At 37.3% G+C, this 72,089-nt stretch overlaps 1 protein-coding gene and 1 long non-coding RNA gene across 2 annotated transcripts; one reads left to right on the top strand and one right to left on the bottom strand.

Annotated features, from left to right (window-relative positions):
- The first annotated feature begins 22,448 nt into the window (after window positions 1-22,448).
- Window positions 22,449-39,435, top strand: LOC140849912 (uncharacterized). The gene is made up of 3 exons (XR_012132301.1): window positions 22,449-22,696; window positions 34,371-34,508; window positions 35,319-39,435. It is a non-coding gene; the product is annotated as an uncharacterized lncRNA (long non-coding RNA).
- A 153-nt stretch (window positions 39,436-39,588) lies between these two features.
- BET1 (Bet1 golgi vesicular membrane trafficking protein) lies at window positions 39,589-48,998 on the bottom strand. The gene is made up of 4 exons (XM_017662396.3): window positions 48,816-48,998; window positions 44,693-44,817; window positions 42,272-42,328; window positions 39,589-40,727 (listed from the first exon to the last, which is right to left on the bottom strand). The coding sequence occupies exons 1-4, from the start codon at window positions 48,832-48,834 to the stop codon at window positions 40,572-40,574; spliced, it is 357 nt and encodes a 118-aa protein (XP_017517885.1). The 5' UTR covers window positions 48,835-48,998; the 3' UTR covers window positions 39,589-40,571.
- Window positions 48,999-72,089: the final 23,091 nt, after the last annotated feature.

The following is a 72,089-nucleotide window of genomic DNA, read 5'->3' as shown; positions in this document are numbered from 1 at the left end:
CAAACTTGATTGCTGCGTTCTTAGGGTAAATTCCTAGGAGTGGAATTCCTGGGTCAAATGGTAGGTCTGTTTTGAGCATTTTGATGCACCTCCATACTGCTTTCCACAATGGTTGAACTAATTTACATTCCCACCAGCAGTGTAGGAGGGTTCCCCTTTCTCCACAGCCTCGCCAACATTTGTTGTTGTTTGTCTTTTGGATGGCAGCTATCCTTACTGGTGTGAGGTGATACCTCATTGTAGTTTTAATTTGCATTTCTCTGATAATTAGCGATGTGGAGCATCTTTTCATGTGTCTCTTGGCCATCTGTATTTCTTTTTTGGAGAACTGTCTGTTCAGTTCCTCTGCCCATTTTTTAATTGGGTTATTTGTTTTTTGTTTGTTGAGGCGTGTGAGCTCTTTATATATTCTGGACGTCAAGCCTTTATCAGATCTGTCATTTTCAAATATATTCTCCCATACTGTAGGGTTCCTTTTTGTTCTATTGATGGTGTCTTTCGCTGTACAGAAGCTTTTCAGCTTAATGTAGTCCCACTTGCTCATTTTTGCTGTTGTTTTCCTTGCCCGGGGAGATATGTTCAAGAAGAGATCACTCATGTTTATGTCTAAGAGGTTTTTGCCTATGTTTTTTTCCAAGAGTTTAATGGTTTCGTGACTTACATTCAGGTCTTTGATCCATTTTGAGTTTACCTTTGTATATGGGGTTAGACAATGGTCCAGTTTCATTCTCCTACATGTAGCTGTCCAGTTTTGCCAGCACCATCTGTTGAAGAGACTGTCATTTTGCCATTGTATGTCCACGGCTCCTTTATCAAATATTAATTGACCATATATGTTTGGGTTAATTTCTGGGGTCTCTAATCTGTTCCACTGGTCTGTGGCTCTGTTCTTGTGCCAGTACCAAATTGTCTTGATTACTATGGCTTTGTAGTAGAGCTTGAAGTTGGGGAGTGAGATCCCCCCTACTTTATTCTTCTTTTTCAGGATTGCTTTGGCTATTCGGGGTCTTTGGTGTTTCCATATGAATTTTTGAATTATTTGTTCCAATTCATTGAAGAATGTTGCTGGTAATTTGAGAGGGATTGCATCAAATTTGTATATTGCTTTCGGCAGGATGGCCATTTTGACGATATTAATTCTTCCTAGCCATGAGCATGGGATGAGTTTCCATTTATTAGTGTCCCCTTTAATTTCTCTTAAGAGTGACTTGTAGTTTTCAGAGTATAAGTCTTTCACTTCCTTGGTTAGGTTTATTCCTAGGTATTTTATTCTTTTTGATGCAATGGTGAATGGAATTGTTTTCCTGATTTCTCTTTCTATTGATTCGTTGTTAGTGTATAGGAAAGCTACAGATTTCTGTGTGTTGATTTTGTATCCTGCAACTTTGCTGTATTCCGATATCAGTTCTAGTAGTTTTGGAGTGGAGTCTTTAGGGTTTTTTATGTACAGTATCATATCATCTGCAAATAGTGACAGTTTAACTTCTTCTTTACCAATCTGGATTCCTTGTATTTCTTTGTTTTGTCTGATTGCCGTGGCTAGGACCTCCAGTACTATGTTAAATAACAGTGGGGAGAGTGGGCATCCCTGTCTGGTTCCCGATCTCAGTGGAAATGCTTTCAGTTTCTCGCTGTTCAGTATAATGCTGGCTGTGGGTTTATCATATATGGCCTTTATTATGTTGAGGTACTTGCCCTCTATTCCCATTTTGCTGAGAGTTTTTATCATGAATGGATGTTGAATTTTGTCAAATGCTTTTTCAGCATCTATGGAGATGATCATGTGGTTTTTGTCTTTCTTTTTGTTGATGTGGTGGATGATGTTGATGGATTTTCGAATGTTGTACCATCCTTGCATCCCTGGGATGAACCCCACTTGGTCATGGTGTATGATCCTTTTGATATACTGTTGAATTCTGTTTGCTAATATTTTATTGAGTATTTTTGCATCTACGTTCATCAGGGATATTGGTCTGTAATTTTCTTTTTTGGTGGGGTCTTTGCCTGGTTTTGGTATTAGGGTGATGTTGGCTTCATAGAATGAGTTTGGGAGTATTCCCTCTTCTTCTATTTTGTGGAACACTTTAAGGAGAATGGGTATTATGTCTTCTCTGTGTGTCTGATAAAATTCCGAGGTAAATCCGTCCGGCCCCGGGGTTTTGTTCTTGGGTAGTTTTTTGATTACTGTTTCAATTTCTTTGCTTGTAATTGGTTTGTTTAACTTTTGTGTTTCTTCCTTGGTCAGTCTTGGGAGGTTGTATTTTTCTAGGAAGTTGTCCATTTCTTCTAGGTTTTCCAGCTTGTTGGCATATAGGTTTTCATAGTAGTCTTTAATAATTCTTTGTATTTCTGTGGAGTCTGTCGTGATTTTTCCATTCTCATTTCTGATTATGTTGATTTGTGTTGACTCTCTTTTTCTCTTAATAAGTTGGGCTAGAGGCTTATCTATTTTGTTTATTTTCTCAAAGAACCAGCTCTTGGTTTCGTTGATTTTTGCTATTGTTTTATTCTTCTCAATTTTGTTTATTTCTTCTCTGATCTTTATTATGTCCCTCCTTCTGCTGACTTTAGGCCTCATTTGTTCTTCTTTTTCCAGTTTTAATAATTGTGATGTTAGACTATTCATTTGGGATTGTTCTTCCTTCTTCAAGTGTGCCTGGATTGCTATATACTTTCCTCTTAAGACTGCTTTCGCTGCATCCCACAGAAGTTGGGGCTTAGTGTTGTTGTTGTCATTTGTTTCTATATATTCCTTGATCTCTATTTTGATTTGTTCATTGATCCATTGATTATTTAGTAGCATGTTGTTAAGCCTCCATGTGTTTGTGAGCCTTTTTGTTTTCTTTGTAGAATTTATTTCTACTTTCATACCTTTGTGGTCTGAAAAATTGGTTGGTAGAATTTCAATATTGTGGAATTTACTGAGGCTCTTTTTGTGAGCTAGTATGTGGTCTATTCTGGAGAATGTTCCATGTGCACTTGAGAAGAATGTATATCCTGTTGCTTTTGGATGTAAAGTTCTATAGATGTCTATTAGGTCCATCTGTTCTAGTGTGTTGTTCAGTGCCTGTGTGTCTTTACTTATTTTCTGCCCGGTGGATCTATCCTTTGGGGTGAGTGGTGTGTTGAAGTCTCCTACAATGAATGCATTGCAGTCTATTTCCCTCTTTAGTTCTGTTAGTATTTGCTTCACATATGCTGGTGCTCCTGTATTGGGTGCATATATATTTAGAATGGTTATATCCTCTTGTTGGACTAAGCCCTTTATCATTATGTAGTGGCCTTCTTTATCTCTTGTTACTTTCTTTGTTTTGAAGTCTATTTTGTCTGATATTAGTACTGCAACCCCTGCTTTCTTCTCACTGTTGTTTGCCTGAAATATGTTTTTCCATCCCTTGACTTTTAGTCTATGCTTATCTTTGGGTTTAAGGTGAGTTTCTTGTAAGCAGCATATAGATGGGTCTTGCTTTTTTATCCATTCTATTACTCTATGTCTTTTGATTGGTGCATTAAGTCCATTTACATTTAGGGTGACTATTGAAAGATATGTACTTATTGCCATTGCAGGCTTTAGATTCGTGGTTACCAAAGGTTCAAGGTTAGCTTCTTTAGTATCTTACTGCCTAACTTAGCTCGCTTATTGAGCTGTTATATACACTGTCTGGAGAGTCTTTTCTTCTCTCCCTTCTTATTCCTCCTCCTCCCTTCTTCATATGTTGTGTGTTTTGTTCTGTGCTCTTTTTAGGGGTGCTCCCATCTAGAGCAGTCCCTGTAGGATGCCCTGTAGAGGTGGTTTGTGGGAAGCAAATTCCCTCAGCTTTTGCTTGTCTGGGAATTGTTTAATCCCACCATCATATTTAAATGATAGTCGTGCTGGATACAGTATCCTTGGTTCAAGGCCCTTCTGTTTCATTGCATTAAGTATATCATGCCATTCTCTTCTGGCCTGTAGGGTTTCTGTTGAGAAGTCTGATGTTAGCCTGATTGGTTTTCCTTTATAGGTGACCTTTTTCTCTCTAGCTGCCTTTAAAACTCTTTCCTTGTCCTTGATCCTTGCCATTTTAATTATTATGTGTCTTGGTGTTGTCCTCCTTGGATCCTTTCTGTTGGGGGTTCTGTATAATTCCATGGTCTGTTCGATTATTTCCTCCCCCAGTTTGGGGAAGTTTTCAGCAATTATTTCTTCAAAGACACTTTCTATCCCTTTTCCTCTTTCTTCCTCTTCTGGTATCCCTATAATACGAATGTTTTTCCTTTTGTATTGGTCACATATTTCTCTTAGTGTTGTTTCATTCCTGGAGATCCTTTTATCTCTCTCTATGTCAGCTTCTATACGTTCCTGTTCTCTGGCTTCTATTCCTTCAATGGCCTCTTGCATCTTATCCATTCTGCTTATAAATCCTTCCAGGGATTGTTTCACTTCTGTGATCTCTTTCCTGACATCTGTGATCTCCTTCCGGACTTCATCCCACTGCTCTTGCATTTTTCTCTGCATCTCATCCCACTGCTCTTGCATTTTTCTCTGCATCTCATCCCATTGCTCTTGCATTTTTTTCTGCATCTCTGTCAGCATGTTCATGATTTTTATTTTGAATTCTTTTTCAGGAGGACTAGTTAGGTCTGTCTCCTTCTCAGGTGTTGTCTCTGTGATCTTTGTCTGCCTGTAGTTTTGCCTTTTCATGGTGATAGAGATAGTCTGCAGAGCTGGTACAAGTGACCGCTGGAAGAGCTTCCCTTCTTGTTGGTTTGTAGCCTTTTCCTGGGAGAATAGCGACCTCTAGTGGCTTGTGCTGGGCAGCTGTGCGCAGACAGGGCTTCTGCTTCCTGCCCAGTTGCTTTGGGGTTTATCTCCACTGTTGCTGTGGGCTTGGCCTGGCTGGGGCTGTTCCTCCAAAATGGTGGAGCCCCGTTAGAGGGGGAGCAGCCAGGAGACTATTTATCTCCGTAAGGGGCCTCTGTGCTCCCTGCTGCCCAGGGGGTTAGAGTGCCCAGAGATCCCCAGATTCCCTGCTTCTGGTCTAAGTGACCTGTCCTGCCCCTTTAAGATTTCCAAAAAGCACTCTCCAAACCAAAACAACAACAGCAACAATGAGAGAGGGAACAGAAAGGAAAAAAAAAAGAAAAAACACGCGATTTTTTTTTTTTTTTTTTCTTCAGGTGCCGGTCCCAGGCACCCGCGCACTGGTCCTGCTGCCCTGTCTCCCTAGCACCAGGGTCCCTGTCCTTTCAAGGCTTCCAAAAAGCACCCACCCACCGGTCCCGCAGGGAAGGAACGCTCAATATTCTTGGTCCTCAGGCACTGGTCCCACGCACCCGCTCACCAGTCCCGCCGCCCTGCCTCCCTAGCACCGGGGTCCCTGTCCCTTCAAGGCTTCCAAAAAGCACTTGGCAAAAAGAGAGAAAAAAAAAGGGGAAAAACGTGCGATTTCTTCCGTCCTCAGGTGCTGGTCTCAGGCACCCACCCACCGGTCCCACAGGGAAAAATGCGGGATATTCTTTGTCCTCAGGTGCCGGTCCCAGGCACCCGCTCACCAGTCCCGCCGCCCTGCCTCCCTAGCACCGGGGTCCCTGTCCCTTTTAGGCTTCCAAAAAGCACTCGCAGAAAAGAGAAAAAAAAAAGGGGAAAAACGCGCGATTTCCTCTGTCCTCAAGTGCCGGTCTCAGGCACCCGCCCACCGGTCCCGCAGGGAAAAACGGGGGATATTCTTTGTCCTCAGGCGCCGGTCCCAGCCACCCGCTCACCAGTCCCGCCACCGTGCCTCCCTAGCACTGGGGTCCCCGTCCCTTCAAGGCTTCCAAAAAGCGCTTGCCAAAAAGAGAAAAAAAAAAAAAGGGGGAAAAACGCGCGACCTCCTCCGTCCTCAGGCACTGGTCTCAGGCACCCGCCCCCAGGTCTCGCAGGGAGAAACGCGGGATATTCTTTGTCCTCCGGCGCCGTTCCCAGGCACCTCCTCACCGGTCCCGCCACCCTGCCTCCCCAGCAACGGGGGCCCGTCCCTCTAAGGCTTCCAAAAAGCGCTCGCCAAAAAAAAAAAAACTGCTCCGGTTTCTCTCCACCCGCCGGGAGCCGGGGGGAGGGGCGCTCGGGTCCCGCCGGGCTGGGGCTTGTATCTTACCCCCTTCACAAGGCGCTGGGTTCTTGCAGGTGTGGATGTGGTCTGGATGTTGTCCTGTGTCCTGTGGTCTCTATTTTAGGAAGATTTTTCTTTGTTATATTTTCATAGCTCTATGTGTTTTTGGGAGGAGATTTCCACTGCTCTACTCACGCCGCCATCTTGGCTCCCGCCCTCAAATTTATTTTAAATCAACATTGGCCATGACTTTTTCAAGCCCATGTCAAAGATACTCATTTTTTAAAGGTCAAAAAGAGGCAGTTATTGTCAATAGAAGAGCAGGACACAGCTAGATATGTCACATTTTTTTCTTTTCGTCTTAAGACTAAAGCAATGTTATATTGAGAGAACAAAAATGGGTAGACGTTTTCTAAATCTCTTATAGCATAAAGAACACATCACAATAAGTAGATGCTGAATCTATTGGCTATTTTTCTTTCATAGCACTTATCATAACCTGACATGTGATATATTTATTATATAGTCTAATTTTTTGTTCATGTCACTAAAGTAAAACAGTCTCCAGTGAGAGCAAGAACTTTATTAACCACTGTATCTGCAGAATTTAGAACAGTGATGGACACATGGCAGCCACTTAATAAGTATTTGTTGAATAAACAAATAAACCAATCTTTAAGTTAAAAGGGTTTTTTTTTAACTTAAAAGTTTTATTTAAGCTCCCTTCCCTGTGGACAAAAAAAGGCACATGAGCCTGGTTCCTTCTATGGTGATAAATTTCCATTTAGGCCTCTACCTTGTTTGTTTGTGTTGCTGTGTTCAAAACTAGCTTTTTCAAGGAATTCCTGTATTTCACCCTAATTGTAAATCCTGTTAACAGCCAGTTAATACAGTAAGACATGCCAGGAGCAGCATGTCTTGGTCAGTTGACTATGGATTCTAGTCGTTTTCTTGGGCGGCCTCCGTTATTAGTTTACTTTTGGTCTCCAGGGAGCCCAAGTGTTGATCCGTGTACTTTGAGGACTTGCAGATTTGACAAGAATGATCTCGGAATCTTCCATAATTTCTGAAGAATAGAAAGAGTGTGATGCTCATAATGATACAACTTACTTTAAATTAGTGTCTAAGAAGAAGTTAGTATTCACTGTTTTGTGAATGCCAGTTCCCAAAGACAAATATTCAAGTGATTTTAGTGGAGGTAAATAATATGAGAAGGACTACCATTGTTGTATATAACTGTGACCATCAACCCACCACTTTGGATGAACTAGAAGAAAAATGTTCCCAATTAATGAATACCCCCTGGAATGTGGAATGAGTAAACACAGGAGACTCCTTAAGAGACCATAAAGATAGGGTGAGAATTGATAGCATTCCAGTAGCTGCTGTGCGGTTTTAAGATGCAGATATTTTTCACTGAAGGTACCTGTCACTCTGGAGAGAAAATCCTGGGGCAAAATATCATTGAAACTGAAATCAATCGAAGGGCGAAATAAAGTGGGAGAAACCTGTTTAGTTCTTACAAGCAGTAGTCCACTTCTGCTCGCCCGTGCCTCTCACTACCTGGCTGCAGAAGAAGGGACCCCCCAAACTCTCCAGTCCAGATATGCCCTTGCTAGCCCTTGTAATTACCTATTGATATGGAGATGGACTACTTCTTTCCACCCCTTGGAAACACCTATTGATATGGAGATGCACTAAGGCCAGGTGAGGGATTCTGGAAATATTGCAACTTTACCCATAGTACCTTCCACAACTATATGAATGACTCTTTTTATTACTAAGTAACAAAAATGGTTACAAGAGGAGGAACTGCTGCCATAGTGGAAGGGCATGAATAAAATATTTCCCATCCTCAAAGCTTCCCTGTTCATTAGTACATCCTCTGCAGGTCTACAACTACTGCCCACCCAGAGTGAAACGTATTTGGAAATCACATATTTAGAAGGATGAGAGACACGTCAGTTAGGGTACTTTTGAATAAAACAGAAGAACTAATGCCAGTTAATCCAAATACAAGCCACAGTCCAGAGGCAGAGAAGTTCCAGGGATCTGATTCAGTAGTTCTAGGATGCCACCAAAGACCAAGATTCTTCCCATATTGCCAAAGTGCCAAACCCATTGGGTTGATACACCCCTTGCCCACACCAGACTACGATACCCTCCAGATGGCTGCACCAACTAGTTGTGACATTCCCACAGGACATTAAAGAGCTTGAAGACAGTCTGTTTCCCCATGCCACCCCCACATTCAAAAAGGAACTTTCCCAGGTACCTTCATCAGGTTTCATCACATTGGCCAGAACTGCATTAGATAATTGGTCCTAAAACAAGTACCAGGAAGGGAAATGTGTGACCTTAATTTGATCTTAGGAATTAAGGTTTGAGTTGGAGAGGAGTTCACATTACTCTGAAACATACAGCTATCTGATGATACCTGAACTAAAGCAAGGTTCTGAGAGCAAGGCAGTCTGTCCCAAGGCTCTATATCAGATGTGCCCTTGATAGTAATGGTAAGAATTTATTGAGAATTTGCTTTGGGTCAAGTGTTGTGCTGAGCACGTTGTAGCTATCACCTGGTTTAATGGCCAAGAGGTGTTTACTGCTTAGAAGAGAGGGCGGATGGTTTGGACAGTTGAGAAACACCCCATTCTCTCTACTTTCCCTTGGGACCAGTCAATACATTCTTCATAGCAGAGGCATAGGTTCTTTACACATATGAGAACTAGATCAGTAATTTTAGCCATTCTAGGTGGCTTAATGGATATCTTTTCAAGCCCACTGATAACCATTAATATTACCACTTTGGTTATTTTGACCATGTTCAATTTTTTTAAAAATAGCATTTGTTAATCTCTCAGGAGTGGCTTAGCAAGCTAGGGCAGTGACAACAGTCTAACTCAGATGTAGGTCACAAGATCAGGCACTTCCACCACCAGAAAGAATGGAACACAATTCTGTGACTCATCTACAACATTATCACAGTATCCCATAAATATCTGAAAAACCATAGTAATAATGGTCATTTCCATTGAGGGTTTCTTTGTCCATAAAGGACACAACCAAGTTTATTTCTAGGAGAAACTCACTTGACACATACTGACCAGAATATATTAATAGAGAAATTGCTTTACATGGAATGTTAAAATTACATTCCATTTGATCACTTCTTTTCTTTAACACAATATTGAAAACACTCAATTCATACACATTTCAGGTTAGTTATGTGCCATTTCCTCCATGCTACACCCACCATTTCCACTTCAGATTTTCCATAATCACTCTCTTGGTGGTTCATGAAATCTACAAACATTAGTATACCTAATCAGCCAAATACAATTTATTTTTTAGCTTTATTGAGATATAATTATCAAATAAAAATTGTATCTATTGAAGGTATACAACTTGATGTTTGGATAAACATACACTGTGAAATGGTCCCCACAAATAAACTAATTAACATATCCATGGTTACCATTCTCTTCTTTCTTTTTTCTTCCTTTCTTTCTTGGTGTGTGTGTGTGTGTGGTGAGAACACTTAATATCTACCTTCTTAGCAAATTTCAAGTACAATGTTGTTAACTATAGTCGTCATGTTGTACATTAGATCTCTTGAATTAGTCAACTTGTAGAACTGATGTAATGAGCCCTTTGTAATAAGCCTTCCATTATTACTAGAAACAATTCATTGAACTGTGCTGGCATAGTTTTACAAAATACATTTAATTTGAAAAGCAGTTATTCCTAATTTACCATGGTTAGAATATTCAAACACTGAAAATATACAAATACTCCAAAACCGTCCATGCAAAAGTAGTATCTGCTCAGTGGTAGCTTCCAAGGCAGGGCAGTAGGACTTAATTTTCATGAAGTCATTTGACATTCTAGACAATGTACAGAAAATCATGCTACATGCAGAATTCAAAAGACATAGCAAATGCTTTCTGTGGGGAAAAATATTAGTGTTAATATGTCTCAAGCAGAGTCAGCAGATGTTTTATATTCATGTTATTTGTATGCTGCATAATAATCCTAGGAATTAGGCCCATTTTATAGATGAGGAGACTGAAGCTCTTGGCCCTGTGTGTGTGTGTGTGTGTGTGTGTGTGTGTGTGTGTGTGTGCGTGTGTGTGTGTGTGTGATATGTATATATATTACAGAGAAAATAAAAATGTTTAGTACAACCTAGCCAAATGTAGTAGAAGTTTTTGTCTGTTACTACATTTGGGTTAGAGGGTCTGCATTTCTTTCCAAACCTCTATAAAGTCGACCATCTTTTCTTCTCACACTGTTCCCCACCCATTCACCAGTGACTTCAGCTCTCTGTGAAGGCTGAAGTAGAAGCAGCTCCTTTTCTTTAAGGACATGATTTTTCTAACTGGAGTGATAACAAAAAACTAAGAACTACTGGCTGATATTAGGCAAGATGAAGGTGTAAAATGCCAGGCTCATATGTCACTTGTCTTTCTGCTGCTATATCCCTTTTCTTGGCTCCCTTTTGGAGCCTCACACGTTCCTCTTCCCTCCACGTGCCGTGCCCTGTCTTCATACGAGGAGAGTGTGCCCTGATGCCCACCTGCTTTGCCCTTGGCTGACTGACTAGTAGGCGTGAGGGGCAGGAAAGATTAGAGATGCATTTTAGTTCCTGGGTGCAGGGGGATGCTCTAATTCAGCTGCAGTGGAATGTCAGCAGCTTGATCACTCTCTGATTTCTGAGTCCATCTCTCAATTTGTTCAGAATTCAGACAGGAGAAGTATGTGATTATTTGGTAACAAGGGACTCCAACATTGAGCAGCTTTAGAGCCTCTGACTTGCCTAGAGAAAACCCATGATTCCTTAAAGAAGGCACCCTCCCTTGAAAATTATTGTAACTCGGTAGTCACTTTCCAAATTCCAATGTATTTCCAAGTACTGCTTTCCAAATGTAACAATAAGTTCACAAATTTTTCTATTGTACTGTCGGCAGAAATGAATGACCAAGGAGACATAGATGTTAGATCACTTTGTCCTTTGGATGGAAGGTTTCATTTATGACCTGCTTTTGTCTGGAAAGCAGAAAAAACCCAGGTCATAACACTCAAGAAAGTCAACTGAGGGTATGCTAACTTTATGTGGGTACTTTCCTACTTCCTTCCATTTATAACAGTTGCTAAAATCTCATACAACATATTTTTCTGTTTTCTATTTTTGTGGTTATTTTAATTATTTATATGTTTATTTTCATATTGCTTTTCCTTGTCCTTGATGCTCCATAATTTTGGAAATGAGTTTGTCCTATTCTTATTTCATTTATGATGATTTTAAATGCCCTAGTCAGCCTCTGAGTTTAGCTATGAATTTCAACATTGAACTGTAGGCAACATAATGTATATTATTTTAAATCAACCTTGAATAAGTCATAATTACCCAAATAATTATTAATTTCTGCATTTCTCTTTTTTTCTGTCTTAACAAGGACAGTACAAATTCGGAATCATCCTGTCAGCGGCTCTTTGTAAATGAATATCTAAATTCATGATCAATCTATTATACAAAATTGATGTTACACAAAAGCATTTGCATTAAAGATATTTTACTCTGAAATAAAATTTTGCGCAATCTAACATTCGTGTAGGAGGTAAATAGGCGGGTTTTGCAAAGACCATTTATCAAGAGCTTAGTTTAATGCAGAGAAAAAAAATGAAACAATTAAATTAAATAGTAGTGGAAAATAAGGTTGTCCCTTTGGGAAATGTACTCATTCAGCCTGAAAGCCCTGAACACTTAGTAAGTACCTCCTCTTGTCTGGATAAAGTGGCAGTATATGGAGAAGCTAATGAATGTGTGGCCAAATTGAACCTCTTTGCTTGACAGATATTCTCCCATCTCTATTAGCTCTGGAGAGGAAAACACTTTTTTTGACCTTTTAAATAGACTTCAAATCATTTTTGAATTTGCATATTTTGCATATCTTTTTTCTGAACCCTGTGCACATATTATACAAATAATACAGTCATAATCCTTACCCTGTTATCTTATTTTAAATAACAAAAATAGGATACCCCTTTAAAAGGGGGCACATGTTTTATTCACTCTGACACTCTCACCAAGATAACAGTACTCAGCAAATAGGAAATTGTTCAAAAATACTCCTTGGATTATAAAATTAATTAATCATATGAAAAAGAAGAGAAAAATGAATTTGCAAATGCAAATGAGGATAAGCACATTAAATATTATATGGTGCCTGGGTTTTGACAGAAAACTTACTAATCAGGTTTTTAAAATTCAGTGTCATTTTTTTCTTTCTATCTTTTAGTGTCTCCAGTAACATATTAGCTGGAGGATATACTAAGCAGTAAATTTTCAAAGAGAACATAGAGAGCTTGAGAAAGAACAGGATATAGATAGAATAAATAGGCTGTCTGATCCCTGAAAAAAGGGGAGATGCCATTATCAAAACTTTAAATAACTCTGAGTTACTTACAATAACAATTACTCTGAATGTTCATGTTATTATGTTATTAAGCAAATTACTAGGCAGAAAGAATATTGTACAATAATAAGTCATCTCCCACTACACCGAACTGGTAAATCTAATATACTCAAATATATACTGCATATACTATGATATTTAAAAAGAAATATCTGTAGTATTTCTAAATTTAAATATATACAAATATATAATATATACATATAAATACATATATAAATAATATATACATAGGCACTCCTGTGTCCCTTCACACTATCTGAAAGTCTCGATTTGTTTTTTAACCACGTATCCTCAGACCTGTTGAAAACAATGTGTCCCTTTACCAGGGAGAGGGGTGCCATATAATGAGGTTCAAATGTAATAATCATAAAATTGGCATATTGTCTCTAATATACTAGCAAACAATATATCAAAGTCCAGGCCATCAATATAGGAAGTCTATTCCTGCTTTGAAGTTTGGGGCAATTTAGGGGTGTACAGTTTTTCTTAGGTTAAGTTAATGCTGAAATGGAAATCACTTGCAAATCTTTCAATTCAGGAAGAAAAAGAATCATGATACTTCTGCTGAATCTAAACAGCCTTCCTTCCTTCCACAGTACCCTGGCCTACTAGTTCTCTTAAATACCAGTGATCAGGCTCACCGATCTTTCTGGAAAGTTAAGAGTGACCCTCTGTCCAGGTTTTCTCAAAACCATCCCTACATGCTTAATGGTCCCAGCATAACTATTAATGAAGCGCACTTTCACTGACAAAAGTGCCTCAGTCTGCATGATAAATGATATAGTTAGCCTGTTTTAGGTTAAGGTGACAATAGGAAATTTTATTAATGATATGAGTTCATTGCTAATGAGACTGAATTAAGAAAGGTTTAATTATATAGTAACTTTTCCATGATGCAAGCTGCCTTTTACGGGGGCAGAAAAAATGCTTTATTAAATGAAACTCTTTTATATTTTGCAACTCTTTCCAGCAGCTGCAATTCAGGGAAAAAAAAGATTCAATTCAACTGAGATTTAAAGAAAAAAAGAAGAGACACAGAATTTGAGAAATTTCTGAAAGAGGCTTTGTTTTTCTTAAAACAGGGTTTATTTGAGACATCAGGCTATGATTGTGTTCTCTGCTACCCAGAGAATGGCACTGTACATCAGTTTTCAGTCAAAATTCTGCTGTGGACATCAGCATATCATTCTGTTCACATGTGGCTTCTCGAGTGTGAGCTGTCATCCACCAGACAGAGTTTTTTCTGTGTTATAATGTCCATGGCAGTGCCTAAGTAGCCAAGTGACAAAACCAATAAGCTCAAAACGCTATCACTGCAGTTGGCTTAAAGGCAAAGTACATTGAACCGCATAGAGTCAAAGTTATCTTCTGATTCAGTTAACGTTTATAGAAAACCTATTACACGCCAGACATTTTGACACAAATTTTTCACTTGATCCTAACAACAACCTGTGAGGGATGTGTTACTTTGCAGATGAGAAAATAGAGCCAGAGAGCTTAAGTGACTTCCTTAAAGTCCCTTAGCTGATAATTGATGGGAGATTGATTCAGATCCAGGCTGACTGATTCAGCACATGTGCTCTTTCTGCCCCCTCCTCTGCTTACATTTCTAGCTCCAGGCTCTGGTGTCTGGCTGAGAAGAGAGTTTTTAGTTGGGAAGAAAACCAATTCCTGTTTAAATAAACTAAGAATCCCACATGGGGGTAAAATGGAATATTCCTATTTAACTTGAAAAATCATCAGCACTTGCCTTAGAAAAAGAGTGGGCAGACAGCATCATCCTTATCTGTTTTTCTTTTCCCATCTGCCCTTAACAATTTTACTAAGGCAATTGTGCATTTCAGTGGGAAACTTTCTATTATTGTACTGCCTCAAGACAGCCTTATCTCCTCCATTTCATTTATTTTTGAAGCTGTAAACTGGCTACGTGCTGCAGTCCTTTCGACTTCAAATTGGCTCCCAAATGAAAGAGTATCAGGAATCCAAAAAAGAGTGGGAAAATTTGAGATTTTTTCATGTAGGTTTCAAGGATCAATGAGATTTTTGATTATCGAGACCTCTGCAGTGTACCTACCAGACATTAACAAAGCCCTGGGATCCTGTGGCTGTGGCTGCCACACATGTCCAGACTTTTCACACGTGGGATGGAAGATTGTCCCTACTGGGGAGCAAGAGAATCCTGACCCTCCAAAGACTGCAGTCTTGCTACTGTGTGAAAGCCTGCCATTTCAGAAGGCCTGCCATGCTGGTCAGCAGGCCTGAGAAGACCTGAGATCTCATTCGCGGATGGTTCCTGCCCTGCTGCCCGGTGACTGAAGCTCAAGCTTCAGTTGCCTTTAAGGAGATCTTGGGAGCTGGAGTTCCCAGTAGCTCTTTGTACTACAAAGAAGCACCCCATCCCATCATACCAGAACTAGCTCTGGAGCAACAAATTCTGGGGAGCGGTTTTAACAAAATAATGTTTTCGTTGATTACAGGGACTGGCCTCGGAGGGATTTGGAGGGTGGGGAGAATGATTTCATATGCATATAAACACCTCACATTGTAAAGAGTTGGTGAATACTGATCATGGGGAATTCAGCTGTAAACACACAAAGAGAGATGAAACAGGTCTTAGGCTTCCTATGTACCTCAACACCTTGTCTCTGAGTCCTGCAAAGAGGAGATTGAAAAGCAGAAGCTTAACAGGGAGGTGTATTTTTTTAAAGCAAGACGGCCCTGGGGAGTGCATTAGTCTTGTCTACTCCTTCTGGAGGCCTGGGGTGGAGGGTGCATGTGCGTTCTGTATCACAGCTGTGGTTGTGATCGTGGACCCAAGACTATCCATTTGTCAGAATTCACAGAGCTCTGCACTACAAAGAATGAATCAGTCATATAGTATACAACAGGTTTTAAAAAATTGACCAGAATTTGGGAAGAACCCCGAATAGGAAAGAAACTGTAGCCAATAAATCTAACTGTTTTACAAATGACTAACATAACCCTGAGGAGGTGGAGAAGGAAAGAAGGAACTTAAGCTACTTTGATTGAATGGTGTAAGGTTAAAGGCAAAAGAGAACCACACACAAATCATGTACTTAAGAAATTTGTTTCTGTAATGAATATGGATTCATAACTCAGAAATTATTTTTGTGTATACTGGGATTGGACAAATCAATGCATGTATTGTAGGCAATAAGAGCCAGTTTCTCATGTCTGCAGTAGAAAGAAGTTAAATACAAGGAAAGAGAGAAGGCTAAAATAAACCTGTAGTGTTGGGTTGGAACTGTAGGCATCTGTATGAACTTAATGGTTTTTAATGTATATGCAGGTACATAAATACAGAAATAAACTGAGATCTGTGTATACACACTATATATATTCTCAAGCCTGTCCATGAAGAGGGACTAGGGGTGGCACCCCAGCAGCACTGAGCAGAACTACCTCCCAGATTGGTATCTACTACCATTATCTATTAAAAGGGATGAGGAGAACTTGGGGGTATGGTTGGTTGTGGGACTGGGACAGGAAATACATGAGATGAGATTCTCTCCTCTTGCAGTGGCAGAAAATAAGCAATGCTCTAAGAAGGGTAAGGGCATGCCCACAGAGCAGAGACCAATGGTCAAAGTTGGAAAAGTTAGCAAACTTAGAAAAATTTACAAAAGGAAAAGCTAGAATTGGATTATAACCCACAGATTATAATAAATATCCATGAAACCATATTGATATAAATAAGTATTTGAGTAAATATATAGATGGAGGAAAAGAAAAGTTCTTCCTTAGAGAAGTAGTCCAATTAATAAATAAAGTAATAAGGATAGTGGAAAATCACTGTTAGAATACTAGTAAATTCTTGTGGGCAAGATCCACTGAAGGAGACTAAAATTGGTGGGTGCAAGTCTGAGGAGAAACACAATATTTGCGTTTGAAAGTACCTCTTTCAAAATGTTTATTAATTATAAATGGGGAAAGAGTAACTTTTGAGTGGAGAAACCTGGCAGGCACCACTTTTACAAAGTTAGCAAAGTTAACATAACCCATGATAGGATAAATTGACATCATATACCCCCTGATACAATACACTGAGAGGGACACATCACATTTGTACTATTCTTGCCAAAAATACATAATCTCAATCTGATCACGAGAAAACATCAAATGAAACCACCCACAATGATAGCCATTCTAAAAAACAATGGACCTTCAGAAATGTAATTTCACCACAGGTCAGAGAAGACTATAGAGAAATGACAGCTTGCAACATGAGATCCTGAAGAGGATCCTGGAACAGGAGAGGGACATTTTAGTTGAAAAACTGGAGATATTGAAATAAAGTCTGTAGTTTAATTCATAGTAGTGTACCAAGGTTGATTACTTAGTGTTGTTAAGTGTACTGTGGTTACTACATAAGGTACTAACATTAAGGGAAGAGGTGTGAAGCATCTAAGGCAAGCCTCTGAGCTATTTTTGCCTTGTCTTACTTTTATGTAAGTCTTAAATTCTTTAAAAACAAAAGTTCTTAAAACTGGAACAAAACTACCTGAATATTAAGGCAGTTATCTTTGGAAAGTGAAAAATATAAATGATTTTTATGTACTTCTCTGCTTCTAAAATCTATTCAATGAGCATGTATCTTCCAAAAAGAAATGTTACTATTTTTACTTTGGGTCAGGAAATTGTTTAGGTGTCACTTTGATTGAGAAAAATTGACACATTTTTATTTTAAAAAGCACAAAATTTGAATAACACATGTTAGAAAGTATCTGAAAGCTCTCATAGCAAAGAAGATCTGACTTTTTGTAGGAGAAATTCCATGCCAGTTACTGCTGCTTTTCTATAGAAACTTGAATTGTCATCGATTCATTCTTTTTGTTCTAATTACAGGCAAACTCGTACCAATTTTGGAAGCTGAAATGATCCCAGGTATAATAAGCAGATGTGGAAAATGTCTTCTTTTGAATAGCTGAAGAATATCACAATACTATCTTTTACTATTATGCTCAGCCATAATGTCATATATTGATTTTCAATTTTCAAAATACTATGAGTCTACAAAATATGCTTGTTTATAAAAGACTTAGATTTTCCTTGGAAGATTTGGAAGGCACTGTAGGATTTCACAGTGCCCCCACGTCATTATTTGACATGTTATTATATAATTCTGTAGCTGTGATAGATAGGACTGAAAGGAAGTCTGTTTCCCTTTAGGCTTCTGGTCAAATGCCAAGGAATAGCTGAAATTAGGAGAAACAGGATTCCACTGTTATCATTACATGGAACCCAAAGCATCCCTGTGAAAAAAACATACATCTTATTTTCTAAGTAATTTGAAAAATTTGTTTAAAGTTGAAGTGAATATAATTTCAAAAGAGTTGCAGAGAAACTGAGCAGGTGATCAGTGAATTAAATGGAAGGCTCATACGATTTTTAAAAAGCCTCAATCATTTTTTATCCTGGCTCTTCTCCATGCCCCTCACATCCAGAATTGTATTTCACATGGTGAAGAAAGGATGTAAAGTTTTACTTCAAAAATGTAGCAAAGAAGGTAGGAGAAGAAATTTTGAAAGCTTTACTAAATAGGATACATTTGAAAGGTATCTAATTGTGGTAGATTGACAGATCATGATAGATAGGTGATAGATATGATGTCCACATTAAGCAATGTAATGATGACTTGAACTGAAGAATGCTTTGACACTATCAGTTTTTATTTAGTAATCAAGCTGAATGTAGGCTGGATCTCTGAACAATAGTTTTCTGGGAAGCAGTAAAAGAAAAAGATTATTTTTTATTGCACTTATTGGTATCAGCTTAGCATTACATGTTTTTTTTTGCTTATTTCATATTTTACTTCATCTCAGTCATTTGTGGTTAAAAAAAATCTCATCCTTTAATGATGAACCCTTGGAAACATCAGTCTGTTCTCCTGTAGATCTTTGTCAAAGGATCGTAACTTGGGGTAAAGATTTGTCCACTATTCACAGAGCTTTCAATATCAGAAGTGATGGAGCAATTTTCCTTGACAGAGACTTAGAATCTTCTTTAGCCTGTAAACATGATAAAACTTGGCATATTTCTTGTCTTTAATACAGTTGGTCTTCATACATTTGAATTTCATGTATGTTGAGTCAGGAGACGATTGCTGGCACTTGACAGGTGCGCCTATTCAAAACGTGACATGGAACTTAGTGGTGTTCTGTTACTGCAGCTTTTAAAGATGATTTTATTTGGATGGGCTTTGACCCCGTTTTTCTCATGCAGGTTTTCATTAAATCTAGAAAGATGTATAAAATACACAAACACCTCAAGGGGCATTAAGCTGAATTTTTTTATAAGCACAATATTTGTACAGCTCACCCTGGATAACTGAACAATTTTGGCTTCCACTCTCAATCAAGGAACTGAATTTCAATGTTATTTTGACTAAAATAACTATATTATAAAATTATTTATTTTGGTGAAGAGTTAATACAATTAGCCTATTAATTAAATTGTAGAAAGGCCTTTGAATGTTTCCGAATTGATAACTTGTTGCAAGATAACATAGCCCTAGGGTAACTGTCTTAGAGATTATTTTTTTCCTCCTCTTTGAAAATGTTTTAGGAAGTTGGGCTCAAATGATCATATTAGCACTGATAATGAATCCCCAACGGCTCTTATTGGGTGCTGCTTCACACATTAGATGTCATGCAGTTGACACTCACTACAGTTGTAACTGCACGCACAGTGAAGTGTTTGTCCGCAAAGCAGAATGGCTACACGGGTGTGAGTAGATGGAAAAGCAGGGTAGGGAGCGGCAAGGCAAGTGCTGGATGGTCTGTAAGTGTTTGTTTGTTTGTTTGTTTGTTTTGGTATCATTAATATACAGTTACATGAGCAACATGTGGTTACTAGATTCCCCCCATTATCAAGTCCCCACCACATACCCCATTACAGTCACTGTCTATCAGCGTACTAAGATGCTATAGGGTCACTACTTGTCTTCACTGTGCTATACTGCCTTCCCCATGCCCAACCCCCCACATTATGTGTGCTAACCGTAATGCCCTTAATTCCCCTTATCCCTCCCTTCCCACCCACCATCCCCAGTCCCTTTCCCTTTGGTAACTGTCAGTCCATTATTGGCTTCTGTGAGTCTGCTGCTGCTTTGTTCCTTCAGTTTTTGCTTTGCTCTTATGCTCCACAGATGAGTGAAATCATTTGGTACTTGTCTTTCTCCACCTGGCTTATTTCACTGACCATAATACTCTCTAGCTCTATCCATGTTGTTGCAAATGGTAGGATTTGTTTTCTTCTTATGGCTGAATAATACTCCATTGTATATATGTACCACATTTTCTTTATCCATTCATCTACTGATGGACACTTAGGTTGTTTCCATTTCTTGGCTATTATAAATAGTGCTGTGATAAACATAGGAGTGCATATGTCTTTTTCAAACTGGGCTGCTACGCTCTTAGGGTAAATTCCTGGGAGTGGAATTCCTGGGTCAAATGGTATTTCTATTTTTAGTTTTTTGAGGAACCTCCATACTGCTTTCCGCAATGGTTGAACTAGTTTACATTCCCACAGCAGTGAAGGAGGGTTCCCCATTCTCCACATCCTCACCAGCATTTGTTGTTGCTATTCTATTCTATGTTGGCCATCCTAACTGGCATGAGATGATATCTCATTGTGTTTTTAATTTGCATTTCACTGATAATTAGCAATGTGTATCATCTTCTCATGTGCCTGTTGGTCATCTGAATTTCTTCTTTGGAGAATGTATGTTCATATCCTCCACCCATTTTTTAATAGGGTTATTTGCTTTTTGGGTGTTGAGGTGTGTGAGTTCTTTATATATTTTGGATATTAACCCCTTATCAGATATGTCATTTACAAATATATTCTCCCATACTGTAGGATGCCTTTTTGTTCTGCTGATAGTATCCTTTGCTGTAAAGAAGCTTTTTAGCATGATGTAGTCCCATTTGTTCATTTTTTATATTTTCCCTTGCCCAAGGAGATTCGTTCAGAAAAAAGTTACTCATGTTTATATTCAAGAGATTTTTGCCTATGTTTTCTTCTAAGAGTTTTATGGTTTCACAACTTACATTCAGGTCTTTGATCCATTTTGAGTTTACTTGTATATGGGGTTAGACAATAATCCAGTTTCATTCTCTTGCATGTAGCTGTCCAGTTTTGCCAACACCAGCTGTTGAAGAGGCTGTCATTTCCCCATTGCCATATATGGTTGAGTTTATATCTGGGCTCTCTAGTCTGTTCCACTGGTCTATTGTTCTGTTCTTGTGCCGATACCAAATTGACTTGATTACTGCGGCTTTGTAGTAGAGCTTAAAATTGGAAAGCAAGATCCCCCCTGCTTTATTCTTCCTTATCAGGATTGCTTTGGCTATTTGGGGTCTTTTGTGGTTCCATATGAACTTTAGAACTATTTTCTCTAGTTCGTTGAAGAATGCCATTGGTATTTTGATAGGGATTGCATTGACTCTGTAGATTGCTTTAGGCAGGATGGCCATTTTGACGATATTAATTCTTCTTATCTATGAACACAGGATGTGTTTCCGTTTATTGGTATCTTTTTAAATTTCTCTCATGAATGTCTTGTAGGTTTCAGAGTATAGGTCTTTCACTTTCTTGGTTAGGTTTATTTCTAGGTATTTTATTTTTTTGATGTGTAAGTTTTTTTTATGTGCCATCTCACTGAAATGGCCTTCAGACCATTCATTTGACATTTCTTCTGCCCATCTGGCTTTTCTCTTAAGCTCTCAGCTCAGCTTGGCTCTGCCTCTCAGGGCAGTACTTCTCTGACCTTCTGCATGACGTGGCCTCCCCAGTTACTCTCGCCAGGGCTATGCTACTTACTTACTTCTTTATCAGAATATGCTGATTTTATCTCTGGATGTAGCTTCTCTCTTTGCCTGTTTGGTGCTTCATTGTATCCCGAAGGCCTAGCAGAGTGCATAGCACATGGAGCAGCTTGTTAAATATTCCATTTAATGAGCTCATGGATCATGCCCTCAATGGTCTTGTGAAAGAGATAAAAGAATCTCCAGTTCAGAGGAAGGGAAATTGGCTGGAGAGATGACATGACATGTTAATATGGGGAAGCTAAACTTTAGACCTAAGTGTTTCTGACGCAAGTGCCTTCTTGCCCCATCAAAGGTTCAGTTGGTTGGCTTCTTAAAGAACTTTGGATAAATTACTTTCTCAGAATTGTCATAATGTCATTAACCTTTCTGCAGGCGACTGTTCTCATATTAAATTTGTATAAGTAGTACACCACCTGAAAGAAAATTAATATTTAGATGAGCTAACCTACACATACATTCTAAACAATAAAGGTGCAATTTATTTGCCTTCTAGGTTTCTTTCCCCTGAAAATGTTTCATGTTTTTATCTTGGTATTTATGTTCAGATGTTTAGATCTTCTCTACATCTAGGGCATTTCATTCTTTCTCTAGTGATTTCCCTCAAACTGTGGTCTTTTCAATAAAACATAAAAAATAACGAGAGCGTGATTTTTCTACCTTGACTTCAGTACTAAATTGGGTAAAACTGAGTTGATGGAAAAAGTAGCATGACCTAATGAATAAACAGTGTAATTTTGAAGAAATTAAATATTCAAATTATAATGGGGTTTTAAATTCTAGTTTTTTGTCTTGCATGTTATCCACTTAAAAAACTTGTTTAGTAATATATTTCATGAAGCAGGTAGGTATAATCAGATATCAAATTTCATTAGCCTTCTGTCTTCTGGTAGCATTTTCACAGATACATGAATATTTATTATTCAGTGACTGTAAAGTGAAGTGACTATTTTCCATGCAAAGCTTAAAAGAATAGCTGTTATATATATATAATGTAATCATCAATGTAGTCAAATACTTCTTTCCTTCTAGGTCCAGCGAAGATTTTCTTTCCTGCCTTCTGAAGTTTGGGTGGCCATGAGCTGGGCTTCAGCAATGATTGGTGAACAGAATGCCACATGTCACTTCTGGACACAAGCAAAGAGTGCTGTTGGTGGCATTCCGCTTTTCTTCCCTCAGTGATTATGAGGCTCAGAGATGGAATCTCCCTAAAGGTGAACATTGAGGGTAAATCACATAGAGCAGAGTTCCCAAGCCAACCTGTACTGGTCATGTAGCAAGAGCAAGAAAATAGAGGGTAAGCAACTGAGAGTTTTCTGTTGGTTTTTATAGCAGCATGACCAAGACCTTCTTACCTGATGTACATATTTAGATACATTAATACAAACAAACTTGCTGGTAACTGTATTTCCTTTGAGTGATGTTTAATCTGAAAAAGTGATTGAGAAGCAAACCCAGTCGAGGTAGAGTCTAGGTGATGATATGGACAAAAACAATTGATTCAAAGGTGACCAGACCTAGTTTCAACTTTGCCACTACCTATGTCTGTGATCCTAGGCAATTTAATTCATATAATGATCTCCTAGTTTTATCATGTTTTATACATGGTGTACAGATGGTTTGAATCACCTTGCTCCTAAAATTTCTTTCCCAAACATTAGCCTTGAAAAAATTATCATCTTACTCTTTCTTGGGGTAATAGAAGCACTTAGGTGTCAAGAATAATCATTTAAAATTAAGTACTTCTTTAATTCTTGTGGAATAGAAATTTATTGTGGCCTTGATGTTTCTTAATGTTAAATCTATTATACAGTTTATGTGGTTATAGACTTAAGAATTTTTTAATTCATTAATTTATTTATATTTTTTGAAGAACATTATGTTTACTAGGCTCTCCCCTACCCCAAGTCTCCCCCACAAACTCCATTACAGTCACTGTCCATCATCATAGTAAGATGTTGTAGAATCACTACTTGTCTTCTCTCTGTTACAAAGCCCTCCCCTTTCCCCCACCCCCCACATTATACATGCTAATCATAATACCCCCTTTCTTCTTCCCCACCCTTATCCCTCCCTACCCTCCCATTCTCCCCAGTCTCTTTTCCTTTGGTAACTCTTAGTCCATTCTTGGGTTCTGTGATTCTGCTGCTGTTTTGTTCCTTCAGTTTTTTTTTTGTTCTTATACTCCACAGATGAGTGAAATCATTTGGTATTTGTCTTTCTCCGCTTGGTTTATTTCACTGAGCATAATACCCTCTAGCTCCATCCATGTTGTTGCAAATGGTAGGATTTTTTTTCTTCTTATGGCTGAATAATATTCTATTGTGTATATGTACCACATCTCCTTTATCCATTCATCTACTGATGGACACTTAGGTTGCTTCCATTTCTTGGCTATTGTAAATAGTGCTGTGACAAACATAGGGGTGCATCTGTCTTTTTCAAATTGGAGTGCTGCATCCTTAGGGTAAATTCCTAGAAGTGGAATTCCTGGGTCAAATGGTAAGTCTATTTTGAGCATTTTGAGGATCCTCCATATTGCTTTCCACAATGGTTGAACTAATTTACATTCCCACCAGCAGTGTAGGACGGTTCCCCTTTCTCCACAACCTCGCCAACATTTGTTGTTGTTTGTCTTTTGGATGGTGGCCATCCTTACTGGTGTGAGGTGATATCTTATTGTGGTTTTAATTTGCATTTCTCTGATAACTAGTGATGTGGAGCATCTTTTCATGTGTCTGTTGGCCATCTGAATTTCTTCTTTCGAGAACTGTCTGTTCAGCTCCTCTGCCCATTTTTTAATTGGATTATTTGCTTTTTGTTTGTTGAGGAGCATGAGCTCTTTATATATTTTGGATGTCAAACCTTTATCGCATCTGTCATTTATGAAAATATTCTCCCATACTGTAGGGCACCTTTTTGTTCTATTGATGGTATCCTTTGCTGTACAGAAGCTTTTCAGCTTGATATAGTCCCACTTGTTCATTTTTGCTGTTGTTTTCCTTGCTCAGGGAATTATATTCATGAAGAAGTCGCTAATGTTCACATCCAAGAGATTTTTGCCTGTTTTTTTCTAAGAGTTTTATGGTTTCATGACTTACATTCAGGTCTTGATCCATTTTGAATTTACTTTTGTGTATGGGGTTAGACAGTGATCCAGTTTCATTCTCTTACATGTAGCTGTCCAGTTCTACCAGCACCATCTGTTGAAGAGACTGTCATTTCCCCATTGTATGTCCATGGCTCCTTTATCGAATATTAATTGACCATATATGTTTGGGTTAATGTCTGGAGTCTCTAATCTGTTCCACTAGTCTGTGGCTCTGTTCTTGTGCCAGTACCAAATTGTCTTGATTACTGTGGCTTTGTAGTAGAGCTTGAAGTTGGGGAGTGAGATCCCCACCACTTTATTCTTCTTTCTCAGGATTGCTTTGGCTATTTGGGGTCTTTGGTGTTTCCATATGAATTTTTGAACTATTTGTTCCAGTTCGTTGAAGAATGTTATTGGTAATTTGATAGGGACTGCATCATATCTGTATATTGCTTTGGGCAGGATGGCCATTTTGACGATATTAATTTTTCTTAGCCAAGAGCATGGGATGATTTTCCATTTGTTAGTGTCCTCTTTAACTTCTCTTAAGAGTGTCTTATAGTTTTCAGGGTATAGGTCTTTCACTTCCTTGGTTAGGTTTATTCCTAGGTATTTTATTCTTTTTGATGCAGTTGTGAATGGAATTGTTTTCCTGATTTCTCCTTCTATTGGCTCATTGTTAGTGTATAGGAAAGGCACAGATTTCTGTGTGTTAATTTTGAATCCTGCAACTTTGCTGTATTCCGATATGAGTTCTAGTAATTTTGGAGTGGAGTCTTTAGGGTTTTTTATGTACAATATCATGTCATCTGTAAATAGTGACAGTTTACAGTTTAACTTCTTCTTTACCAATCTGGATTCCTTGTATTTCTTTGTTTTGTTTAATTGCCGTGGCTAGGACCTCCAGTACTATATTAAATAACAGTGGGGAGAGTGGGCATCCCTGTCTGGTTCCCGATCTCAGAGGAAAAGCTTTTAGCTTCTTGCTCTTAAGTATGATGTTGGCTGTGGGGTTATTGTATATGGCCTTTATTATGTTGAGGTACTTGCCCTCTATACCCATTTTGCTGAAAGTTTTTATCATGAATGGATGTTGAATTTTGTTGAATGCTTTTTCAGCGTCTATGGAGATGATCATGTGGTTTTTATCTTTCTTTTTGTTGATGTGGTGGATGATGTTGATGGATTTTTGAATGTTGTACCATCCTTGCATCCCTGGGATGAATCCCATTTGGTGGTGGTATATGATCCTCTTGATGTATTTTTGAGTTCGGTTTGCTAATATTTTATTGACTATTTTTGCATCTATGTTCATCAGGGATATTGCTCTGTAATTTTCCTTTTTGGTGAGATCTTTGCCTGGTTTTGGTATTAGGGTGATGTTGGCTTCATAGAATGAGTTTGGGAATATTCCCTCCTCTTCGATTTTTTGGAAAACTTTAAGGAGAATGGGTATTATATCTTCTCTGTATGTCTGATAAAATTCCAAGGTAAATCCATCTAGCCCGGGGGTTTTGTTCTTGGGTAGTTTTTGATTACCGATTCAATTTCATTGCTGTAATTGGTCTGTTTAGATTTTCTGTTTCTTTCTGGGTCAGTCTTGGAAGGTTGTATTTTTCTAAGAAGTTGTCCATTTCTCCTAGGTTTTCCAGCTTGTTAGCATATAGGTTTTCATAGTATTCTCTAATAATTCTTAGTATTTCTGTGGTTTTCATGATTTTTCCTTTCTCGTTTCTAATTCTGTTGATGTGTGTTGACTCTCTTTTTCTCTTAATAATCTGGCTAGAGGCTTGTCTATTTTGTTTATTTTCTCAAAGAACCAGCTCTTGGTTTCATTGATTTTTTTCTATTGTTTTATTCTTCTCAATTTTGTCTATTTCTTCTCTGATCTTTATTATGTCCCTCCTTCTGCTGACTTTAGGCCTCATTTGTTCTTCTTTTTCCAATTTTTATAACTGTGATGTTAGACTATTCATTTGGGTTTGTTCTTCCTTCTTTAAATATGCCTGGATTGCTATATACTTTCCTTTTAAGACTGCTTTCGCTTCATCCCACAGAAGTTGGGGCTTTGTGTTGTTGTCATTTATTTCCATATATTGCTGGATCTCCATTTTAATTTGGTCATTGATCCATTGACTATTTAGAAGCGTGTTGTTAAGCCTCCATGTGTTTGTGAGCCTTTTTGCTCTCTTGGTACAATTTATTTCTAGTTTCATACCTTTGTGGTCTGAAAAGTTGGTTGGTAGGATTTCAATCTTTTTGAATTTACTGAGGCTCTTTTTGTGGCCTAGTATGTGGTCTATTCTGGAGAATGTTCCATGTGCACTTGAGAATAATGTGTATCCTGTTGCTTTTGGGTGTCGAGTTCTATAGATGTCTATTAGGTCCATCTGTTTTAGTGTGTTGTTCAGTGCCTCTGTGTCCTTACTTATTTTCTGTCTGGTGGATCTGTCCTTTGGAGTGAATGGTGTGTTGATGTCCCCTAAAATGAATGCATTGCAGTCTATTTCCTGCTTTAGTTCTGTTAGTATTTGTTGCACATATGTTGGTGCTCCTGTTTTGGGTGCATGTATATTGATAATGGTTATATCCTCTTGTTGGACTGAGCCCTTTATCATTATGTAATGTCCTTCTTTATCTCTTGTTACTTTCTTTGTTTTGAAGTTTATTTTGTCTGATACTAGTACTGCAACTCCTGCTTTTTTCTCCCTATTGTTTGCATGAAATATCTTTTTCCATTCCTTGACTTTTAGTCTGTGCATGGCTTTGGGTTTGAGGTGAGTCTCTTGTAAGCAGCATATAGATGGGTCTTGTTTTTTTATCCATTCAGTGACTCTATGTCTTTTTATTGGTGCATTCAGTCCATTTACATTTAGGGTGATTATCGATAGGTATGTACTTATTGCCATTTCAGGCTTTAGATTCGTGGTTACCAAAGGTTCCAGGTTACTTTCCTTACTATCTTAGAGTCTAACTTAACTCACTTAGTATGCTGTTACAAACACAATCTAAAGGTTCTTTTCTATTTCTCCTCCTTTTTCTTCCTCCTTCATTCTTTATATATTAAGTATCAGATTCTATACTTTTTCTCTATCCCTTGATTGGCTTTGGGGATAGTCAATTTAATTTTGCTTTTGCCTTGCAATCAGCTGCTCCACCCTCCCTACCATGATTTTACTACCTCTGGTGACAGCTATCCAACCCTAGGAACACTTCCATCTATAGCAGTCCCTCCAAAATAGACTGCAGAGATGGTTTGTGGGAGGTAATCCTTCCTTCAAATTTAAATGATAATCTCACTGGATAAAGTAATCTTGGTTCCAGGCCCTTCTGCTTCATGGCATTAAATACATCATGCCACTCCCTTCTGGCTTGTAAGGTTTCTGCTGAAAAGTCTGATGTTAGTCTGATGGGCTTTCCTTTGTATGTGATCTTATTTCTGCCTCTGGCTGCTTTTAACAGTCTGTCCTTATCCTTGATCTTTCCCATTTTAATTACTATGTGTCTTGGTGTTGTCTTCCTTGGGTCCCTTGTGTAGGGGGATCTGTGGATCTCCATGGCCTGAGAGACTATCTCCTTCCCCAGATTGGGAAAGTTTTCAGCAACTACCTCCTCAAAGACACTTTCTATCCCTCTCTCTCTCTCTTCCTCTTCTGGTATCCCTATAATGTGAATATTGTTCCGCTTGGATTGGTCATGAAGTTCTCTCAATATTCTTTCATTTTTAGAGATCCTTTTTTCTCTCTGTGCCTCAGCTTCTTTGTATTCCTCTTCTCTAGTTTCTATTTCATTTATTGTCTCCTCCACCGTATCCAACCTGCTTTTAATACCCTCCATCGTGTTCTTTAACGATTGGATCTCTGGCCTGAATTCATTTCTGAGTTCTTGGATGTCTTTCCGTACCTCCATTAGGATGTTGATGATTTTTATTTTGAACTCCTTTTCAGGAAGAGTCACGAGGTCCATATCATTTAAATCTTTCTCAGGAGTTGTATTAACAATTTTACTCTGGACAAGGTTCCTTTGGCGTTTCATGTTTGTATATGGCGCCCTCTAGTGTCCAGAAGCTCTATTCTGGAGCTGCTGAGCCCCTGAAACAATGTCAGGGGTCGCAGGGGAGCGGTACTGGTGCCTGGGGGGAGGAAAGAGCTGTTCACCGCCTCCTGGCTCCTGTGCCTGTCTCCACTGTCTGAGCCAGTGGGCCGGGCACACAGGTATAAGTTTTTGTTCCAGAGCAGCCAGATATGGATCCCTGCTTTCCACAAGCAGCCAGAATCCCAGTCTCCCCAGGAACTCTGCCTGTATTAACTTTCCAACCTGGTAGTCATGCGAGTCTCATGAAAGCACCATGAAATGTAGGTTTGTGCTCCCAGTGCAGATCTCTGGAGCGAGGTATTCAGCAGTCCCAGGCCTTCCATTCCCTCCCTGCTCTGTTTCTCTTCTTCCCTCTGGTGAGCTGGGGTGGGGGAAGGGCTTGGGTCCCGCGGAGCCACAGCTCTGGTACGTTACCCCGTTCATTGAGGTCTGCTCTTTTCTCCCTGTGTGTGCAGTCTGATGCCGTCCTCTTTCCTGTTGCTCTCTCAAGATTAGTTGTGCCAATTAAATTTTATACTTGTATCCAGTTTTAGGAGGAAGCCTCTGTCTCTCCTCTCATGCCACCATCTTTAATGAAGAATTTTTAAATGTTGATATTCTACTTATTGAACATATTTATCCTGTGAGTTATGAAGTTATAGCAATCTCCCATATATTTTATAGTTCTCAACTTTAAAGAAGCACTTTATCCAGATAATGAGCTTCGCTGGATACTGTTGAACTTGAAAACATTCATCTAGCCATCTGAAACATTTTGGAAAAAAGCTGTATTCCCCCTCTCTCCTAAGCAGATCTTCATTAGTTATTTCTATGTGTCGAATATTATTTATTTAAATTGTGATTGTAAAATAGTTACATATAAATACATAAAATAGTTCCAAGTGAGTAGTTAAGAGCAGCTGCATCAACAGGAATTGCTCAGAAATTTAATACCTGCTGAATAGCAATTAGGGATAAGTCAAAGGAGAGAGTCCATTTGTCCTTTAGATAGAATATTGGAGCGATTGAACAACTAATATTTCCTTAATTAAGGAAATGACATATTCCCTTCTCTTTAGTACCTAGAATCACAATTCATAAAGATGGACTGAGAATCCACTAGTAATGAGGTGGTTGTTTTTTTTAATTAAAAAAAAGCCAATGTAAAGTCATAATTTTTTATTATCTAGGCTTGTAGAAGACTATTGAGGGATAGCACCTTCCCGTGTTCCTTCTCCTCCAAAATAAATTATTGGACTTTATAGTTTGTGGAACAAAAAGTCTTCTATATGACAAAAATTCCATTGTATTGCCAATAGGAATTATGATCAATATTTTTACATTTCGGCCCTTTGGAAAATAAAGATTTATTTTATTGCATCTTTCTCCCATTTAAGAATGATAATTTTTTTCAGTATTAAAGTTTACATTTCTGTTGACATGAAGATGTCCCTGAATTAATGAGTGAAAGGAAATTTAAGTGCAATTGTGGGTATATGTAGAATCAGAAGATCTTTTGTAATAAAATATATAAACATACGTATATACTTTTTTTCTCTTCAGCAAAGACCAACCAGTTGAGATAGCATCCAGTTTTCTTCCTCTAGAACTCTGAGTATGTGATGAAGCCTGTTAAATTACTTTAGTATATACAAGTTAGCCTGTTTTATCTTTATGTATGACCCAGAAGGAAGAATTAAATGATGAATTAGCATCAGTATGTCCCTAATCAGCTATTACTTATGACTCACTGGACACTAACACATCAGTGTATAGACTAAAACCATCATAGTCCCAAGAGGTAAGTTACCTAGCTAAGAGTGAAAACACCTTCATAATAAGGATGCATTCTCTGGAAGACAAAGTGTATGATGCAGCATAGTCAGATTCTGATCCGAATATAAAGAGCCATCTGCAGCCATTATTGTCTGCATTGCTATCTGCATAGATAATGACTTCTGTAGCACAAAGACAAATTAGAAACACTCTTCTCAACAAATTAATTAATTCACCCGTGAGTCATAGAACTTTTCTTCTTCTCCAAATTAAAGTGGCAAATATGTAACATAAGAGACCATATGCCCACTTTGTATGTTGTCTTTCAACAATATTAAAATTCCTATAATATATGAACTTGTATCACAAATAGCAAAGTTTATCAGTCAGAGTATTATGTTAAGAAATGGCTTTGGCTAATTTGAAGAGAAAAGGAATCTGTTTGAAGGCTGTCCACATAATCATTCTAGAATCTGGGGATTAAGAAAAGAAAATGGATATGGACAAGAGAAGGTTGACCAGAGAGCAGGAAGTACAGCCAGTCACAAGTCACGAGCACTCTGGTTGGGCGCCACTGGCACTGCCACTTGCAGACCCCAAAGCTGATGTTTTATTTTCTCTGCCAGACTATCAATACGGAGCCCTTGATGCTCCTGCCACCAGACTCCACATCCATTTCCACTGAACAATTGATGATACAGATTCTCAGTTACTTCCATCTTTCCTTTTCTTTTTTTAAGTTGAAGTATCATTGATATACAATCTTATATTGATATTAAATATACAACACAGTGGTTGACCAGTTCCCCATATTATTAAATCCTCACCTCCGCTAGTGCAGTTACTATCTGTTAACATAGGAAGATGTAACAGAATCATATCTTATATTTTCCATGCTGTACTACTGTCCCTGTGACCAACTCGTATTATGACTGAGATTTTTGTGCCCCTTTATCCCCTCCCCAACTACCCACCCCACCGCCATCCCCATGGTAATCACTAGTCACTTCTCAGTGTCTATAAATCTACTGCTGTTTTGTTCCTTCTGTTTTGCTTTGGTTTTATATTCCACGAACAAATGAAATCATATGGTATTTGTCTTGCTCTGCCTGGCTTATTTCACTGAGCATAATATCCTCTAGATTCATCCATGTTGTCGCAAAAGGCAGGACTTCTTTTTTAATGGCTGAATAATATTCCATTGTATGAATCCTATTTATCCATTAATCTCTTGATGGGCACTTAGGTTGCTTTCATATCTTGGCTATTGCAAATAGTGCTGCAATAAACACAGAGGATATCTTTTTAAATCAGAGATTTTGTTTTCTTAAGGTAAATTCCTAGAACTGGAATTACTGGGTTGAATGGTATTTCTATTTTTAGCTTTTTGAGGAAGCTCTCCACAGCAATTAGGCAACTTTTGAAGTCCTGGTTGGAAGTATCCAATTGGTGGAGTCTGGATTCTGAGTCTATACCCAAGCTACTAGGAGAGCAGGAAGAGAGTGTCTCCAGCCCCTTTGCTTTCTGGGGTGGGAAGTAATTCTTATACAATCAAAGAATGCCCCCAAATGGGCACAGCTGTCTGGGAGCTGGGTACATAAACACGACTAATACCCTCCATGCATGCATAGCGGTGCCACTTTCCGATGCAATGGCAAAGACATATGACCAGCTGAAAGATGCTTTATAAATATTTTTATTTTAAAATGTGCTTTTATTGCCTGAAAATAGTGGAATTTTGCCTTAAGTGTCATGTCATAAATTGGTGAACTTTCATTTTACATTATCTCTTAATTATCATAACTATGTACTATTTTAAAGTTCATGCACAAAAAATCAGTAGTTGGACTGTTGTGTTTTCTTACAATTTATCTTGAGAGAACATGATGTACTTCAGAGTGATTTAAATTTCCTATAAAGTTACATCTTCCTTGGTGTATCAGATTACGTTCATTCATTCACTCAGTAACTATTTATTGAGCACCTAGGCTCTGGGAATAAACCAGGGCACAGGACAAATAGCCCTCATTCTCATGGAACTGATCATTTACAGGCACCCCTCATTTTGCTGCACTTCACAGATAACTGCATTTTGCAGCTTGAAAGTTTGTGGCAGCTCTGAGTCCAGCAAGTCTCTCAGTGCTGTTATTCCAACAGCACCTGCTCACTTTGTGGCTCTGTCACATTTTAGTAACCTCATAATATTTTGAACTTTTTCATTATTATTATGTTTGTTATGATGATCTATAATCAGTGATTATGATTCGCTGAAAGCTCAGATGATAGCCTTTTTATCAATAAAGCATTTTTAAATTAAGGTGTATACATTGCTTTTTTAGGTACAATACTAGTGTAAACATAACTTTTAAGTGCACCGGGTCACGAAAATACTCTTTTGATTCTCTTTATGGCAATCCTTTCTTTATTGCGGTAGACTTGAACTGAACCCTCTACATTTCTGAGGTGTGCCTGTGTTTTGCCAATAATTATGCATGGTTTTAACCCCATGTTCTTTCGAGCCCTCAGATTCAGGCATGGAGTTGAGGAACTTACATAGCATCTTGTTCCATCTACCGCTGGAGAGTTCACCACTTGTCTGGGCATCACTGAAACTGGTGCAGGGTCTGTTATTCATGAGTGAGTGAAGTCAGTTTAAACTACCATTATCCTACGTGTTTTCCCAGATTTGACTTTCCAACTATGTGTGTTACTGTCTCCAAGGTCTTATTCCTTGTACTAGTGGGTACAAAGCTTTGAAAGGAGGGGTGAGCATGAGGCGATACCATCTCCTGATGCGACTGCAGACGTGATGTAGGTCAGTGGGTTTGGGGCATACATTTTAGCTCAGTTCTTCCCTGACCTATTAGTCCTCACCTATGTGTCTGGAGAGGTGCTACTTTTAGGCTTCATTATTGGAGTTTTGCAGTTTGGAGTGGTTTTATTTCACAAGCCGTTTTCTCCCTATTTTTCTTGGTTTGTAAGAGCCGAGAATAAGGCACAGAACAGTTCACATTGGCGAGAATACAGCCAGATAAATTAGGTAATTTTTCTTCCTTTAAAGTATTGCTCTTAAGTTCATCTTCTTTCTTCAACATTCAGCTTTCCTCTTATGGAAGAAATACACATACGGCTTCTTTCCCTCCCCTTTACTGTTACACACTTTGCGTCCGCGGTGCGGCTTCTCGCCTCGCCCGCCTTTCTTTCCTTTCGAACCCCGTCTACATCACGACGGGTCATGTTAAATACACGGGGACCCATGTATTTCCTCAATTCTGGAGAATTTTTAACTCTTCAAAACCTGCCTCATTGCCATTTTCTCCATTTTTCCTCTGGGAATATTGGACAGATGTTGGAGTTTTCATTTTCCGTACCTCGATTTCACTTTCAGTTTTCTATTCTTTGTCTCTCTGTCCTGCATCCTAGATGGTTCATTCAAGCGGATTCCACCACCCGGAGATCTCCCGTTATTTCACTCCTGTCTGTACACCCAGGACCCCCAACATCGCAAAGCTGGTGCTGGTGCAGTCTGCAGTGGGCCACCGTGGCCTTCCTGTGATGTGGGGGTTTAAATTTCTTTTTTCTCTTCTCCCAGTGCCAGTCTTCTTTCCTTACCAGTTCTGCTGTATTTCGTCAGCTAAAGTTAATAGTTAGAAAGCTGATCATGAGAAATGAAGGTAACCAGACCAGAAAGGCAAATGGGTTTGACTTTGTCACTCCACCTACGTGTGCACTCTTGACTTAATTCATCCTCGAGTCTCTCTCAATTTTACCTATGAAGATATGCAGACCAGAACCTTGCATTTATAAAACAGTATGTTGGAATGAGATGCTATCTCATTTCCAGTTCAAAAATCTATAATCCTCTGAACAAATTAGAAAATTTTAGCTCTGAAAAATCCACAGTAGACTTAAAAAGCAGAGTTTCTAAGTTACTAATATTTATCATTGGCCTTTCATGAATGAGAATGAACCACCTGTTCTGAAAGATATACATAAAGTCTCTCTTTCCTCTGATTTCCTTTATCAATAGATACAAGAAAACAGAAGTGAAGAAAGGTGGTAACTATACCATCAATGGCAGGAAAATATAAACAACTCAGGAACACTAGGTTAACTGGATGTGCCCAGTTGCCTATACCAGGAACAAGACGCCCTGCTCTCTGACCGAGTAAGTCCTTGATCTGTATGCCCGTTAAACTCCCTGGGAAATGAGAAGCCGTCACTTACATTGCTGACTTGAGTGGGTTACACGTCTTGTTGTAGAGCTCTCAGTGAAATGCAGGCTTCTCAGCTAAGGACAGGAGTCACGCCTAATTACTTAGAAAACATAATTCTTTTTAAAAAGTCTAGGTTTCCTGAAATGGAATGCCCTACTTACCGATTAATTTGGGTCAGAGATGCTGATAAACCTCTTATGCTTCAAAAATGTGAATGGTGTTGGAAGAGGAGGGCAGAAGTAGCAAATGTTTCCTTCAACTTTTCTGCCACTTGTGCCTGATTAAGGAGCATCCATTCCTGGCAGTGTGGGCATAGCATTCCATTTTAACCCACTGTCTCTCAGCTTTATAAAGGGGAAATTATAAGAATTATAAATTAGCAACAATTTTTGGCCCTTAATTAACCTAATGGCTACAGTATTGTGCCTCCAATATTCAAAGCTCACTAATAACTGAACTTGGTCCCTTATTAATCAAGCCACATATTTTTATTAAAAGCTATGGTATCAGCTCTGGAGTTTTTAGTGAGAGGTGATAAAAAAGATATGTTCTCTTCTCAGGGAACATTAATTCATTCTGCAAACACTTCTTAGGATCTACTGTTGTGCCAAGTGCTCTACAGAAAACACAGGTGTTTAACATAAGGCCCCTTATGTTGGTAGTCACCAAATATATCTTTCTTGAAAGAATCAAACAGAAATATTTTATTTTTGATAGTTAAAATTTTCTTTTCTACGATTTTCATGTTCTTTTATTATTAGGAATTCATACTCTACAATATAGAAAAACTGAGTATGCCGTGGCATATGTGGTCATCAGAGGCCACATGGACATTCTTTGAAGATGTATCAGATTTTAAAAAGTTCCTCATTGGTAAGTAAGAAACGGGTTTTAAATACCAGCTAGTACAGCTCCAAGATATATGAAGTTATAACAGCTTTCGGTATGTATCAGAACAAAAATGTAACAGTCATGAGTAAATATTCATGGTTATGTGACACAGTAACCCATTTTGAGGTTACCTGGTATAGATTAGTACCAGTAGGAATTGTTTAATTACAAATTAGTTTCACTTCCTGAAAACACACATCTTTCCATTACTAGGAACAAAAGTAAAACTATGTATTGAGTAAATCAACACTCACACAATTAAAAAGCAAACTACTTAACATAAGTTTTTGTACTACCTGCCCTTAGAATGCCTGTCTTCCAAAAAAGTTTAATGTAATTTAGGTTATAAAGATTATATAAATACAAAAATGACTGAACTCTTTTCTATGTATATATATACATATATATACACATATATATAACATATATTCTTCACCCCTTTGCATTTTCTCACACACATATTTAACTTACATTAAACCTTATTAGATGAGAATGTCCTGGTGATTTATTCCAGGGCATATGAAGATACAGAGAACTTAAGCAAGTGTATTAAAATTATAGTAGCCTTAAATTTGAATATTAGAATGCTGTAGTTTTATGAAACTATATAAAGTATACAGAGCAACCCCTGCACATTGTTAGAACACTTACCTGCAGGGAAAAGAATGGAGAATAACAATGATCACCTACCTTTTTTCAAATATATGATTCATATTTGAACTATCAGAAGATGGAAGGTCAATAAATGAGGCATGAATTTACCCATACAGATTGAGAACAAACTTGACATATACAAAATGTAGATGATCTTCCAAGCATCCGTTGCCATTGAAAAAATATTATCCTCCAGTTGATTTACCAATTTAACTTTATGTTGCCTGAGCTTTTTTCTATTAAAATTTAAGTGAAAGGTTTTCAGTTAGGAAACTCAGTTCTACATCTCTTAAAAGAACACTTACCATCAGTATAACTGTAGCACTAGGCTAGCTTGTACCAGCTCATGAAAGCCGATGGTGCAGGTGTCTTCACAACTCCATATTCAGTGGTGTCACATTGGGTAGCTTGAAATCAAGTGTAGTGGGAATATTCACACCACAGAAGTAAAAAGCTACTACAAATCACACTCCCACCTCACCCTTCCAAGCCCCAGAGAGTTGGTTTACAATTATACCACTAAATACAAGCATATAATGAAAGTAAATTAGAGATTTGCTTGGAATCAAAACCCAACATTCCAGTTAGAGAAAAATTTAAAAAGTATTTTTCTCTGAGATTATAAAAGATTAATGTGTTTCTTTTCAAAACCCACTATGCTTTGTTAAAAAATTATTGAAGGATAATGAAGTTAATTGCAAAGAATGAGTATCTATTGACTATTAAGACACTATGAAACTTCAATAATTAAAATAGTGTGATACAAGAGTAAAGAATTGGATAGAACAAAATACATATACCAGAAAAAGACCCTATCATATACTGTAACAATATATAAGGGGAGGGAAAAGAAAGTGTTATTTAATATTTACTGTGAGAATAACTAATCGGCACTTTATAAATTAAAAAAGACCATCTGTGCCCCTCACCTCACATCATAATAGTTTCAAAACAGAATAAAGTTAAAAATATATAGAAAAAAATTTAACTATAGTAAAATGAAATAGAGTATTTATCAACTGTTCATCAAATCTCTACAGGCAACGGAACTTCTAAGTTTACCTTTAAACTTCTGCTTCTACAAAGTTGAAGTTTGTTGCTCTCACTCTAATAACTCAAACAAGCCAGATAGATATACTGAAGAAATCGTAGATTTAACAAAAAATCCCACCAGTTTGTTAAGGCTGTAACTGCATGAACTAAATTACAAAAAATTAGCCTTTCCTAGAAGACAAGAACTACTTTCAACCTTGGCAGGACAGTAGAGGGGGAGAAAGCAGCCAAACTTTGGTCAGCAGTGTCTGGGCTAGTGTGACAAATCAGAATTCCCAAGTGCCACAACCACACAACTACAAATACAACTATCATTGGGTACCAGGAACCCACTCTAATGTGATACCCTTTTATTACGACAACAACTCTAGGAGTTACCTAAATATAATTTTTGTTCCCATTTTACAGATAGTGTAATTGAGGTGGCAAGGTCATAAACACAAATTCATAATGTGAGTGGCGGAGCCAGGATTTATGCTCAGGCAGTGTGACTTTGTAGCTTCTAGTCTTCACTGTCGTATCATTCTGCTTCCCGGTAAATGTTCAAAGTTGATTCATTACTATGGGCTGATGAAGTTATTTACTGACTCAATGAACCCAAATTATCAAGCAGTTTTTCCACTTTCTCTACAAGGAAGCAAATTCAATACATATAATTTGAAATTTAAGAGCATTTAGAAGCAGAAGCTTCCCATGGGTGTAGGTGCTTGGGTTTTCTGCTCATTCTGTTTAAAATGTTACATATTCGTTTTAGATTTAATGACTCTCTGCTCAAGATTTAATTTGCATGCTATTTAAATTTTATTGATAATACGTATAATCCTCCCTTTTCTCATTTTAAAGACCTATGCCTGGTATCTGTAGGGGATGGTACAGGTAAACTATGGTTTCTATCCTTGCAAATGTTTCAGTGCGCTTCCAAAGACCAACTCCCAGTGAAATGGAGTGAGTACACATTTTGCAGAAAAAAATGGACATTTGGGGTTTTTAGAAATTGTTCTCTAAACCTTTGGCATTTAAATGTAGAATTTATAGTGTGTCACCCAGCACCCAAAATCTGTAAGTCTTATGTTGTTTGAATGAAACTATAATGTAAATATCTTACCTGTTCAATTATTACAATGAACTTTCCAGACACCTATAGCAATGAAGTTCTTTTCAGGATTATAAAGCATTAGAACATTTCTATATTTGATGTTTCCTGCCAATTTTTTCTGGGAGTACTTTTTCCTAGGGGTCTGCACAGAGAGGAAGAAATGGGTGCCAACAGATCTAATGGGGAAGGCCAGGTTCTTTTAGAGTTCCCTGCCTGCCAGGAATCTCAGCCTTAAAGGCAATGATGAGAGGGGGAGATACGAAAAGCTGGCTAGGGACCTGTTTTAGGAAGTTCTGAAAAATTGTATAATGAGAAATACTGGACAGTGCAGCAATGAGAATCACTTTTACAGCCCCTGCAAACTTTTTCCTAAAATTCCTACCTCCTTATTAACAATCTGATATTTAAATAGTGTCTTAGTATTTAGCAAAGTGAAAAACCTCAGTCTTCCAATCCATTCTTCTTTTGCCATCATTAGTTTCCCTAAGGCTTTGAGCTCATCTAATTCTATTGTTCTCTTGTTTTCATCTTCCAGTCTTTTTCTTTGGCCTTCTGCTCTACCCTTTTTGGAAACTAATTATTGACAATGACTTCTCAGTCTTCCCTGAGCTCTGATGTCATAATTGGCACAGAGTGCAGTTAAATAATTCTTGAAAATTGAATCAATCTCTACTTGTCTGACAGAAATTTCTAAGTGGAGGTCATATCATCACCTCAAAGCCTGAAACCAACTTATTGTCTTGCCTTTAAAATAACTCCCTTTTCTGAAATGCTTGTTAATGACAGGGAGAACTAACATTTGAGTGATTATCATGTGTCTGACACTTTCCAATATATTATTTCCCTCTCACAACAATCTTTTAACATAGGTGATTTAATGAAGAAACAGGCCTCAGAACACCGCAGAAGTGAAGGAATGGAGATTTAAACCCAGGTCATACAACTCCAACCAGTGTCCCAAACATCACACTTCAGGCCTGTCTCTTAAATGCTGAGTTGCTTAGCCCTGTCTCACATCTGGTGTTTCCACCTGTCAAGGAGAGAACCAAAGGATGACAACTGCAGCCACACAAGACTGGCCCTGAATTGACAGGTAGTTAGGGGCGAGCAAGAAGGACTGCAAACTTAGTAAAATCAATATAACAGATTTATAACTAAAAATATTAAGAATTAAAGTTTTGAAATTGCACTCATGATTTATTTTGTTTAAAGCAAGCTCTGAAATAATACAAATAATGTTTATTCTTCCTGATTTTGTTTGGAAACTGAGTTTTCAGGAACATGTCTTAGATTCTAGGTTAATAAGAGAGGCTTGAATAAAGAAGCAACAAAGCCAATTAATTTTTCACTAAAAATTTTATTTTTGGAGCCCATAAATGGGCAAATTCCAAAATAGAAGCAATATAGAGTATTTAAGAACATTTTAATCTCTTTCTATCCATCAGTCCAACTGCTTTGCTTTCTATAAACAAACATACTGGATTAAAGCAACAGTATTCTTAACCCCAAGTTCAAAGCCTGAGTACTTTCGATTATCTATTCTAAGTACATAATAAAGTGGAAGCAATTAATTTTCTTGAACATTTTATTTCCATTTAGAGCTTAGCAATTACTTTAGCTTCACATTATTCTGTCACAAATCATAACCAAAAGGCCTATGTAAGTGGCTAAAATAAAAAAACTGTTATAAGTCAACAGTATACAGAAAATTGATATTAAACAACTATATTGGTTCACATCTGTTTGCAGCCTTACCAGAAATATGCCAAAACAATAAGCTTTATTAAAGAATGAGGTCCTTGGACAGAGTGGGTAAGGGGAGTCATATCATCAAAAAATACTAGGAAAATTATAGGTAAAAAGAAGTCAGTCTATAATTTTAAACAAATACAGGAGGAAATGAGAGTACATCACCAGGGTTGGTTACAGATAAGGAAAATGCATTTACCGCTCGCTCCATCACAGACCTGTTCACTACCTCAGGAGCTCAGCACCTGGCTCTCCAGGCATTCTCTGTTCTCTATAAACCTACATTGACGGCCACAACCAAATACTATACTGCTACTTAATCTGACAGCAAACAACAGAAACAAATTGTTGGGGCCAGAGTGACTTCAGGCCTTCTCAATACCCCTGAAAATAGGGGCAAAATGAATCATTAAGAAACAGTATTCAAAGATCACTGTATTACCTACTGTGATTTATAAAACAAGTAAAATTCAGTAATATTCAATGGCAAAAGTCATAGAATTTGAACATTAGGAATGTTTTGATGCTGGTTTTTTACTGAAGTGGCACTCCAAACTCACAGTAACTTGCATCACCTCAGTTTAATAATCCAATAAATGACAAAAAAGACAAACAATGAAAACAGCATCATATAGCACAGCAGCTTTGTTTGGCTCCCTCTGGATAAAATCTTCAGTTTTTCCATTGTTTTACCTAGAAATCCAGTCGTAGAATCAAATTGTGTATCCTATGCAGAAAGGAGAAGAAAATATAATCGATTCTAATATTCCACACAGGCACATTTTAGTAACTAAATATAATGTTATACAATACATTTTTAATGACATTTTTAGTGTTTAATCAATTCAGGAGCCTGTTTGTAACTTGAGTAATCAGCTTGATTACTCCATGCAAAACAGAGTAATTCTCTCAATGAATAAAAAGCTCTTTCACTATCCAATAAACATTTCTTTCAGCTCCAGAGTTATGCAAAGTCCCAAACTATTTAGGTCTCATTACAATTATGTGCATTAAAAAACCATGTTAACAATAAAATGAGTAGTTTGTCCCGTCATGCAGGCTTTTTCCCACGTTATGTCATGGCGTTGCTCTCCTAAGGCCAAATGGTTGGCTGCTTCCTAGTATCCAAACTGATCCAAAATTTAACACGGTTAGCAGTTAAGTGTGCCTGTATTTTAAAGATCCTTTTATTTAGATAGCTGACCTTGAAGTATGACACCGTCTATTAAAAGTTAAGAGAATATCATGTAAAAGTGGTAAAATATGATAAAGACTACACATACAGATGGGTTAAAAATTACCATATTTGAACAGCTGGAAAAGTTGTTAAGGTGAGAGGACTAGGTATGGATTAGAAATACTGCTCTTCCATAGGAATTATCACTTATCCTGAAATGCAAAGGTGTCAGCATTAAAGATGTCTTTGCATATAACTCAGGCTCTATGGAGTTAAGCACTTTACCTAGATCTACAGTTTTCCTCCAGAGTTACACAACAGAATCACCAGGGACGCTTTTTTCACAATACATACACACCGGTCCTCCCCCTGAAATGCTGAATCAATATATTTAGAGTGAAGAGAACCAGGCACGGATATTTTCAGAAAGTTTCCCAGGTGATTCTAATGCACAGCCTTCATAAGAACATTGCTCTCAATATCATATTCATTTTTGAATAATACAACTTCAAAACCATGGGGAGAAACTAGGGAAGGTTGGGACATGATTAGTATCCAAATAAACTAAATGGGAAGCGGCTTCAACAGGAAAAGATATATGTCACTGACCTTGTTTAGACTAGAAATAAAAGGCTCTAGGATGTTATTATGTTGAAATCTTACTGATTTGTTCAGCAATGATCCTCAGGAGATCAAACAAAAGAAATAGGATGAGGTTAAGTGAAAGACATTTGGCTTATTGGATATAGTGTTTTTTGATTACTTGGTAGTCTATATCCACTGAGATATCCAAGAACATTCAAGATAGTCTTATGTCCTGAGTCTTTAACAATGTTTCTAGTCACTGGATTAAAGATATATTGGCTTCCACCTCTTTCTCCTACTCATGTTAGGCAAGATGTTAAAATATAAAACTTGGGTAAAAAATAAACCTTATAGTTATTCCAAGCCAATTATGGATGGGGATCCAGGATTTAGGATTTCTAGATCTATTTCAAAATGGTTAAAAGTTAAAAAAATATTATTCGTGATTAAAAGACTAAATTTGAGAATATTAGATCAAATTTCTTAAAGTTAAAACTATAGCCACTTACCATTTCAGCTAATAATTTATTTTGATGTTTAACTTCATGGCCTATTTCAATGGAAAGCTATAAAGAAGAAAGCATATACATTCTTACTCATGTGAAGGTATTTAAATGTTATAAAGTAAAAATAATAATGCCACATTCTAAGCATTCACATTTGTTTTGATCAAATAAAACTGTATTTTAGAAATATAAAATATACTCTCTTCTTCTGATACTTTTCACACTGGAATCAATGCAAAATAAATCAAGAATTTCTATTCCTTCCCAACTATAGATATTATTTCCCTGCTCTTCATTTTTATTTTATCTAATATCCTACTCATATCTTTTAATTTTGGTACACACTTCTCTCTTGTTCTCTTGTCTTTGCATGCTTTTTTCTCCTTTACAACAGCATTTGTCTGTACATTTCCTCCTTTACATTTTAAAAGATGTATAAAAGTACCCATAGTATCAATTCCACTTAATATTTAGTATTTTCTTAATGAAATATGATATTACTTTGAATGTATACCTAAACTGGTTATCTCTTTAATTCCAAAGGTATTTTTCTTTAAAATATGATAGTAAGTTGGGAAATAAACTTTACAAATGTCATCCACATTCTGAAGCTTTGCAGAAAAGAAGCTGAGCCAAAAAAATATTGTAAGTGATTATGGCTGCTATCAAACCAAAGCCTATCTAGTACTTTATAGACAAATTCATCAAAGCCTTGTCTTCTAAGACATTTGAATAACTACAGGCCACTACTGAAAATCTTTGGCAAACCATTGCAAATATTGTCCTCAACTTATTTTGTCTGGAAAGCATATGGGGTAATATTGACACAAAGCCATACTAGGATTCCATACATCAGAAATATGAGCTTTTCCCCTAAATTCAACAAGACAGAGAAAATAAGGCAACTATAAAGCCAGATAGCCTAAATCACCTCACTATTTTCCACAACAGTCATTCAAGCCAAGGAAAGAATTTTCCAGGGAGAAAAAAGCTTTTCTAACAAGGAGCCTAACTTATCAATGCTGGAGTTAAGAAAAGTCACTTAATTCTTAATTCCCTCTCTGTGTTATATTTTCTAAATTATTAACATTATACTATATTGCTTAGTTCATGGATCAACTCCTTTTGTTTTAACATGACTTTAAAAACCATACTTGTTTCAGAATGTAACAGTTCCCAGGATGAATACAATTCTATTTTCTAAAGATTAATGAAATACCAATTAAGTGTTAGCAACTGGGCTTCTACTGAATGCTCTGTAAGTGTATAGCACACTCATTGTAATGCAGAATCAATGACATACTCTGTTAAAATCATCTTTTTGTAATTCATTTATTTAATACATACTAAATACCAGTGATAAAGAATTTTGCTACATGCTAGGTAGAATATAAAAATAAGTGCGATAGAAAAACCTACGTTCTGGTAAGTTTCTTTTACATACAAATAACTCTAGTGCAGATCACTATGCAATAAATGCTATAGAAATGGTACAAATGGTCTTATGTTCATAAGGAAAAAAGTTACTTTTGATGTGGTAATCTGGTAAAGCATAAGGGAGGGAAGGGGTGCAATGAAACGGAGCCTTTCAGGTGGACAGGATTTCAACTCATATAAACAGGGAGAGGACGCCTAAGGCAAAGGGATGGCATGGTCAGTAACAGGGCAGCAGGAAAGGGATAGTGTGCATAGAACACAGAGTGCACTCTACTTTGTCTGGTAGAAAGTATATGCACATTCTGGAAGCATGGGAGGCTAAGGTCTGAAAAGCTGTGGACAATCTCTCAAGGACCTATCTGATCAGGCTCCAGAGTGTGAGCTTTATTTCCTCCAAGAAGGGAAGATGCTGAGGACTTCTAAGTACAGGATCCAATTTGAGAAATACTCTATAAAGATGACTGTGGTGATAGTATGTAGCTCAGACCAGAACATGCAAAACATTAGGAACAGAGAGGTTAAGAGGCTTTTCTAATAGTTCACCTAAGAAAAACAGGGGACAGTATTAGAAATAGAAAAGTATAAAGAGAGAAACAGTAGAAAGAAAGAATAAGACTTGGTTACTGATGTGAGGTACAAAGGCAGAAACATGAAAGCCTGAGATTTGTAGGGCTGGAGAATAGGAGAAAAAGTCTGAAGAGCTGCCTGCAGGTGGAAGATGGACTGCTCGGGGACATTACTGCAGACAACACGCAGTATTTCAGCTGAGGTTTAAACAAATGAACAAATGTACTGTATGTTTTGACTGGCCACATTTTCCTAACCTTTTACTCAAATCATGTCTCAACTTTGTATTTTGACCTCACTGAACTACACTATCTGGGTACTGGATTCCTTAGGATGATGCCAATAAAAGTGTATAATTTGTAATTATATATGTACGTTAATATACAAATTTAAAAGTACATAATACTGTTATATACTTACAGATTTTATAGCGGTTACTTTGTTCCTCAGACTTTCAGTGAGTCGTTCATTTTCTTCTTCACAGGCACTATACCCAGCATTAGCGTGGCCATAGTTCCCATAGTTGCCAGGAGGTATGCCCTCACCTGCAAAGATCAGTGTCACAAGTGTAGTTGTAGCAAAAACAAGCCACTTTTGAAACCTTGATAGGAAAGAACCATAAAAGACCCCTGGAGGGCGTTGCAGACCATGTATATCTATAACATTCATACTTCAAGTGAAGTTTATAAATTAAAACCAAAGTGAGATCAGAACAATTCTTTCTAGTGTCCTCTCTTAAGCACAGAATAATTCAACACACATACATTGACTATTTATTGACTGTCCACAAGATGGTAAAATAGGCACTGATATACAAGGATATTCAGGACACACTCCCTGCTCCGTAGAACTACATGTTTCAAAACAGATCTAAAAGTAGTACCATTACCATTTGAAACTATCCACTGAAGATGCTCAGCTATGAAGGGAAAGAAGATAATACAGCAGGAAAAAGCTCATGGCAGAGGAAGGGTCCTTTACCAGCATCTAATAGAAGAGAACTGGAATATCTCATGGAGAATGGTAGCTGTTAATTAAGAGGGGGATTCACTCATTCTTCAACAAATATTTAAGAAACTACCATGTGTCAGACCCATTGTTTTTCTGCTGCTCCTTTTTAGAGCTTATCTTCTAAGGAATAGCACTGAGAATGCAGGAATGCAGTCCCTCCCTTGTCTAATATAGTACTTGATATTCATCAGGCAATGAAACAGGTGGAGTGAGACTTGGACATTGAATACATATATAAATGTGTCAGTTTGAGAAAGCAAAGCAGAGTTGAAGGTGTTATTTAACCACATTTGAAAAAAAACTGTAAAGAGAATGATGGAGGAAGGTGATGAGGTCTGCACAAGCCCAACAGAAATAAGGCAATCCTGGCTGAGGCAATACATCACAGTGGTTTCAGTGCTTTTGGATGTGTGATCTTTCTGCAGAAGTCCTCAGCCTGAGTTAGCCTGTGAGAAGCTGGATGTCAGGACTGACTGAGAGTTGGAGGTGTACAGTGCTATGGTTGCAGAAGAACAGAGCCCCAAGGGGCTGAGATTGCTCACAAAAGAGTGAAGATATGGGTTGGTGGATTAGCCTGGACAGGGACCGATGTAGTTTCAACATAGGCCCTGAGAACATGGGAGAAAGAAATGATAGAGAACCTAGAGGTCCCTGTAAGCTCAGAGTAGATGGAGCTGCAGTGACAGTAAATGAAAGGACAGGAAGTAGCAGTCAGCACTGGTAGGGGAAGGATGTTTGAGGTGGGAATAGGAAGCTCTTTCAAGGCACAACACAAATCTTACTTTCTGTGAAAAGCAAAACTCCCTCCTTTGAATTCTTACAGTCGACTGTATATAACTAATATTATACTCTGGAATGCATTCCAACAATCTTGTTTCACTCACGGCTGCATATCCCCCACAAATGTATACATACACACACAGTAAGGCACAAACAATAAATACTTTTAAGTGAGTCAAATAATGAATAGAATATGAAATCACTGTTCTTCTGAGTGTGCCTGCCTTTCTCAGGAATTAAATCATAGGCTCCTCTGAGGGCAGCAGAGACAGTGTCTCATATTTCTAAATCCCCTGTACCTAATAAGAAATTCATATCCAACAGACACTTAAACATTCTTTACCACCACAAAAACACAAAATGTTAAGCAAGTGTGTTCCAAAAGAGAAAGAGTTGCATTCCTCAATTTTTCCCTCAACTGCTGACATATTATCCATAAGGTTCTACAAATAAAAGTCAAGAACTCAAGTGACTATGCACAATATTCTCCCCAACTCAATAATTAAAATATCATTAAAAGAATACATACTTCATCAATCATTGTTACTCTATACACGTTCTACTTTAATATGGACCAAAGTTCCTAAAGAAAAGGAAAATGTCTTATTTTATGTGACTAAGGTTCATATATAACATATGTCCAATAAGTAACTAATTGAATTTAATAACTTGACAACTTTATCAAGAAATTCATTTCTAAATTAATGTCTATTTGCTTCATTTCATTTTGTTATTTTGCTTATCTTTATTTTAGAATTCTTCCACATTGTTCCACTTACTAAAAGTGAAATTCTCACTTGATTGTCCAGAAATCTTTCAATGCACATTTCTTCTTTTAAGAGTTAATCTTTCCTCACACCTTTACCCACCCACCCACTCAATAACTGAGTCAAGTCATTTGGAGATTCATGGGAAGTATGGCAGCTTCTTCACATAAGTATCTGTCAGATTCATTATTTATCCCAAGTTTAAAATTATAGGTCAATAACATTGCTAAATTTTTTAAAAAGCTTGTCACGTGACACCAATGTAAATGTTAGAAATATACATCTAAATAATCCCTTTCCTCTCAATTATGGAGGTGCTTCCAAAAAAAAAAAAACCCCAAACCCCCCTTTTTTCCTATTCTGAGCTAGGGTCCAGGTAGCACTGCCTTAAAAGGTCTTCCGGTGATTCTAACGTAGAGTCAGGGCTGAGAACCACCACGTCTGAAGTCCCTTTTCTGCAAGTTGTCATGGCACACTGCTACACAAAGACATTCAAAGGGGCCAAAGGGCCTACTGACGAGATCCAAACTCCTTGTCTTGGCACTCAAAGATCTACACAATGTAGTTCTGGTTCCATGTCTCTTACTTCATTCAAAACAGCTTACTCATAATCCATTAAATACACCATTCATAATTCTAGTCCAAAAAAATTTTTTGGGGAGGTGGTGGTGTTAGCCTTCCAATTGGAATGTACCTCTCCCACCTTTCATTATTCAAGCTCTAGTTCAAGTTCTTATGTCTCCATAATGTATGCAGTGCTCTATCTCTGAAATCCTGGATACACTCACTATCTACAGAACTTCTTTGATATTTGGATATATTGCTATCACCCTTCACCATAATTTATATTCGTACATGTTCCTACTTCCCAGATTACACTGGAAACTTTGGGGAGCACAAACAACTGAATACTAGAGTTTATTCAAGTACACAATAAATATTTGTTGTCATTAAAGATGAGAAGAAACATTTTGGCATAAAAAAATAAACTTGGTCAAAATGACTTTCTTCTCTACAATTTACCTGACCAACTTTATGAGCCAAGTATATAAAAACTACATTCTTTTAAAAGCTGTTTCTCATTATTACAATTTATTAATCAATGTAGAAGTCTACAGTTTTTGGCAGATTTAAGTAACTGACTCTTCTGAAAAAATTTTTTTTTCTATTTCCATCATATTACAACAACTGAAAAACATCTTTCTCAAATATTTCATATATTTTCTTAGGTATAAGGTACACTGATTTAGCAGGGCTTTCTTCCCTTTTTGAAAATTGTCTCTTAATAGAAAGCTAAGAACTCTTAAAGCAGCTTTGTGTTATAATGGCCCATTGAAAGTCCTTGTGCCTAACGTATTCTGTCGCTTGTTGAACCTAACACAAAAGGTCAAGAACAAATGCCAAGTCACCGAACATTACCACATTCTACCTTCTTAATAGTGGACTAAGACTCGGGTAAGTAATGTCCTGGGTAAAATCGCCTTTGATCCCGATGTTACGTCCATGGCCTTTAACCGTAATGACACATACATTTACTTTTGTAACTCGCTGTTAACAGACTAACATGATTATTTTCGGTGTGAGTCGCACGCAACACTCGCTTCTGAAGAAACTAACATCCAGGGACAGTCGAGAAATAAAGGCGAAGCAGGACTTGGGAAACAGCGCAGTTTCCATAATCACGCTCAGCTACTAAACTAAAAACCTCGACTGCTGTCACCTGAACATACCCCACTCGCAGGGCTCCACTACTCTATCTAAACCTACCATTCAAACTTGGGACTGAACCAAATTTAAGGAAATTCCTGAGACCTGGGACAAATGGTGTGTTTCCACTTGGCACCGCCTCCAAACACCCCTCCGTATATCCTGCTTTCTGGCCCAGATTCCAGTGACATAAGACCAGTGTGATTTCCTTCGGTGTGCTCGCGCCCAGCACTGCCGGTACCAGGACCCCGAACTTCGAACCTCAGCTCGATTCTTACCCAGGCCTGCACGCCTCATTCTGCCAGAAGAGTGGGGAGAAAGGCGGTTGGACGTGTGCGTTGGAAGGGACCTGGGGTCACCCGGACCGCGTCTTCAGTACCAGGGCCCGGGCGAAACTCCCAACTTCTTCCCCGGAGCGCCACGACATCAGTAGAGTCTAAACATCGCGCGGATTGATGGCGTCACCCAGGAACTTATTGGTGCCCTGCGAGCCGCTGGAATGGCTTTCTGGGAAATGTAGTTCGCCCGGGACGCAGAAAGTGTGGCGTGAAGCCCGCCTGGGAGCAGGCGGGGCTTCCGGAAGTGAGGAGAACGCTGCGGCTGCTCTCGCGCGGCATTTCAAACTGCGTCTGCGCTGCTGGGCTCCTGGCCCCGCCCGACGTTGCTGTCGGCTTCCTAGCCCCTGAATTTAACGCGGAAAATCCGCCCTTCCCAGATCTTGAGAGGATAGCTGACTGACCTTTCTCATTCTACCACCACCTTTCACCTCCAGAGTCAGTTCAGTGAAAGTCAAAGAGAAGTTTATCCAAATTTCTGATCTCACACTTAAGTAATCTGAGACCCACAGGGAAAGGAAGAGGGACACTGATTTGGGCCGGGTTACTCAGTAGGGAAAACTAGGCACCTTAGAGCAGAACTCCTGCCCGGATCAAAGCAGTCTGTTCCCGGAGAGAGGCACTAGTTAGTTCCCTGTTACCGGATTTCCAGAAAGAACCATGGTTATCAGTTAAAAGACCAGAGGGCCCCTTAAACGCCCTCCCCTTTAGACCTTTTTAAGTTACACAAAGGATGCTGAAATACTATTTACACGTGGTTCTATGCCAGTTTAAGAAAGTAAAAGCTTGTTGGCTGGAGTGGGGTGGTACTGGAATCAGGGGTAGTCCTAGAATTTAATTTTATCTCAGGATTATTGTGAGGATTAAATGAAATAATGCTTTTTTAAGACTCTGATACACAGGAGTTGCTCAAAAACCACTAGGTGTTTGCGGTTTTTGTGGTTGCTGCTGTGTGATAGTGGACTAATACACACGCTAGACATGTCACTTAGGGTTTCCTCATAGTTTCCCGTATCAACATTGACTATAGCAGTAGCAGATAAATTTCTGCCTTCAGGTTGTTTTTGTAAAATACACACGAACACAATTTTTAATAAAAGTTATTAACCTGGGAATAAACTTAATCCAGTAGCATTTTGAGAGGAAAAAGAAGTCTTCATGAAAACAAAACAAGCCAACATTCTCTAAAAGCTGTGGAATTAAAATGAAGATCTCAACAGGGTCAATTACTGCAAACAAACACGACTGGTTCAATAAGAGAAATGATGGCAAACTCCCCATTTTAATTTATAATCTTAACAGTCCCCTCTTTGTAAAAAAAGCTACATATGCTCTATAATCAAAACCTGTCAGAAAAACCATCCTAAGGAAGTTTTTCTCATATAAACATAATTTTTTAGATCTGTTAGATTTACCAAAACAGATCATTTAAATAACACATGTATTTATCCTCTTATAAACTACTTGCCTTACATGATACGGAGATAGAAGAATAAAATACAGTTAAAAAGAAAAAAGTAATGAAGTGTACCAAGAAATAACTCAAGATAGGCAAAGCTGGCTTGTATTGAGTTTACGACCTAGAAATCCAGATAGCTATTTATTGCTACTTCTGCCAGTCTCAAATTAGGATGATCTCATCTGAGAAGATTGTGCATTCAAAAGATGAGGTGGGAAAGATGGATTTAATATGTAGAAAAATAATTATTAAAAGTGACCATAGATGACATAAAGACTAGAGGGAATTCTTTTCATTTTCATCATTTTTTATTTTCTTTTCCATTTTAAATTAAAATCCCTAACTCTTTTTATTGATCAAAGACAATTAACATTCTTGGAGAAGAATCACATTTAGCACTTTTTCTCCATTATAATAGGATAATTTCATAGAAAACGTCTAATTTGGGGGCGGGGTCTCTAGGAAATGAATGATTAAAAATGAGTTAAAAGTATTCCTTGTAGTAACTACAGAAGCAGGAATATGAGCAGGAAATGTCTGAATCTTGGTATACAAAATTTGAAACTTTCTTTTTCCTCTTTGCTTCCTGCATCTTCCTGATTAAATTCTAAATAAATATTAACAAATTTTCTAATTTAAAAGTAAATTCAATATGTCAAGCATCATATTTGAATCATAAAAAAATGCAAACTAAAATCAGATAAATCCTGACTCACAAACAGGCTATGGAGCAAAAGTTAGAGTGTAAATCAGTTATTCAGCACTTAAAACACATTTCTCCTTCTGGAGACTGAAATAATGATAAGGTTTTCAATCCATGCCAGAAATTGCATTGTGATTCCTGTGTTGGTCGATCAGTCTACATAACCCACAACACAGCTGAAATACTACATAGTTTTTCAGTAAATACCAGTAGAAAAAAATAGTTTTGAAAGCCTCATGATAAAATAAAGCAATATCATTAAAGAAGAAACAAATCATTTTGGTTATTCTTGTTTGAAAAAGAATTAGTTTTATTTAAATGTTCTGGAGAATGCAAAGAAAATTTCTAAGGACTTTAAAGAGCCACCATAATTTCCCTTTCCATAATTCAGACATATTACTAGCACTAATGTTATGCTTCTCAGTCATACTTAGTAAAAACAAGGCCCACAATTTCAACTGAGAAGTCTTCAGCAGAGCCAGCTGCATGATCTGCAGGACCCATTGCAAAATGAAAATGCAATTCTCCTCAATCAGAAAGCAGGGAAAAAAGTGCAGTTAAAGGTACCAAAAAATAAAGCCTTTTTCTTTTGTCACCATCTCCCCTTCTCATCTCCCTCCCCCCCCACACCAACTTGTAACAGTGTTTTATTTGCTATTCAATGTACTTCTAAGGAAAGAAAAATAAAATTTTAAACTATTAGAATGAATTTTACCCTTCACCTTTGTACGTACCCTTCATCTTTATATTCATACTATAATACAGTTTTAAATACAAACACAGAGCATTTAACTCATGTGAAATCACTCATCACACAATTCGTATTTCATAGCTCATACACAAACATGTATCTGGTGGCAACATGGCACAAACTAATTCCACTGTTTTTAATCCATGTCTTGAAATGCACCAAATTTGATATTCTGCCAACATGTTACCTTTTGCTTACTAAAGAGTTAGGAAACACTGGAAAGAAAAGGAATTCTGGGTTCCCTATCTTTTCCTTTCCTCCTATGTCATCATTTTCAATGTAACTATCTAAAAGAAGAAAGTAAGATGAATAAGAAAGAATATGATAGGGTCCCTTAGATGTTTTTTCTGTCTGCAGAAGTTCTGGTTCAAGAAGAGCAGGTGGCCTTTGAGGGCTATCCGTGCCCTTGCTTACTCAGTCACAGACATGACACATTTATCTTGTACTCATTTTGAATTTTGCTGAACTTCCAGGCATTATGGATCCACTGGAATTCTCCACTCATGGGGCATCACAAATGCTACCTGTGAAGCATTTGTGGCAGGGAACAATAAGCAGGCATATCACATATATCTCCTCTGCTCACATACATGCTTCATTTACAAAACACAAGTTCAAAGACAAAATGAAGAACTGCAAGTCGGTCATTACAGAGCATTAAACCAAGTGATGCCCTTCTAGCAATGGTTCTTTGCAAGTGCAAAGGTTGTGCACCAATGAACCTGGCCCTCGTCTTCAGAGAGAAATATTTCAAGGTAAAGAAGTCATAATTGGTAGAGAAAAAAGGAAGAAAGTAAGTGAATATAGAGGACAATCTCTCCACAGGGAGAGATTGATCAAGGTGAAATAACCGAGCAGTGAAATTCAGGGAACTTCCGGGAAATAAGAAAATAGAATATACGGGTGATCCCCAAGCAAAACGAAAAAAGAAGGAAGAGAAAAGATTATAAGTTGCACAGTTCTTCCAAACCTCCCACCAAGCCGGTTTCTGTCTCCAGTAAGTAGTTAATGAGCCATAGATGAGTGCAGTTCTCGCGTCTGGGCACGCAAGGGCAGCAGAAAACACTTCCCCAAGGCGCCTGTGATGGAAGCAGCCCTGATGCATGACATCTGACTGCGAGGGCTGAGCCTTTTTCTTGCGTTTCACTCTACGATATTTCACTCTTCCAGCAATTCTGACGCATTACTAAGATCTCATTCTGGAAAATGATTTGTTCCTTAAGGTCGGTTAGTTCATCAGGAGCTTTGATTATTTTTTCCTCTGAATAGCGGGATCCACAGCAGAGCTATTTCAAATTTCAAAATGGGCACTTTGCATAGGCTGCCCTTTTAATATTCCAATTTTAGAGACATTTTTGACATTTCTTAAACATCATTTTAGATTAATTTCTGTTACTTAGAAAATATTGGTGCTGTATGTCTTAAAAGACTCTGCATTACCTATCATTCGAAAATAATTTAGTCAAATTGATAGTCATCTTATTTTAACAGCATTTATTTTTCAAAAAGTGTATTGAATTATCATATTGATACATTCAAAGTACAAAAAAAAACTGAAATACACACTTAGTTTTGTTTGTAGGACAGCACTGTTAGACACTTTGACAGACATGTTATTTTTATTACTCCACTCACTGACTTGTTCTTTCCCAATAGTTCAGATTGCTTATGCATATCTGAGAGACAAAACACTTCAATAAATTGTTCAGTGGTTGACATATGCTATCAGTTTTTATGGAGGAGACATTTAACTATTTTTCTCTGTTTTACTCCACACAATGGTCTCGATACTCTTGAGTTCTAGAATTGGACCAAGACTGTGTCACAGATGCACCCAAGTTGTCTCATCTCAGTTTGCCTTAGTTTACTACGTAGCCAGAGCCCCAAAAATCCAGTTTGTCACCTTATCTGTTACTATTCATAATCCCATAGTCAGCTGAAATGGCCAAAGTTTTACATCTTTAGTATTTGGTTCCTTTTATTCTTTTAAGACTGGATTTAATGGATTCAGAGCACTAGACAGCATTAAAATGATTTAATTATTGTACCAAGAATAATTGTTGTTTAACACCCACATTCCAGCCAGATCAACTCTAATTATTTCCTATTAAGTGTATCTGAGCTTTCTGTAATTGTTTTCATGTAGCTTATATGTACTGACTTCTTGCTTGCTTTATAGTATATCTATATCAACTATCTTAACTTTGCATGTTATATATGGGCCTTTACTTATGTAAAGTAAAGGTGACACTATGGTACGATAGAGCAAAGGTAATTTTTTTCAATAAATGGCACTAATTCAATTGTATATTGATATGATCAAACAGAGAAGTTACCCTTACCAACTCTTTCTACAAAATTAGTTTGAAATGGATTATAAATCTTACATGAAAGGTAAAATAAAGCCTTAAGGAAAAAGACATGTATCTTTGGGATAGAAAGGATTCTTAAACAAAACATAAAAAGCATTAACCAAAAAGGGAAAATTTCATCAATTTCACTATGTGATAAAACTCCTGTTCATTAAACATAATTAAGAAAGTGACAAGGCAAGCCATTGAAAGGAATATGATATTTGCAATATATGTATCTAATAAAGGACTTATATGGGAAATAAATAAAGAGCTCCCACAAATTAAATTAAAAAGGAAAAGACAATCAGCTCAATAGAAAAATGGGCAAAAAAACTTGAAAAGCTCTTCACTAAAAAAATGATTTCCAAGGGCCAATATATATTTGAAATGTTGCTCAACATCATTAGACATCAGAAAAGTGCAAATGAAACCCACATGACAAAACAGAACACCTCCTCCAAAACTGCTATGATTATATATATATATATATATATATATATATATATATATATATATACACACACACACACTACATATCAGTGTTGGTAAAAATGTGGATGTGAACCAAACAGCTACATGTAAGAATGAAACTGGATTATTGTCTAACCCCATATACATAGGTAAACTCAAAATGGATCAAAGACCTGAATGTAAGTCATGAAACCATTAAACTCTTAGAAAAAAATATAGACAAAAATCTCTTGAATATAAACATGAGCAACTTCTTCATGAACATATCTCCCTGGGCAAGGGAAACAAAAGCAAAAATGAGCAAGTGGGACTATGTCTAACTAAACAGCTTCTGTACAGCAAAGGACACCATCAGTAGAACAAAAAGACATCCTACAGTATGGGAAAATATATTCATAAATGACATATCTGATAAGCGGTTGACATCCAAATTATATAAAGAGCACATGCAGCTCAACAAACAAAAAGCAAATAAGCCAATCAAAAAAAGGGCAGAGGAGCTGAACAGATAGTTCTCCAAAGAAGAAATTCAGATGGCCAACAGGCACATGAAAAGATGCTCCACATTGCTAATCATCAGAGAAACACAAATTAAAATCACAATGAGATATCACCTCACACCAGTTAGGATGGCTGCCATCCAAAAGACAAACAACAAATGTTGGAGGATGTGGAGAAAGGGGGACCCTCCTACACTGCTGGTGAGAATGTAAATTAGTTCAACCGTTGTGGAAAGCATGGAGATTCCTCAAAAAACTAAAAATAGAAATACCATTTGACCCAGGAATTCCACTCCTAGGAATTTACCCTAAGAATACAGCAGCCCAGTTTCAAGAAGACATATGCATCCCTATGTTTATTGCAGCACTATTTACAATAGCCAAGAAATGGAAGCAACCTAAGTGCCCATCAGTAGATGAATGGATAAAGAGGGTGTGGTACATATACACAATGGAATATTATTCAGCCATTGGAAGAAAACAGATCCTACCATTTGCAACAACATGGATGGAGCTAGAAGGTATTATGCTCAGTGAAGTAAGCCAGGTGGAGAAAGACAAGTATCAAATGATTTCACTCATCTATGGAGTATAAGAATAAAGAAAAAAACTGAAGGAACAAAACCCCAGTTGACTCACAAAACCCAAGAATGGACTAACAGTTACCAAAGGGAAAGGAACTGGGGAAGTTGGGCAGGAAGGGAGGAATAAGGGGGAAAAAAGGGTATTACAATTAGCATACATAGCAGGGCGGGGGATATGGGAAAGGCAGTATAACATAGAGAAGACAAGTCGTGATTATATAGCATTTTACTACGCTGATGGACAGTGACTGTAATGGGGTATGTGGTGGGGACTTGATAATGGGGGAGTCTAGTAACCATAATATTGCTCATGTAATTGTACATTAATAATAGCAAAATAAAAACAAAACAAAATGTGTACGTGAAGCAGCCAGAGCTCTCAAGTGCTACTCATGATTGTGTAAATTGACATAATCACCTTGGATGGTTGTTTGGCAATACCTACTGAAGTTGAAATACATACATACACCCATGAACCTCTGCTTCTGTTCCTAGGTATATACTAACAGAAAGTATGCATACGTACAACCAAAGACTGGTCATAGTTGGACTATACATAAAAGCTACAAACCAGAAACAATGCAGTTGGCCATCTACAGAAGAAATGGATAAACTGTAATAAATGCATACATTAGGATTTTATAGAATGAGAATGAAAAACTCATGCAACATACAACAGCACAGATGAATTTCAAAAATATAGTATTCAGTGAAAGAAACTAGACAGAAACAAGTGCATTTGGAATTTATGATTTCATTGATGTAAAGTCCAAAGACAGGCAAAACTAATTTATATGCTAAAAGTCAGGAAATAGGTTATTTGTAGGCAGAGGGAGCTTTGGGGATGCTGCTAACATACTATATATTTATTTTTGGTACATTACATAGATTATTAACCCTGTGAAAAGTCATTAAGCAGTGTATTTATAATTTGTGTACATCTTGTATGTATGTTATACTACAATAAAACTTTACTGAAAAACCCAGAATTAAGCTGGTCCTTGTGTCAATATAGAGTATGTAATAAGTAATGCAAAAGTTTTAGAAAAAAGAGAAGAAAAATTAGCAAAGCTTAGGCATCTTGGACCACTTAGATCAACCTTGGGAAATAACATTCCCATGACTCTGTTGAAGAAATCTTAGCAGACTCTACCAGATAGAATATTGGATGATAAAGATGGGTAGTGCTGTTCGCTATAAAATGGCATTCTTAATGTAGGTTGTAAGATTGTGCTCAGACCATCAGCACTTCCATAAATAAAGCCATGTTATTTTTCAGCTTTCCCTAATCTATTCTACAGCAGATCTCAAATGACATTTCGGTTTGTAACATACTTCGGGTTAAGTTCCCTGGGAAGCCACCTCGGAGATGGAGAGCATGCAAGAAGTTCTTTAGAGAGTGCTGTCAGGATCAAGTACTGCAGGAGGAGGGAGGAAGCCGGACTGCAGAGAGAGAGAAAGTTGGACTGTGAAAAAGTCACCCTGGAGATACAATAAGCTCCGAAACCGACCTTACCCTTCAAAGTCCCAAATGGACCATTAATTGGATATAAGCTGCCTCGGGAAGCAGCTTGCCCAGAGACCAGGTGCCTCAGCCTCTGAGGCGATTCCCCGAGGAGGCCCAGAGTGGCAGACTGCGGGCGACCAGCACGCCCAGCAGCCGGCGGAGGACCATCCTGAAGCAGTGGGCGTTTAGTACTTCTCTCTCAGGACAAAGGAAGGAGTCTGTGCCATTTTCCACACAGTGTTTTGGGAAACACTGTAATTCGACTTGAAGAAGCACAGTGGAACAATTATTACTGAAGAAAACATTAAAATTGGAATGAAAGGTTTCCCCAACCTTTATGCAAAGAAATTGTCTTAATAAAGAAGGGAGACTAAGGGCTCTGTAACTGGGACACATTTGGAAGTTTACAATGTTTCCTCCTGCAGATAGAAGTGCCTAATTAAAATAAGATCTCAAGACATGCAAAAATTAATAAATAAAGTAATAATAATAATAATAATAATAATAATGATAATAGCATAAAAATAGAGAACCTATACAGGGAAGCAGATGTAAAAGAGGAGATTTTTATGTGTGAGGATGGGAGTGTACAATTCGGAAGGTGTAGATAGTAAAGGGAGCCTATTTGGGTATACAGATGGATGGTAACTGTCAAAGCACATTAGTCATTACCATATCCAGTGAAACAGACGTAAATTTTATTTATCTAAACTGTTCCTCCCAAGAAGAATCAAATTATTCTCACAGAGGTAGTAATCAGGCTGGAAGTAGAATCTAGGACCTAGTACTTTTGGGTAAATAATTTCAAAATCAGCAAAATTTCCCTGGAATGTGTGAACAAGTTAGAGGAAATATATGTAAAACCCAACATCTGAAGATCTGGAAATGACTTTCAATATCAGTTCACCCTACCCTCTCATGTTAAAGATGAGGAACTCTATGATAAGGGGCAAATGACTTATTCAGACTCCATGGATAATATGTAGTAGAAATAGGTGCCACAATCCAGATGTCCTTTCAAGCCCAGCATTCTTCCTGTGACACCACATCAGCTGAGTGGTCCTCGAAGCCTTGAGAGAAGTTTTAAGAATGTCCTAAAAGTCTATTTTTGGAGACTTCATCTGCCTCAAAAAAATATTAAAATCCAATATTAGTTCGATATTAAAATGTAAAACACATTGCATTAAATAAACTTTAATATGAAAAATTTTTCAGTGTTTCTGCAATTGATTTTAACATAGATACTAGGCTAAGAGTAACCCATATAATTGACTATATTGCATTGACCATCATCCATGGCCATAAGTACTTTGAAAATCAAAATATCTAACCTAAAAATTGCTTTAAAAGGTAATTTTTAAATGAACACTGAAGTTAACCATGAGTAAAGGTGGCATAATGCATCATTTTTTTATAGGGCTTTTTAGTTTTTTTGCATTTTGGAACAGACAAGTAAGATGGATGGATGGATAGATAGATAGATAAGTAGATAAAGAATCTGAAGGTGGACATCATGGAACCCAACTGCACAAAATAACCTGGCTGTTTTGTGGAAAGCCCTGATGCAGCTGACTTTGCCCCTCTGGGGATGTGTGCTGTCTTCTCTCTGTATCTCTCATCTACTTTATATTTTCTCTGAAGACTAGATTCCCATAACCATCCCATATGAACACCTTAGCCCTGTGTCTCCCTGACCTTCCAGTCTGATACCTGTTGCAATCTGTTTCAGGCAATTTCCCAATCCCAGTTTCCTGAAAGAAAAAACAAAAATCTGATTGGTTAAATGCAAGTAAGGTGTCCATTCCTGGTAGGTCCAATCAGCTGATACTGAGTGATAGGGACTTCAGAACTTTGGGACTGCAGACACTCTAAGAAGTGGTTGCAGGGGTAAGGGTATATATTTACTAGTACTTTAAAACATGTGTGTGGTTTGAGAATTTGCATAAAACTTCTAAGTCTGTTGTGGGCAATAAACAGATTTTGTGGACAAGCTTAGAAAACTAAAGGCTAAGAGTTCGGTCATATCACTGGGGCCTTTGCTACCATTATAAAAGTTATGGTTTGTTGGTAAAGGCAATGATTTGCGTTACTGACCCAGGTGAGTTTGCCCCATGTGCCTTCACTCCTGTTTATTCTATTTTACTGAATTTTCTTTATTGGGGTTGGAAGACCATCATCTCTTGGGAGGCAAAGAGAAAGACCTGAACTTCTTTGCAACACCATGAGTTCTGATGCTCTCTGTAGTGGAGGTCAGCATCAAGTTGTGACTCCACACAGATTATTTACAGAGACAGTCTGCATTCCCTCATGTACTTCTAGCAGCCCATTCATTTTGGACAGGCATTCTGAAATCAAACCAAATCCATATATTTAAATGAAATAGAGCATTTCATTAATTTTAAATTCTGTAGCAAGGTTTTAATTTTTTTCTTTTCCAAAGGAAGAACATGTCTGGCATAAAAATGAAGTCATCGTTTATACTCTTTGCAGTAATAAAGTAGGTGCCATCTTTGCTTCATTGTTCATGCACCTATGAAAGCTGTTTATTGCTAGATGGGAGATACTACAAATTTGATTACTTCTCTTGCTAGAGTACATTTTCCTCCTTAAACTCTCTTAAATAAGGCCCCAAGTTCAAAAACGTAGTTTGATCAGTGATGATTAGCAAGGAGTTATGTAGAAATAAAAGTTATTGCAGAGAGAATTAGAAAATTGATTTCATGAGAGCAGGGAGAGAGAATTTGCCACCCCAGCTCCAGCTCCCCAAACTTTGTTAAAGTGTTAATATGGCAGTTCTGGGCACTTAGAATGGATGCTTAATTGTAGGCTGGCATGAAATTTTATAGCTCAATTAGAAAGCTTTGAAAGGAGAAAAAATATTTTAAATGATAACATATCACATAAATATTCATGCTTATGCACTCCTTGGAAATCTGGATTATTTAGAACTTTATTCTAGTAAAGAACAACTTTTTTTTCTGCTTCCAGGTGCCATCCATTAGAGGGATGGGGACCAGTGATATCTATCATGCATGGCCATGAATATTTATCTTATTACTCTGCTAAAGAGAATAGGAAAAAAGGAGTTATGAAGAGGATTTTCTCCCACACCAGATGACCAGTGCTCTTTTTCAGCCCAACTGAAGAAGTTAAGTACATTGGTCCTCAGGTGTACCATCATACCCCATAATATTCTACTGGGTAAAAATTAACTGTTGAAAGAAAGTGCCTGACAGATTCTAATGCTAATGAAATAGAGAAGTGGCTTGCTAGAGTCTATTGAAACATGTCTTTATCTAAATGTTTTTTAAGGTCTTAAGGTTAGTTCAAAAATTTTACTCAATATTCTGTGTGACTTAAGAGTTACTCACAGGCTGCCCTTAGCAGAAGTTGTCAGTCTCTATTAATGTCAGCATTTGCCCTTTCCCCTCCATTCCAAACCAGCCTAGTGACCTGCTCATGCAGACGCTCATGACACCATACTTTTACTTTACCAATGGATGTGAGAGAATTGGGGCAGACAGTGAGTAGCCATGTGTCATTTACCCGCAGACACTATGAATATCCTATTCCATCACTCTAGGCCTGGAGCCTTTCTTTACTTTCAATAACTTACTTCTACCCTTCTGTTTGGATATGCCACTGTCATCTCAAACTCAATAATTTTCTCTCCCAAGCCAGCTTAACTTCCTGATTTTCTATTCTGGTTAATGATATCACTAAGGCTCAAAACCTCTGGGTCATTTCCCACTTTGCCAAGAATATCAACTCAGCTGCCAAACCCCACTGAAACATCTTTTTGATTTGCCCCTTGTCTTCCATTCCAAAACTAACAATATTATTATAAGCTTCAAATGCTTCAAATCTTGCTGGGGCTTTTTCACTTCCTTACTTTTAGGTCCACTCCCGTTAAATACACCAGATTAAAGTGTCCAGAAGTCTAATCTTGTTTCATCACCATGTAACAGCATTTAATAATTTATTGGGGGGAGGGGTGAAGAGTTATGTTTTAGTTTCCCTGAAGTCACCTGGAGTGATGGCTGTGTAAGATCTTCATTAGTCATACTTTTGAGGAGCAATGTACAGATATCTGTATCTTTTCAGAACTTTAAATTATTAGTGTTTTGTCATTAACATTTATATCTATACTTTATAGTTTGTTGTAGGTATGAAATACAAATCAAGTTGCATTCTTTTTTCTGTATGGATACCCAATTTTTCCATTATCATCATTATTAAAAATATTGTCGTTTCCTCCTTTCCCTTAATCCTTCCTCATATGCCAAGCACTTCTGTACTTATGTCCTTTTTATAAACTCTGTACTTATTCCATTGGCCTGTTCTTGAATCCTTGCATCAGCAACACAGTATCTTAAATAACTTTTTAAAAGATTGAATATTCAATAGAACAAGTCTTCTACAATGTTCTTCTTCAAGGATGTCTTAACTATGCCTCCTTTGAATTTCCATGTAATTTTTAGAAACAATTTGTTAAGCAAATTTCGCTTAAAAAATACTATTGGTATTTTGATTGGGTTTGTATTATATTAGTGGAGCAATGACAGATTTACAACTTGGATTTTTCCAATTCTTAAACACTACATATTTCTCTAATTCTGTTGGGATTTCTCAGTTTCTGATAGTAATTTTCTATAATTTTCTGTGTAGATGTTACAACATTGTTGCTAGATGTATCCCTATGTATTAATATTTTTATGTTATTATAAATGTGACTTTTTTAAGAATTTCATTTTATAACTGTTGCTGGTATATAAAAATGACTTAAAAGTAAATTCTTATAGATTACCCATTAGTTGAAGTAAGTTGTGGGCAGTTTCATTTCTTCATTTATAGTATCTAGTCCTCTCATTTCTTTTCCTGGTTTTTTTTTCTTTATTATACTGGCTAGAACCTCCAGTGCAATGTTGAATGGTAGTGACTTTATTTTCAAATTCAAGGTGAAACTTTCAGTTTCAACATTAAATATAATGTTTTCTTACATACTTTTTATAAATACTTTGTCAGATTAAAGGAGTTTATATTCCTAGAATACCAAGAAAATTTTGTTTTCTTAATCATTGATGGTTATAGGATTTTATCATATTCTTTTTCTGAATCCATTGAGATGTTCAGCTTTTAAAATCTTCTTTTAATGTGATGAGTTAAATTGATTTTCAAATGTTACCAACTCTGTGCTCCCTGAATAAACTCAGCTTGATATGATATAGTGTTCTTTTTTATATACTAGTTACTTTGATTTGATAATATTTGTTAAGGATTTACATATCTTTATTCTTAAGAGAAATTTGCCTGTAATTCTCCTTTCTTGTAATGACTTGTTAGATTTTAGAATCAAGGTCACGCTAGCCTGTTTACTTATTTAGAAGAATTTGTTGGTGAAGCCATTGGGTTCTAATGGTTTTTTCATATATTTTTTGGAAAATATTCATTATAGGTTATTAATGTATGGGTTCAGTATCTGAATCACCTCTGAGTGTTTATACTGTCTTTTATCAGTCATTGCTTTTGTTGCTGAGCCTCTTTATTAACTCCTAATTGAGATGTAGGCTATATATAATGTCACTACATAAAATGTGAAATGTTTTTATTAAAAAATACACAAATTTAACATTTTCCATCTCAGTATAGAGTATTTTTTGGTTCATCTAATGCTTTTAAAGCACAAAATGAGCTCTGCTTTGAAATAGGCATGGGCCTGAAGCATCAAAAATTATAAACAGACAAAAGTCTCAGTAAAAATTAAAATGAAACAAGTTAATATAAGCAGAACATATCCATTATACATTTGATATCAAGTAAAATACTCATAAAATTGAAATCTTATAAAGGTAAAATGAAACTATTCTGGAACTGACCATTACAAGTTTCTGAACTGGTTCTGTTATAAAAAGAATGGAATGAAATTAATAAACTACTCTTAAACTTTTAAAATCTAAATATAACAAAAAAACAGAGCTGAAAAATGTATTTTCTCTACTTTATGGTGAGTCTAAAGTATAGAACCAAAGCAGCTATTTCTCCTCACCAGCCCCATAGGATTTAGTCCACACTTATAGAACATCTTTGTTAATATTTATATAAATGCTCAGCTAGGTTAGGTTGTATTTGGCATTTATGGATACTGTAATTTCTGGAGGGGGTGGGGAATACAGAAGGGATAGATTCTATTTCAGACCAAAGAACTTGTTTTGATGACACTAATGAGGCCCATTTTTAACTGGACCCATACTTTCTGCACACACTCACACTTCCATACATAATTTAATTATAAGCTTCTGCACACAAGCTGAAATACAGTAGGATGGCAAAGTCATGGTAGAAAGGGTTTATGCTCATCTTGAGGCAGCCTCCATTTCCAGAATCTCATATTATATTTTTTAAAACCCCATTTTGGTCCAGAAATAAAATGTATTTACTAAGATATAATTAGAAATTAACTTTTCCTCCAAAACACACTTTCAACAGGTAGACTTATTCCCTTCTTATTTGTTAGAAGCAGAAAAAATTTTAGCTTCTATAGCTTTTTCCTCCTGTAGATCTTTCCTTTAAAAATGCAAATGAAGGCACTTGCAGAAAGTAACAAAAATAAGTTCTTTAAAATTAAAAATGTGACATAAAAACAAGGTAATTAGCACATTTACAAGTATGGGATATGTATAGTTGAGAAGTAGAATGAATTTTTTGCCCCCAGTTATACAGTCATATTAAAATAAAGGAAAAGGACTATTCCTGGTTTTTGTACTGAATACCCAAACCAGTTGCTTATTCAACGGCTTGTTTTTAAATGGTAATTCTAAGCTCTTCATTTGTAAAAATTCCAATTCTCAACCAAAGCTAAGTCAAACATGAACCACCAGGATTCCAATGGTCCACAAAAGATAAAAAGAAAGAAAAACATTTTTCTAACATCCCATAGAAGCTGTTTAACCTGTGGAAGTACAGGCAAATCATATTCTCTGAAAAAAATAATCATGCATTTAGTTTGTTAAAAACAACCTTACAATTTCAAGGCAATTAGCCAGCACTTTCCATGTTCCAAGGAAAACCAAAAGGTGAAGGGAAGGGGGAAATAGTGAATCATTCTAGGTTTCCTGTAGCTAGTTTATAAACAGTTACAGTCATAAACAGAGCTTTTAACTGGAATTATCAGGCATGATATATTTAAGAGATTTAATTTTGTTCTCATAGGTAGTTATATCCAGGTGAACGAGTCTATTTTTTTTTTATCTGCCCTTAGTCCTAGAGCAGAGCCCCTTCAGGCCCTCCTTCCTCCTATGCCTGGGCCATTCCTCCTTGGTTAACTCTAAATTCTGTCTTCCTGGCACCATCTAATCACTACATTCTTGGCTCAAAAGGTTAGCCTTTTAGAAGCTGCTTCCTGTGTGGTTTCTCAGAGCCTCTTGCCACACTTGCCCTGGTTAAGGGTCAGCAAGTGCATCAAGGGCAGATTATGCAGAAGGGGCTCACTTCTCTGCAGGGCCGTTTTCTAGGATCTTGGTCCTTTAAAGTCCTGGTTGTCTTGGAAGCTCTGAACTTTGGATTCTGTCTCACAGTCTGATGAGAACCCTGTTGCAAGTTCCCAGCTACCACCTTCTGCTCAGTCTTCATGTCCCCAGGAAGTGAAACAGAAAATAATTTGCAAGGAAAAAGAATGTTTGATTTAACTTCATGAAACTGAAAAGCTGCTTGCCAAACATCTCAAACAAATTATATTAGAAATTGTAACTGTCCCTAAATTTTGTTTATCCTTTCTATGATAAATAGTTGTGAATGGGAAGTAACAGCCCAGCCAGGAACTAAATTTCCCTGCCCCATGTGCAACTAATCACAGCCAACAAAATTATGAATAAAAGTATTGCATGCTAATATCTGGGCAGCGGCTTATAAAGGTAAGCATACTTCCTCCAATCTGTCTCCCCATCTCCTGCTGTATACATATGATGATAAGGTGGGAGCAGATAGTAAAGTCATAAGATCAAAAGCATCTATCCTCAAAACCACTTCATTGAACTGAACTATTATAAATTTAGGGGTCTGGTTGTTACAATAGTTTACACTAGATAACACACAGGTTAAACAATCTTAAACTAAAAATATGTATTGCCAAAATATATAATTATGATCTGAAATAAGTTTTAAATTCAATAAATAAAATAGAAATATTTCAACAAGTATTAAGATAAAAGCAATTCTCTAAAGAAGGTACTATTAATTTAAGAATAATGTCAAACCAAATTATTGATGTTCAAACTACTGGTGTTAATATCATGCAGTAAAACAGGGTATAAAGCCTATGAGATTAGCAAAAAAAAAATTTTAAATGAAAGTGTCTAGGCCTGGCTGAGAAATATACTGTTAATGGATGTGTAAGTCAGTAAAAGCTGAATGACAAACGTTTGGCGATATGTATCAGATTTTAAATGATTATATGCTTTGAGATAAAAATAACAGCCAGACACTTTTGCCAAGGAGAGAATAGTGTAAAAGTATGTGAGCACTGTAGTGTTCATTTCATCATTAAAAAATACCAAAATAAAAAGACCATCAGTGAGATTAAGCATTATATAAGTTGTGCTAGTATCATAAAATCATGTTAATAACATATTATAAGTATTAGCCACTCCTTTTATGTAAACTATTTATTCATATGTAAATAATGTGTATATATAATACATATTTATTCATACGTAAATAACGTGTGTAAGTAAATATGTGTGTATATGAAAACTATTCATATGTAAATAATGCATGTATATAACACATATGTGTTCATATGTAAATAACATGTGTAAGTAAATATGTGTGTATCTTCCCACATGTGTGTTTCGAGAGGGACATACAGAAAACAATCTGTAAAGGTATTTACCAAAATGTGAATAGTTACCAGTCCTGATGGTATTGCTGTTCTCATGTTTACAACTCTTTGAACCTCTGCTGGCCCATCATTATTACCCAAAGCCTGTAATTTACATTATATTTCCCTCTTGGTGATGTAAGTTCTCTGGATTTGACAAATGGATAATGATATGTATCCACCCCTATTATCATATATAATAGTTTCACTACTTTAAAAATATGGTGCTTTTCAAAGTCAGATAGTTCTTTGATCAAATCCACAATCTCCTCTTAGACGTGGAAATGAGTGTGAAAAATGGACCTACGAGAATAACGCAGAAGGTACTGCCCAAGTTCCAGGCTGGCTATCCTTGCTGTAGCACGGAGAATTACACTTAGAATCAGGGCAGTAGTCCTCTCTAGGGCCTTCCCAAGGGCAAAATATACTAAGTATATTATGTACTGGATGTCTCTCAAGACATTTTGGGTACCAGAAATAAATAAATATTTTAGTATTATTTAATAATATTGTAACTTCCAACTAATGTTTGCTGATATGATAAATTATCCTTTAATACATAATTTATCAAATAGATAAGAACTAGTTTGTCTGGGTAGGAAAGATAACATGGGAATCTTTCCTTCTCCCATGAAAAGCTCTCCATCTGTTATGGAGCTATCAAGAACAGTAACTTTTCTTCTATTGATATTTCTGGCAGAAATCAAAGAAAACAAACTACAACTTAAGCATTTCCAGAAATATATAAATCATTATTACAAAGCAAAATATTCACTTTAAAACTGAGGCTGGATATGTCTGCATATTATGTAGATAAACACTTTGGCATATATTAACTTTAATATGACCCTGGCATGCTTCTAGTGACTTATTTGTTTTTGTTCATGTCCTCTGCCAAAATGATAACCTTCGTTAATTCGTTTGCAAATTTATTTCTTCTGGAGATCATACCTCCTAATCCCCATTCTCCTCTTTTACCACACTGTCCTTTACTTTCTTATTCAGGTCACACTGGAGTTTGTTCACTTTTTTAAATGTCAAGCCCCTGTCATTCCCTAGGTCTCCACATACATTGCGTATGAAACAGCACATGCTTAGAATGTTCTTAACCTTTTTCTAAGTCTGTTCCCTCCTTTTAAATTTGTTTAGTTCATATCATCTGTAGTAACTAGAATGTTATCCATTAAAAATGTCAGTGTCCTAATTTTCACAACCTGTGAATGTGTTCATGGGATGGGGTAACTCAGTTGTAGACAGCATTATATTTGCTAATCAGGTGACCTTCATTAGCCTGTAGTATCCAGGTGGTTCAATATAACCAGAAGGGTCCTTAGAAGTGGAAGAGAGAGGAGGAAGAAGAGAGTCATTTGAAGGACCATGTGACTTTAAAGAGAAGTACAGAGAATTATAGTGTCCCTGATGTATCTCTGGGGCCCAAGGGCCAAGAATGGGAGGAGCCTCTGGAAGCTGGAAAGGTCAAAGAAGCAGGTTCTCTCTTGCAGCGACTCTCTTATGAAAGAATAGAGCGCTGCTGACACCTTGATTTTACCCAGTCCTGCGGACCTATATGATAAAACATCTGTGTTGTTGAAGCTACTAGCTTTGTGTATTTTGTTACAACAGCAATAGAAAATTAATACATCATCCTTCAGAATGCAAGCTGAAAATAACTTCTTGATTTCCCCAGATAGTCAGGTTCCCCTCTTATACTCCTTACTAGCACAGTACTTATTCTTTTTAGCACTTTAAAGCCTGTAAAAGAACAATAAGTAAAATTTTTTGTTTTATTGTTAATTGTGTTTCCCCTGCTAGTGTGTTACCTCCAGGGGTATGGTCCTTGTTTTTCTCACACCTGCCTCAAAGTAGGTGTAGGTACATGCGCATTCAGGGATTCACTCTCCCCTTCTCTTCTCTACATTCCCATGTGTCCAGGAAAGGAAATCAGACAAATCTCTCCAAACAGAATCAGAGGATAGAGATAGTCACATTCCACTTAGTAACCCATTAATTTACATGGTGTTTCATTTTCTTAGGCCGTTACTTGTCACAAAGCAATCCCCTGTCGAGCAGCACCAGCATCACCTAGGAACTACTGGACTGAGGTGGACCAGTCCTGGCAGCAAGTGTCCAGGTAGCTCTGATGCACACTGACAATGTAGCACTCCTGCGTCAGGCCTGCTTGCTTTGGTCCCACTTACAGAACCTCTGACTTAGTATGTCTGGAGTGAGACCTAAGAATTTGCATTTCTAACAAATTCTGAAGTGACTCTGCTATTACTGGGAACTTGCTTTGAGAATAACTGACCTAGTCACTGCGTAGGCCAGGGAGTGTCTGCTCTTCTTTATCACTTATTGATTTATGGTCTATGCACCGTCCTTAACCAGAGGCGGTCATTGCCTTTAGAAGCAGATAATATGGCCCTTTATACAATCCACTTGAAGGTTTCTATAACTAAGAATGACTATGGTGCAGTCTTGTGGAGGAAGGGTCCTCAGGGAAAGTTAAGCTTGTCTTGAAACAACATGCTAGTTCTTATAAGACTGAAGGCACATACTACACACAATGTTGGAGGCCACAGTGACATGTGGTGGCCCCATAGGCTGTTAGGGTGTAAATAGAATCCCTCTGTCCTCAATTCACCTGCCTTGTGCAGGGAGAAAGTCCTTACATTGCGCACTTGAGGGATCCCATGTTCAAGGTGTCAGTGACCTGGAACAGGTATCAAATTGCTTTCCATTCTCTGATAGTAGATTCCATTTGAAAGAGGATGGGGTAAGAGCCTAAGGGAGGAGCACACCTCCAGGGGAAGCTGGAAGACAGAAGGTAGAGGGAGGGAGAAAAAAACACATAAGTAGGTATGAAAATCCTGGGAACCTGGGGAGCTTAGTTGACCAATTGGAGCATTTTGAAACAATGAGTGATTGGCTTATTTTGACTCTGAGTAGTAATTAGGATGGAAAATTAAGAATAGGGTTATAAGCCTAGAAATAGACTTATAAACAGAACAAAATGGTGGTTGCCAGAGGGGAGGAGGTGTGACAATGGGCAAAAAAATAAGTGAAGAAGATCAAGAAATATGAACTTCCAGTTATAAATAAATAAATAAGTCGCAGCGATGGAAAGCACAGCATAGAGACAATAATCAATAATATTGTAATAACTTCATACGGTGACAAGGTAAGTACTCTTACTATGTTCAAGATTTCATAATGTATATAAATGTTAAATCACTATGATGTACACCTGAAACTAATATATTATGTCAATGACACTTCATAAAAATTTTTAAAAAGACATTAAGAATAGTTTTATTAAAAAGCGTGCAAGTTGAAATAAGGCAATTATTAACTCAAGAGATAATATAAACATAATACAACATCTGTCTCTAATGAAAACAATATTTACAAAGTTACATTAAAGCAGAACAGGATTTCCTATAATCAATATCAAGATATAATTATACTGGCTAGAGAGAGAGGGGGAGTAGGCATGTGCAATTGGACTGTATTTACCTGTTGCTCCAGGAGGAGGGGGTTTCCTTTCCTGGAGCAAGTTCCATATGAATTCAATCAGACTGAATGATGGCAAGGGCAAGAAGTTGGAGTTTTTAAGAGCGGTACCACATTTATTCTCACGGCAGGAGGTCTCAGTCTGTCCTGACTCTGGCATTTCTCCCTCCTGCCCTTCAGCATAGGTTTAATCTTCTCCTGGCACCAGGGCTCCACGGCTTCCCTCTGACAGCTGCCGTTCTCTCCTAGTTCTCCTTCAAGGCTTCCCTTCTCTGCTCTCCAAGCTCTCTGCACCTATGCTCACACCTCTCTCCATTCCTTGTCCCGGCTCTCTACTTCCCTGCCTCTAGCACCAGGAGGAACTCTGGGCTAGTCTCTGGTGACTGGTGGACTTCAGATCATTTATGTACCCAGAACTGAGGAGAGGTAGGAATGGGTGTTTCCTCTTCAACCCTCTTCTAGGCTGGTACCCCCATGACTTTCCCCAGTAAACATCTCACAGATGTGCAAATAGACTCATATATATATATATATATATAGACACAATGGATGTTAATAAAGCCAGGCAGGAATCCTGGTCAGCAATTTCCGTTTTCTCCACACCACCCTAACAGCAAGTGCATAGTTAGTATCCAGAACTTATTAATTCAGAACCAGTAGCATAAGCTTATTTAGAAATACGAAAATAAATACAATGTAACGAAGAGCAACCACACAACTGAAAGGGTTCAAAGTGAGTGCTCTGTAGACTAGAAATAGGGTGCGGATGGGGCAGGGTGCAAGTACTTTAATAATAACCATTTTAAAATCTGTTCATGTACTATCAAAATGAAACAGAACACTTTAAAATACAGAGTTTAGTGTTTTATTTCTTTGTTTTGAATATTTTAAAAGTCTTGAAAATTTATTCTACTTCCACTTTTAAAAAGAAGCATTTCACCAAATTTGACCAGCTGCCCACTTTTTTGAAATAAAGTTTTATTGAAACCTGGAGAAAGAAAAGGAAGGATTTCATCTTTCATCTAAAAAAAAGAGCAGCAGCAACAAAACTCAATTAAATATGTTTAACATTGAGTTTTAGCTCTGCTGCCTTCCCGAATTGCATAAGCTTGGGCAGGTCATGTTTTATTTCTCATCTTTAGATTCCTCGTCTGTGAGAGTTAGATACTGTGAATATTAGGCAAGCTGATGCCTGTACAGCACTTGGTGTCACCTGGCACTCCACTGAATTCATCTGTATACTCTGCTCTTCATCTCTCCCTTCTAGATTTCTGAAAAACCTATGTCACAGAAAAACAGCTTTTAAGTCCACACACAAAATACAAAAAGCTTCACAGTGCCATGAGCCACAGTTTCATTTCTTTTATATTTATAACATCTGTCTCATTATCTGTTTGATTGTAATCTCCATGAATGCCTTCTAGCTCAATGGCCATAGCTTCTTAGACTCTTGATAGTTTCTCCTCCTGAAAGAACTTTTCTATGGACTCTTATCATTCCATAGCTTCACACCAGATCACAATTATTTTCATGTTGCTAACAGCTGTACACTGACAACTCCCATGTTAGTATTTCCAGTACAGACCATTCCTTTGACTTCCAGGCCTGTGTATCAAACTGCCAATCTGACATTTCCTTTGGGATAATTCAGGTGAACCTCAAACTCAACCTGTCTGAAAACAATTCATGATCTACTTCCCTTAAATGTTCTATTTCATGACTTCATGAACTGCACTTTCATCCATCCAGGTAAGACATCCAGAAACATAGGACACCTTACACTTTGGAAATTATATCCTGCCTAAACTCCAAATCCAGTCCGTCAACATAGACTATTGATTTTAAATCCTAAGTACACTTCAAGACTGTACCGCCTCTCTTCCACCACCACTGCCAGTACCTCTACCATTCACACCACAATCTCTTCACACCTATACCTTGACAGCTCTTAACTATTCTATCCATATACCCTTTTTTGCCCTATAAGCCAATTTCCACAGAGCATCCCAAATTGTTGGCCTTATCACTGTCCCTTCCTCCAGCATATCAGGAGTTTCCAATGCATATTTTGGTGAACAAATGAATATTTAGGATCTACTTTGGTAGATATGAATATTAAATGAAAAAATGTGCAAAACTATCAGGATTTACAGTGTTTCATTCTATTGATGTCAATATCTTAAAAGTAAATTCCATTAAGTGTGAAGAGCTGTACAGCCTTTTGAGGGAAAACAAGTTAGATTCAAATATATGGAAAAAATAGGGAGAAAAATGAAGTGTTTGAATAGGAGAGGGTCAGCCTTTTGACCTTGCCTTGCTGTTTATAGCAGTGTTTATGGTTTTGTGTGTGTGTGTGTGTGTGTGTGCATGTGGCTTAGGCTTTGAGCTGTATCCCTTTGGGGTTTCTGAAGTAGCTATTGTTTTAGAACACATGATGTTAAGGAAAAAATAACTTATCTTCTCTGATAAGAAAGAAAGAACACATTCATTAGTTTCACTTTAA

The sequence above is a fragment of the Manis javanica genome, chromosome 6 (genome assembly GCF_040802235.1).
Source record: "Manis javanica isolate MJ-LG chromosome 6, MJ_LKY, whole genome shotgun sequence".
Lineage (NCBI taxonomy): Eukaryota > Metazoa > Chordata > Mammalia > Pholidota > Manidae > Manis > Manis javanica.
Note: the sequence above shows the minus strand (reverse complement) of the source record. Positions and strands in the feature narration are given on the sequence as shown.

What these genes read in the sequence shown, in the direction of transcription:
- BET1 (XM_017662396.3), bottom strand. An exon ending in AAGTAACCGCTATAAAATCT is followed by an intron (nt 42,329 to 44,692) that starts GTAAGTATATAA and finishes TCTTCTTTATAG; the next exon opens with CTTTCCATTGAAATAGGCCA. An exon ending in ATAAATTATTAGCTGAAATG is followed by an intron (nt 40,728 to 42,271) that starts GTAAGTGGCTAT and finishes CTTTCTGCATAG; the next exon opens with GATACACAATTTGATTCTAC.